Source organism: Mustela putorius, unplaced genomic scaffold (assembly GCF_011764305.1).
Source record: "Mustela putorius furo isolate JIRA1106 unplaced genomic scaffold, ASM1176430v1.1 tig00001584_pilon_pilon_pilon, whole genome shotgun sequence".
Lineage (NCBI taxonomy): Eukaryota > Metazoa > Chordata > Mammalia > Carnivora > Mustelidae > Mustela > Mustela putorius.
The window spans coordinates 327,094-392,008 of record NW_025421806.1 but is presented as its reverse complement, the minus strand read 5'-3'; the positions used below and the strand labels follow the sequence as shown (position 1 = coordinate 392,008).

Genomic DNA, 64,915 nt, shown 5'->3' with positions numbered 1-64,915 from the left:
CTCATACCTCAATGCCTCCCAGACTTCAGAGTCGCCACATTTTAATGTTCTCTATATTTCAGCACACCCCCTAGGTCTCAGAGACGCCCAAACCTCAGCCCCTCTCCCCTCACACCTTTCTTAATGGGGCTCGGGCTCAGCTGCGCGCAGGCGTGGGCCGGCAGGCCTGAGGCGGAGCCCTGGGCTGTACCGGGGCTGGGCGTAGGCGTCAGCGGGGCGGCGCCGGGACCCGAGAGGTGGCCCGGGGTTCCCCGAGGGGTAGACCCAGCTAAGCCGTAGAGCGGAGCGGCGGTATAAGCCTGACGACGGCCCTCGCGTCGGTTGCTGTCGATGGCTGCCTGGAGCTCCCCCGGGGAGCTAAGCGCCCGCGTCTCGCACTCGTAGGGGTACAGGTACTTCATGTACCTAGGGACGGACGAACAAGGCAGGGTGGGTGGGAGGCTAGACCCAACTGATCAAGCCCACCGCGAAAGTACCCCTGGGCCCTCCACGCCCTGTGGTCCCCTTCCCGCGCGCGCCTTCCAGCGCCTTCCCCGATACGCTCGCGCGCCTGGCCTCACTGGGTGCGTAGAGTGAAGGCTGCCGACGTGATGGTGGTGGGCAGGCTGAGGCCGCGCGTGACCTCCCGCCACACCTTGCGGTTGATGACTTCCACCAGGCCGCCTTTGGCTGTCACCAGACGGAAGAGCGCGTACAGGTCCAGCACCTGTTTTGCCATGATGGGCACACGGTTCACTGGCGTCCCTGGTGGGAGGTGGGCAGAGAGTCAGGACATTAAGACTGAGATCCTGTCTGCGGACATCCTCAAGGACTGAAGGAGTCAGTTACCTGGGCGAGGCCAGGGTACAGGGCAAGACCTCTGAGAAAAGGGAATAGGGAGGGACAGGGAGGTGGGATTCCAGGCAGAGTCCACAGAGCCCCCAAGTCCTGCATTGTAGCAGGAAGGACAGGAAGCTAGATCAGGGGTCGGCAAACTTCTGTAAAAGTCCAGACGGTAAATATTACAGGCTTTGAGGGTCAAACATCTTCTGTCCCAACGACTCCACTCTGCCATAGATTGAAAGCAGGTATAGATAATATATAGAGGAATGGGCCCGGCTGTGTTGCAATAAAAACTTTATTTACAGACCCTGAAATTCGAATTTCACATGTCCTTAAATGTCATTCGTCTTTTAAATTTTTCCCACTATTTAAAAATGTAAAAACCATTCTTATCCTGCTAGATTTGGCCAGTAGGCTTAAGTTTGCCGACCCCCGGGGTAGACCCCTAGAGTAGACTGTAGTAAGGACTTCCTGATAGTGCTGAAGAGCTGGACTCCCCTAAGCAGGGGCCCCAGGATGGCTGCCCGAGACCGGGGGATGGCTGATGGGAGAAGCAGCGGCCCCCCGGCTCGGCTCACCAACTCCGCAGCTCACGCCGCCCCCGCTGGCCAGTCCTGACAAAGGGGCCTGTCTGCGCTGAGCGATGGGCCCCAGTTAATTCCTTACCGATCCCGTCCCCTTCCGCCGCCGCCTTTGGACCCGAACAATTAGCTGCGGCCTGATTAATGGGGGGAAATTATCGGTCCCGCGGGACCTCCTCCCCCAGCAGAGGGAGCGGAGGGAGGCAGGGACCGGAGGGAGGCAGAGCTCCCGGCCAGAGGGTGATGGGAGGGAATGCTGGGACCTGCTCAGACCACCCTACCCCACTTCCCCAGTGGAGGCAGACCTCGAGGAAAGGAAGGGAGGGGACATTGGGACCAAAATGACTGGCCTTCCCTGGGAAGCAAAAAAGACCTGGGGTCCCACTGATGCTCCCTGGCTATAAAGGATCCCAAAAGGGGATGCTGGGCCTGCAGTGGGAGCCTGGGGGACTTTGACCAGCAGCTGCACTAAGGAAGGGAGGGGGGGTGCAGTGCAGCTAGTTAATTAGTGGCTTATCAGGCCAAGCTCGGAGTGAGTTAATTAGCTTTGTAGAGAGAGATAATGAGTCAGTCTTCGGACCCATGAATCTGGGGAGAAGCCTAAGTGATGGACTGCCGCCCACCCTGATCTCCTGGACCCTTGCATTTTCTTCTAGCTCTGAGAATCCTGGAAAGGAATTCCTCCTCCTCCACAATCTCAAATCACATGGTCCCCAGCCTACCCCTTGGGAAGTCCTTCCTTCAGTCTAAGCCCAGTCCTTCCTGCTGTGGAGCACATTGGGTGTCCCCTGCCTAAAGCAAGGGGAAACTGAGGAGAGACAAGGCTGGACAAAGGGCCACTGAAAGAGGAACAAGACATTCCCAGCCCCCCAATCCTGGGAACCACCCCCAAGCCAACCCCCTACCAGTTCCCCCTCCCACCCTCCCAATTGATCCCACACTCATTAACCTGCCAGTGGGCTGGCCACTAATTAATCCCTGGGTGGAGGAGGGGGGCAGGGTCAGAGGTTAAAGACGCTATTGAGGGCCCAAAGGATAGGTGTTGCCAAGCTCAGGCCTCTGCAGAGAGGACCCAACCTAGGGACTAAACCCTGGGGTCTCCCTTCCTCAGAACTGGTAGGTAGGGGTCCTTCCCTTACATCATCCCACTCACCCCTCTTCTGCATGAAGCTAAACAGGTCATCCAGAAATTCCTTCCTCTTGGGGTCTGCATCAAGCTCGTACAGCTGGGGAAGGACTGAGGTCATTTTTCAGCTCCACTGACTTCCCCCCTCCCCCTGGGACCCCAACTCAGGTTATACCCTGAATAAGGGTTCTTAGCTGAAAGGGTGAGTAGGGTCTGAAATATGGACTTCCTGGTATTAGACTCTCTCTCCCCATGAGGGTAGGTAGGGGCACTTTTTTCTAATATAGAAGACCCTCCATTGGCCAGGCAGGCCCTGGGAAACTCAAACAATCCCTCTGGGGAATAGGGGACTGAGAGGAAGTTTAGCTGCCCTCTAGGGCATGCACAGAGCCCTAGGGAGGAAGTCAGGCTAGGAGAGTGCATCACATTGAAGAAACTGACAGATGTCTCTGAGGCGCTCATTTACTCTTGCTCATTCCTGCAAAGGCTTCTTGCTTTTCACATCTCCATGCATCAAGGCTGGGGACGAAGGGCACAGATACCTCTAAACCATTCCTCAGGCAGAGTGGATGCTCAGAAGCTCCTGGATTGAAACGTGGGGCCCCTGAGCCCACCTTCTGGTCTCTTACCAGGGACAGTGACTCTCCACTATAGAGGCTGCCACAGAGGTAATGGCCCTGCACCACTCAGGACCTTTGGGGTCAGAACTTGGAAGGCCCAGAGGTCATTCCACACATTTCCAGTCACTTGGAGCCTCATCTCCAGTTTCACCTCCCAAATACCACCCAGGACAAACAATCCCAAGAGTAACAGTCATTTACCCAGAATAACAGTCCCTGAGTAACACCAATAGGTAACACTCCATTCCCCAAGAAGAACTCTCAGAACAACAACAAAAAACACCCATAAGTAACAAACCCTAGAGTTCCACTTTAGACCTACACTCCCATAAGAACCAAGCCCTAAGTATTAGATGGATACACACAAATAACACACATGCTCTCCAAGTAATAATTCCCAGAATTATAGCCAGAAGAGACAGTCACTAGAACCACAGAGCTCTGAATAACTCTTCCAGTTTGACGCTAATGCCACAGAGTACTAGGCACAGATGAATACTTCTGGAAAATACCCAAGACCAATATCCTACAAGTAACATTACCAGGACAACACAGCTAGAGTCAGAGTCCCTCATAATACCCTCATAGTGACAACCTGAAGCAGTGCCTTAGAATAACAACCAGATGCATTCCACAGAGAGGAAGAACCTCAAATTAAGGCTCTATGAGTAAGATCTTGTCATTCCCAACTGTGCAGGAGTCCTTGTCACTCTGCGGCTGTAGTGGCCATCACAGACTAGGAACTGTCACACACAGACTTCAGGCCATGGAGAGGTTTGGATGAGGGCAGTGCACCAGGGAAGAGATGAGGCGGCTATCAGCTTGCCAGAGAACTAGCAACCTCCAGCCTGCTTCGAAAGACAGAAATAGGCAGCCCAGGAAACCCCCACTGGTTGCTGGAATATGACCTTGTGACTTGATGTGGGAGAAGGTAGGGTATGATGGTTCTGGCACTGGAATCCTCATTCCTCAGATCCCACTCCCTCAAAAGAATTCTTGAAGCTCCTCACCCCTCCCACTTTTCCTTCCAGCCTCACCAAAAGCCTCTAGTCTGTCATGCCTCCATGTTTCTGGGCGTCTCCTGCACCTTTCAGTGTGTGCCTATGCACTTCTTTCCATGTCTCTGGGTGTCTGTTGCTCCCTTCCTGTCATTTTCTATCTTTCAGTCTTCCCCCTCTCTCCAAGTCTCTGTGTCTCTGTCTTTTCCATCCTGCAGAGGGCAGTGGGGGTGGGTGGGCTAAAAATCCCCTGGTTTTGCCTTTGCCCAGAGAAAGGGGAGAGGGCCTGACATCGACGGGGTCCTACCTGCTTGAACTGTTCCTCGTAGGTCCATTCATGGGGATGAGGTCCAGGGGGTTGGCTGGAAGGTGAGCTGGGGCCCCGTGTCCCTGGACGGCTCTCCTCGGCTGCCTCCTCCTCTGCCCCAGCTTCCTCCCCTTCCTCATCCTCTTCAGCATCCTCCTCTTCTTCAGTCCCAACCTCCCCCAAGGCCCCCTCAGGGGCCTGCAGGGTCCGGGGGCCAGGCAAAGGAGGTAGTGGTGGTGGCAGTGAGCGTGGGGGGGCCAATGGCCCCACCCCTTGGGCCAGGCGGGCTGCCTGCTGCCTCTGCAGGGCCTCCATTACAGCTTCCAGGCGCAGTCCCCCCGCTGGTGAGGGGGCTGGCACCAGGCGGGGCCCCGAGGAAAGGGCTGCCTGTGGGGGTGGGAATTATGAGTGTTGGGCCCTGCTGCCCCCACAACCCCCAGCACAAGAGGAGCTGGTCACTGATTCCGGGAAGTATAAAGGGGCCACAAGAAAAAAAGCAGAAAGATAGCTTTTCCAGAGATTGACAGACATGGGTAGAAAGAGCAGGAGAGACAAGAAACGAGACCCAAAGAGATGGAAAGGGACATTGACAGAGGACAGGTAGAGACAGCAGATCAGAGAGGGTGACAAGGACCAAGAAACAGAGAGGAGAGGGGAGGGGGGAGAGAAGGCGAGAGCAAAAGAGAGATCCAAGGGAGAGACAATGAAAGGAGAGGTACAGAAATAGAAATAGAGATGAGACTGAGAGACAATGAGAGATCGAGGTGGGAAGAGACAGAGATATCCAGCAAAGACAAGAACGGAGAGACAGAAGTGGGGAGAGATGAGATTGACAGAGATGCTGGGTAAAGAGGGAAGGTAAGAGACATAGAGAAGCAAGAGATAAATAACAAGACCTGAGTGGCAGGCAGTCCAGAGAGGGACAGGGACAGAGACAGAGCTGGAGAGACAAATAGTGAGATAGTGGTTGAGAGGGACCGGGGAATAGCGACGCAGCATGAAGGAGAAAGAGACTGAAGAGAGAGAAGAGATTAGAAGGAAACAGGGGGAGACAGTAAATAGGGGAAAACAGAGACAGAGGTAAGGAAACAGACGGAGAGACGGGGCAGAGACGCAGAGGACCAGCATTGAGGAGGCGCGGGAACAGAGGGCGGTGGGGACAGAGCCTGGGACCGGGCGGGCTAGGGACCACGACCGCGGGGTCTCGACGCCCGCTCTCTGGCTTCCCACGGCCCGCGGCGCACTCACCAGCCTGGAGCGGCCCGGTGCCCCCGGCGTCTCCACGGCGCTCCCTCTGCTCCGCCCGCCTCTCGGGCAGCCACTAGCTCCGCTCGCTTCCCTGCGCGGGGTCCCCCGCCGTGCGCTCCTGCCGCCGTGCGCTCTTCTGACCGCGGTGCGCTCACAAGCGGCTCTGCCGGCGCCGCCGCGGGGGCGGGACCCGACAGGGGCAGGGCGGGCGGGGGCGCCCGGGGAGAGGCCCGGGGGGCCTCTGCCGATCCCAGCCCCCCAACAGGTGTTTCCCCCTTCGTACTATCAGACGGGGGCGGAGAGGGCGCTGGAGAGCTGCCGGGGATCGTTCAAAGGAGAGTGAGGAGTCTAACACCACTGGACTCTGGACCAGGGCTCCGTCACACCAAGTCGTGCCCCCCAAATCCACACTCAGTGCCTGGCATTCACACACAGATAACCGTGTTCATACCCTGTCACAAGTTCAAGCACACAGCCGCCCTGTCTCACATATCTGGTTACACGGACATTACAGCACCAGTGGCCTGGGCATGTTGTGATCATGAGGGGACTCACTCGGCAAGATGCTAGGTGAATGTGGAGGGCCTGCACAGAGCAAAAGCTTTCCCGCTGCCCTGCCCAAGCGCTGTCCCCAAACGCATGCACGCTGCAGCTTGCGCAGTCCGTGCCCACGGTGGCGAAGGCACACATCTGCACTGACACGCAGAGGTCATTGAACTGCTTCGGCACCCACATCAGCAGGCTACACACGCCACGCGCAGATACATTCACACTTTGTTGTTGTTGTTTTGTTTTAAAGCTTTTGTAACCTTCTGTTATGGACATTTTCAAACATATACCCAAGGAGAATAATAGTATTATGAACCTCTGGTATCCATCCCACATTTCAACTGTCATTCTTACCATTTTGCCAATCTTCACATGCTTCCTCAACCATTTTGTGTGTGACTCCACAGTTTGTATTTCCAGACCCCTTCAGCCAACTGTTCCAGGCCCACTCTACCCCCAGTGATCCCCCAGAGGCTGAGATTCTTTATCTTATTTGGGGGCACTGAGTGGCAGGCCACGATTTGATTTTTCCTCTGAGAAGCTTGTATACCCCCTCCCTTTCCTAGGCACCCTCATAACTTCTCCAGTTTCTTCCTGTGCCCAATGGGATGGACCTACCAAAAGCATGACAGCCATCCAGAAATGATTCCAAGTATGTGAGTGAACAACCTGTATCTGTTGGTTTGACACCTGGCTTGAGTATGAAACTCAACTATGTCAGAGCCAGGGACCATCCTCTGACCTCACACCCAGTGAGGCACACTGTTCTCAGGGCCAAGATTCCTTGAGGAGGCAGAAATCCAGGTGTGACTTTGCCTCCCCTCCCCTCCCTCCTCTCAGACCCAGCTTGTCCTGGCCTGGATCACTACTAGCTCTTCCTACTTCTCCTCTTGTGCTTACTTCTCTTCTTGTGTAACACCTTGCAGGTCTTCTTCTTCTTCTTCTTCTTCTTTTTTGAAAGATTTTATTTATTTATTTGACACACAGAGAGAGATCAAAAGTAGGCAGAGAGGCAGGCAGAGAGAGAGGGGGAAGCAGGCTCCCCACTGAGCAGAAAGCCCCATGTGGGGCTCAATCCCAGCACCCTGAGATCATGACCTGAGCTGAAGGCAGAGGCTTAACCCACTGAGTCACCAAGGCGCCCCACCTTGCCACTCTTCTTGTCCTCTAACCTCCACCTTTGTCCCTCGCCCAGATTCCACTGCAACACTAAGTCCTTGTTTTCTTTGACCCATCCCTGATCATACTGAAACTCAGTACTGCTCATACCTTTGGCTCACTCCAGTGTTCTCCTGCTTACATTTCAGACCTGACAGCCAGACAACCCCAACCTCCCAAGAAGCAGCCTTGGTGATCCAACTGCCTTCAGTACTGATGCCTGCTCCCCCATAGCTTTGTGTGCTGTGAGTTCTCCTAAAGAGTCCTGCTCCCTCTTCGGGACCCAGAGGGGAGAATCTGAAGGTGCAGAGCTGGCAGACATGTCTTAGGGGCTTCTGGGGAATAAGGACAGAGGGTAGAGCTCTGAAGAACTCCTGTGCCCACCTTGCTCCCCTTAAACCCTACCCCATACCCAAACCCCTGCTTTGAAAAGAGGGGGTACCTGGAGAGAGAGATGGTTAAGATTTTTCTTGGAAAGACAGAAACTGGCCTAGGGAAATTCCAGTTCTGAGAGTTTGGAGACTGCTTTGCAGAGGGCAGAGTAGGACAGGGGCAAGGGATTGGGCAACTAATCCCAAAAGGAAGGAAATCAATCTTGAATCAAGCATAGTAAACCTGTCCTTGGGGTCTGGGCCAAGAGGGCTACAACTGAGAAGGGCTGAGAGGAAGCAATAAGCATCACTGGGACCTGGTTTACCTCTCTCTTCATCTGTAAAGAGGAGAGGCTGTCTCTTACACCCTCACTGAACTCCCATCTGATCCTAAACCACCTCACAGAGACAAAGACAGACAGAAAGACACAGACCTCCATATATCCAACACATATTTACTGAGCACCTTTGTGCTAGATGCTGTTGGACAGGGGAATAAATAAAACATATTATAATGGTATAATTCCAGTGGGGGAAATACACAGTATATCAGATGGCAATAATTAAAGTGGGGAAAAATAAATCTGGGTTGAGGGGAATAGAAAGGAAAGGATACATGCTACCCATTACATTGTAACAAACTACACTTAAACTTAGCAAGCTTAAAACATTTATTTTCTCACAATTCAGTGGATCAGGAATTTGAGAGTGGCGTAGCTGAGTGGTTCTGGCTCACTTCTCATGAGGTTGTAGTGCAAATACTGGCTGTACCTACAGCTCCATGAAGACTAGACTAGAATTGGAGGATCCACCTCCAGGATGGCTCACTCCCATGGCTGTTGGTGGGAAGCTGTTCTCCCTGATGGAACTCTCCAGAGGACAGGGCCTTGTGCCTCAGTGTCTTCCTAACATGGAGTTGGTTTCCCCCAGATTGACCCAAGAGAGACTAAAAGAGGCAGCAATGCTATTTTATGGCTAATCCTGGAAATCAGTCACTTCTGACATGTATTTGTTAAAATTACATAACCAAGTCCAGGCCATATTCAAGGGGAAGGGAATTAGTCTTCATCTCTTAAAGGGAGGAGTATCAAAAATTTTATGGAGGCATTTTAAAACCACCATAGAAGGGTGCCTGGGTGGCTCAAATGGTTCAGCATCTGCCCTGCATTGGGCTTGCAGCTCAGTGGGGAGTCTGTTTCTCCCTCTGCCCCTGCTTGTGCTCTCTCTCAAATGAATAAATAAAAAATCTTAAAAAAAAAAACAACTGGGGCACCTGGGTGGCTTAGTCGTTAACCGTCTGCCTTCAGCTCATGTCAAGATCCCAGAGATCAAGTCCTGCTTTGGGATCCCTGCTCAGTGAGCCTGCTTCTCCCTCTCCCTTTCCCTCTGCTGCTCCCCTGCTGTGCTCTATCAAACAAATAAATAAAATCTTTAAAACATAAAGAAAGAAATAAAAATAAAACCACCACAGAACAGGGAGAGGGACAGTGCCTGGCTGGCTCAGTTGGCAGAGCATATGACTCTTTTTTTTTTTTTAAAGATTTATTTTATTTATTCTAGAGAGAGAAGGAGTGTGTAGTGGGAGGGACAGAGGGAGTGGGAGAGAGAATCTCAAGCAGACTCCCCACTAAGCGTGGAGCCCAATACAGGGCTCAATCTCATGACCATGAGACCATGGCCTGAGCCCAAATAGAGTTGGATGCTTAACCAACTGAGCCACCTAGGCACCCTAGAGCATGCAACTCGTGATATCAGGATTGTGAGTTCGATTCCCATGTTGAGTGTGGGGTCTACTTAGACAAATGATAAATTAAAACAAACAAACACCCTTTTGTGTTTACAGAAATGTTAAGGGAAGAACCAAGTATTGAAGGAGTGGAAGAAAAGAGCCACAGGCATAGGGAAGAGCACAGCAGCCAGAACAGCAGGTGCAAATATCCTGTGGTGGAAGTTTGCTTGGTGTATTGGAGGAAAGCAAGGAAGACACTGTGCTAAAATAAGGTAGCAATGATTAGACGTTTGGTCACAGCTAACATGGGCCTTAGAGTTGGTAGGTACCTGGAGGCAGTGAAAGGACTAAATGAGATGGAAACCATTAGAAATGTCTGAGCATAAGGAAAGACAAAGAAATGTCTGAGCAGAGAGAAGACAGAAGTCCGACTCAGGCTACTGTGTGGAGAATCATCCACACAGGAAACAAACATGAGGATTAAGAAGCTGTTGCAGTAATCCAGGTCCAAGATGCCCTGGACCAAATGGTAACAGTGAAAGTGGCAAGACATGGGTAGATTCTGATATGTTTTATCTTTAAAACAGGATCTGGGTGGCGCCTGGGTGGCTCAGTGGGTTAAGCCGCTGCCTTCGGCTCAGGTCATGATCTCAGAGTCCCGGGATTGAGCCCCGCATCAGGCTCTCTGCTCAGCGGGGAGCCTGCTTCCTCCTCTCTCTCTGCTTGCCTCTCTCTCTGTCAAATAAATAAAATCTTTAAAAAAAACAAAAAACAAACAGGATCTGGGGGTGCCTGGGTAGCTCAGTGGGTTGGGCCTCTGCCTTCAGCTCAGGTCATGATCTCAGGGTCCTGGGATCAAGCCCCGCATCAGGCTCTCCGGAGCCTGCTTCCCCCTCTCTCTCTGCCTACTTGTGATCCCTATCAAATAAATAAACAAAATCTTTAAAACAAACAAACAAACAAACAAACAAACAAAAAACAGGATCTGTATAGGGTACCTGGGTGGCTCAGATGGTTAAGCGTCTGCCTTCGGCTGTTTGTGATCTGGGGGTCCTGGGATCCCTGCTCAGCAAGGAGCCTGCTTCCCCATCTCTCTGCCTGCCTCTGCCTATTTGTGATCTCTGTCAAATAAATTAATAAAATCTTAAAACAAAAACAAAAACAAAAACAGGATCTGTTGATGGATATCGGATGTGAGAATGAAAGGTATTCAAGATGGGACGCCTGGTTGGCTCAGTTAGTACAGTATGTGATTCGATCTTGGGGTTGTGAGTTCAAGCCCCATGTTGGGTGTAGAGATTACTTAAAATTATAATCTTTTAAAAAAATTTTATTCATTTATTCACTTGACAGAGAGAGAGAGAAAGAGAGAACAGATGGGGGATGGAGCAGAGGGAGAGGGACAAACAGACTCCGCACTGGGCAGAGCCTGATCCAATGACCCTGAGATCACAACCTAAGCCAAAATCAAGAGCTGCCCATTCAACCACTGAGCCATCCAGGTGCCCCTAAAAATAAAATCTTAAAAAAATAAATACATTTAAAAAACAATAAAATCTTTTTCCTTTAGATTTTATTTGTTTGTTGAAGAGAGTGAGCACACAAGAACAGGGGGAGAGGCAGGTGGAGGGAGAAACAGGCTCCTTGCCAAGCAAGAAGACCGATGTAGGAAATGATCCCAGGACTCTGGGATCATGACCTGAGCTGAAGGCAGATGCTTGACTGAGCCACCCAGGCACCCAAAAATAAAATCTTAAGGAAAAAAAAAGGTACCCAAGATGACTCCAAGATTCTTGGCAGCTGAGTACATGTAGGTACCCTGAACTCAGACAGTAAAGACTGTAAGAGGTGCTGGGCTAGGAGCGAAATCAGTTTGTGCTGCCATTTTATTTTATTTTTTAACTTTTTAAAAAGATTTTATTTATTTATTTGACAGATAGAGATCACAAGTAGGCAGAGAGGCAGGCAGAGAGAGAGAGAGAGAGGAGGAGCAGGCTCCCTGCTGAGCAGAGAGCCTGATGCAGGGCTCGATCCCAGGACCCTGGGATCATGACTCGAGCCAAAGGCAGAGGCTTTAACCCACTGAGCCACCCTGGCGCCCCTATTTTTTTTTTTTTTAAGTTTTATTTGTTTGGGAGAGAGAGCACAAACAGGCAGAGTGGCAGGCACAGGGAGTGGGAGAGGCAGATGCTTAGCCAACTGAACCACCGAGGAGCCCCTCGCTGCCATTTTAAGTTTGCGATGCCAATGAGACAGTCAAGTGGAGAAGACAGTCTGGTATCTGAACCCGGAGCTCAGAGGTCTAGGTTAAGACAAAACAAACCCCCCACCACCCCATACACACACACACACACACACACACACACACACACACACAACACACAGGAGTTAAGGCATATAGATGGTCCTCAAGACCCATCCATGTTGTTATAAATGGCAGGTTTTCCTTTTTTAATGGCTGAATAATATTCCGTGGTATGTTCATATGGACCTTCATACATACATACATTTTCTTTATACATTCATCTTTGCAGGCATTATGCTAAGTGAAGTTAAGTCAGATGAAGACAAGTACTCTATGTTCTCACTTATATGTGAACCCTACAAACTCACAGAAACAGAGAACAGACTGATAGTTGCCAGCGGTGGGGGTAGGTGGGCATGAGGGCAGGGTTGGGGGGTAGTGGAGAAATGAGGGAAGGTAGTTAAGAGGCACAAACTTCCAGCTGTAAAATAAATAAGTCCTGTGGATGTAATGTGAAGCTTAATGCTCTAATACTGTATTATTTAAGAGTATATGAAACACCATACAGAGAGGGACACCTGGGTGGCTCAGTCGGTTAAGTGTTTGCTCAGGTCATGATCCCAGGGTCCTGGGATCCAGCCCTCCATTGGCTTCCCTGCTCCTCTTCCTGTCACTCCCACTGCTTATACTATGACGAAGAAAGATATAAAATCTTGAAAAAAAACTACATATAGAATTGAAAAGTTGCTGGGAGTAGATATTGGAAGTTCTCACCTCAAGAAAAAAAAACTATGTGAGACGATGGATGCTAACTTACTGCGGTAATCATTCCACCATACATGTATCAAATCATTATACTGAACACCTTAAATGAACAGAATGTTGTATGTCAATTATAGTTCGATGAAACTGTTAAAAAAAAAAAAAGACAAAGATATTTGAAAACACCTGGGAGAGGTATAGAGAGAGAAGTTCGAGGATTAACTCTTGGGAAGTTAAAGGAGCCAATCTAGGATTTATGGAGGTAAGAGCAAAGTAAGGAGCCAATTTAGGGCAAGTGGAGTTCGGGAAACTTGAGTGTTTTATGAGGAATTAACTGCATCAAAAGAAAGTTAAGAAATACCCATTGGGTCTTGCAATTCAGGGAGGAGTCTGGGAGCCTAGCCCCATGTGGAAAAGGAAAGAGGACAAGCGGAGCTAGGGCATTCCTGATAGATGTGGTCTCTGAGCTGTGGCAGAGCTGGGTTACAGGGTGGGAGAAATCCTTAAAGGAATGGCTTTGCAACCCAGTGGAGAAGCCCCAGCCAAGACCTGTCACAGCCAACACAGTTGTGGTAGTGAGAATGGCCATCTTGCCTGGGCCTCACATTCACTGAGGTACAAACCGAAACTTGGTTTCCCAATGGTTTTATATGTAGTCTTTGGTGTTGTTGTTCATTAGGATGTTATTTGGGGATGCCTGAGTGGGTCAGTTGGGTGTCTGTCTTCAGCTCATAATCCCAGAGTCCTGGATCTAGTCCAGCACTGGGCTCTTTGCTCAGTGGGACTCTACTTCTCCCTTTGCTTGCTGCTCTCTCAAAAGATTGTATATACTATCGAGTTTGTATATAAAAACTGAGTATTTTGGGGGCACCTGGGTGGCTCAGTTGGTTAAGCGTCTACCTTGGGCTCAGGTCGTATCTCAGGGTCCTGGGATCAAGCCCCATTTCAGGCTCTGTGCTCAGTGGGGAGTCTGCTTTTCCCTCTCCCTGACCCTCCCCACCACTAGTGCTCTCTCTCCATCTCAAACAAAATCTTTTAAAAAATTGTGTATTTTTATAACCAGTTTCCTTCTGTTCTTAATATAGCAGGAGGCGTAAGAAGTGACAGTGGCCTGGCTCTTACTCAACCTCAGAACAAGGCCAGGAGGAAGGTGAGGCCAGCCAGATGCCAGGGTGCAAAATTTAAGAGGTCAAAGGTGGTGTCCCTGGGAGTGACAGCACCTTAGGCACCTCTTTTGCCCCACCCTAGCACCAGGACACCTCGGACACCACCAGGTAGCACTCTTGCTCTCCACCCCTGGGGGCTTCTATGAAGTCAGGTGTTCTAGAAAAGACAGATTGGAGAGGAAGAACTCCTACTCTGGGTGGGCATTATCATCCTAGAAAACAGACAAAAATGATTGTGCCTCCTTCAGCTCAAAAGTGGGTATACACTGCCACCCAGTGGCCATCCAGGGTTGAAGTACCAGGACTATTTCCAGAATGGCTCAGGCAGAGGTTAAGGCAAGAACAAGTCACACACTACCTCACCCAGACCTTAATTTCTTCACATTAGCAGGTTTTCCTGCTGCTGAGACACACGAAGAAGTGAAACTGTTCAACAGGTCTTTATTAACAGAGACAGATGGACAGACAGTGCACCAAAGGCAGTGTCTGAAAGCTGTGATGGGGGTATATGTGTGCAGACCTTCTCTAGGCAAGGGATGGCTCCCTGGACCTAGGCTAACCTCTCTAGGTCCCCTGCCCAGCAGTGGGTCCTGAGCTGCGGCCAGCCTCCCCATCATACTCCTGAGGGATGAATGGGATTGGGGGCAGGGTCTTTCAGGATAAGAGGACCCTGACCTCAGCATTCTCCATTCTTATGGTTCCCCAGTTGACTTGGTTGCTGGGAGGGTGGGGACAGGCCACGAGAGCACTTGCATAGCAGGGGAAGAGAATGGGGGTAAGGCATATGGTGAGGACAGGGAGATGATGGGGGCCACCACAGGTAACCCTTCATCTTCCTCCCCCCTCAACTGCTGTTGGATTGAGGGGTCAGGCCCAGACAAGAGTGTATACCCACACCCATCCCTAATTCCAGAGCCCTGACTGCTGGCAGGGAAGCTCTGAAAGGCCTGAGTTACTGAGTCAAGCCTATAGTATGTGTGTCTCAATATGACTGGCCCCCTGGGTATATGTGGGGCTCCCTCTCTGGGCAGGTGTGAATGCATGATGCTGCTGTACACATGGAACTGTATCTGCATGTATGTCCCGTATGTTCCCATGAGTCTATGTTTGTTTGTATAAGCATGTATGTCCTTGCTCGTACACCAGGAACTGGAATAGTTGCATGTTGTGAATATGTCCCTGTCTTTTCACGTGAGCTCCAGAAAGAGGATGCATGGGGGCCTGCCCGCTCCTTTCTATCCACAGGTCCTCCTTCACGCCTGGCTGGTCAGGGGTCCTGGCCGAAGAGGTAGGTGGTAAACTCAAGCCGGAGGCCCCGGGCATAGGCGCGAAGAGTATAGAAGAGTGTGAGGAAGTCCTGGGTGCTGAAGATCGTGTCAGCCAGCGCGAAGGCCAGGGTGGATGGGATGACACCCCGACCATACTCCACCATCCATGTGTTTGGCCCCCATTCCACAGCCGTTGCCTCACCAGGCCCATGCACCACGGTCTCTCCTGGGGAACAGGGAGCGTGCACATAAGAAGCCTAGCCCTGTCCTTCCATTGCTGCCACCTCCCTAGCCCACGGGCTATCTAGGGGCAGGGAACAGAGCAGGAGCTTCAGGGAAGGAAAAGGCCTTACCTCACTGGCCTTGCCGCCCATCTGGAAGAGTAAGAAGCCAAGATAGCCACTCCTAAGTTTTCCTCTGTACCATCACCTGGCTCACGTCCTCTTTGGGGGGAAGCCAGGGAGGGCCACCTCACCAGGCCATGGGCCACTGTATGGGAGTCCTGGAAGTCTGCATTCCCAAACCTCACTCATGTCAGGCAGAAATTTAGCTAAACTTGGGCTGGGCCTGTTAGATAGGGAGGGAGTGATAATAAGACTTGTGTGGCTTTCTGAGAAATGCCGCTGTCATATGTCATGCCTGTTAACACTCAACCTCAAACTTATATGGAAGTCCAAAGCTCTACTTTTTATGTAAAATGTTTTAACCACAGAAACAAAGAAGACGATAATCTGTCTTGTCTTTGGAGGTATGAGAAGATACCTGATTACCCAACTGTCTCCCCAACAACTGCTGGAATGTTGGATGAACAGAACAGTGTCATAACAGGAAGCTGTTTTGTTTTGTTTCCTTTTGACAGTGGGAAGCAAAAGGGGCGTTTGGACCTGCTTCAATCGAGGGCCTGTGGTGCACCGGCGGGGTGTATGGGAACCAGACAAGAGCCCCCAACCCACCCCCCTTCCATGATATGGCTCTACTCCAACTATGGGCACCCCAGAACGAACGGACCCACATGACAGAGCCCCCCTACCCACCTGGGTAGAAGACCTCACTTTTGGTAGTGCCCTCTCTCCACTGGTGGAAGGTGCCAGAGATGATGGTGTCCGAGATCTCAGCCCAATAGCGTCCTAAGGGACAATCAGATGGACACCGAAGATCAGGGTATCAGCGCCAATACATGGCTTGGCCAAACATCAGAAAGGAAGGCATGAGCCCCTGCACAGCCCCAGCCTCCCAGTTCTGCCCGCCGCCAGCACTGACCCGAGTGGCCGCGAGAGCCTAGGGCGGTGCCGAAGAGCAGCACGTACTCGGACAGTGAGGCGTGCAGAAGGCACATGGCGCCCATCCAGCCGCCCGCGTTTACGAACACCCACTGCAGCTCCTCGTCGGGCAACACGTGGCCTGGGTGCAGCCGCCGTAGTTCCACGATCAGCCGAGAGAAGGCCAGCTCGTGGTCCAGCCCTGGCGGGGTCAGAGGAACAACAGAGTCAGAGCCAAAACCACTCCGAACTGGAAAGGCGCTTCTGAAACTCCCAGCTCAGTTCGGGCCTCCCCAGGCCCCTGCCCTCCACCCGCTCACTCGCCCGGTCATCCGTCGGCTCACCCGCGTACTGCCTGGCCAGCTGCGCGATTTCTTCGTGCTGGAAGACGAAGCTTTGCGTGCCCAGCCAGAGCCAGACCACCTGGGTCAGCACAGCCGCGGCAGCCAGGAGCAGCGCGACCCACACCCACCGCCGGCCCAGTGCCCACTGCATCCCGGCGGGCGGCCTGGCACAGAGAAGCGAAGGACCGAACTAAGGCCTGGAGCTGTGACTCCCACTTCCTCCAAACCTGCGGAGCGCTGTCCACTATCGTTCCCCCGCCACCGCCGTGGTACGGCTTGCCTTGGCCAATCAGAACAGTCCGGGCACCCGGGCACCGCCCCTCGGGTTGAACCATTCCTTCTCGAGAAGCGGGGAGCGCGAAGGGGTGGGGCGGAGCCTCGCGCGTGATGCGAAGGGGCGGGGCTAAGCCATCCCGGCGGCCTCGTTTAGGGTCTACAGGCTGGGTAGCTTCCAGTGCCAAACCAGGTGTGGGTTGGGGGGTGAGTGTGGGTGGGGCTAGTAGGTTGCCGTGACACTCAGAATGGACTGGCCTGTTTGGGCTCCCAGGTGAATAAGGCGAGCCCGGAAGTAGAGCTTCCTGGGACTTGTGATTGTCCCCTTTGCTAGCACAGAAAGTAGAAGGCGCTTTTGCCTGGGAATGTTACGGAAGGCTTTCCGGAGGCGGTGACGCCTGAGCTATGTATCTAAGGGAAATGGGGAAGGCGGAATGAGGCCTATTCCAAGTAAAAGACGCCATGAAGAGTCAGCATGGGGGTTTTTTGGAGCCTACGATTCATTCTTTGTTTTGAAGCACAAAATGTGAGAAAAGGGCATTGTAAACCAACAAGGTTACAGGGAGGGAATGATAAAGGAAGAAGAGCAAGGGAGAAAAAAGGCAGCAAAGTGCAGTGATTAAGAAAGAAACTCTGGAGGGGTGCCTGGGTGGCTCGGTGTGTTAAGCCTCTGCCTTTGGCTCAGGTCATGATCTCAGGGTCCTGGGTCCTGCTTGGCAGGAAGCCTGCTTCGCCCACTCTCTGCCTGTCTCTGCCTACTTGTGATTTCTGTCAAATAAATAAGTAAATAAGTAAGTAAGTAAGTAAATAAGAAAGAAAGAAAGAAAAAAGAGACTGGACTGGAGCTGGACTGGGTTAATAAGCCTGGCTCTGGATACCTACTAGTTGTGTGATCTTGGGTAAGTTATTTAAACCCTGTGACTCAGTTTTCTCATCTGTGAAATGGGATGAATAAAAGTACCTACCTCATAGTACATACCTTCGTTGTGATAAGTTTAAATGAGTTAATATTTATAAAGCAATTAGTGCCTGGCAAGTGGTGACATACGTGTTTGTTTTATAAATAAAACACAAAGAAGAAGAGAACTGAAAGAGCATAGCATCATACATGATTGTGATGGAATGAAGGGTCAACACAGTCAAATGTAGTTGAGAGTTCCGATAAAATGATGGGAAATGGTCAGTAGGGACATGTAGCTCAGATGATAATATATACATTCACAAATCTATTTCCTTTTGCTCTTGGGCAGTCAGATTACATTCCACAGTATACTCTGTAGTTGATGAGGCCATATGATTGTGTTCTGGCCAATGAAGTATAGCCAGAAACCATGTATGTCACTTTCAGATCTAGCTCCTAAAACCTGTGAAATTCTTTACATTTTCACTCTTTTCTCACTTATTATCTTAATTACAGAGAATTAAGTAGTGGAGAATTCTGAATGCTGCTTTCCCTATCCCCCCACAATGGACTGTGTTGCTAAGCCACTGAGTTTGGGGGGGTGTCATTTGCTACAGCAGCTAATATTACTTAATCTAATACAGACCATTAGACATGTTACAGTGTATTGTACAGGTAAGAGTAAAGGCTGGGAAGATGGACTATTTTTTGAGAAACTTGGCCAAGAAGGTTAAGGTAAAGAAGGGATTATCTAGAGGAGACTGTGTGATGGTGGAAACATTTTTTTAAAAGATTATTTATTTATTTATTTATTTGACAGATAGAGATCACAAGTAGTCAGTGAGGCAGGCAGAGAGAGAGGAGGAAGCAGGCTCCCCACTGAGCAGAAAGCTGTAAGGGCCTATTTAGCCAGAGGGATGCCATCAGGTTAAAGAGTGATTTTGTTGTTTATGCAGTAAATCTTAAACTGTCCCTGCCCCTTCTCTCCCCAGGGGACCTACTTAAAAACAAGTCCCTGGAAACCAGTCCCAGGTAACAAAGTCCAAATACAAGGGTGGGTCAGGCCAGGTGGAGGTATTCAATCAGTGGGGGCACATACTGTCTCCCTAGCTATCAAGGAGTGTGGGCCCCACCTTTTTGGGTGCCTTTTGGGTGCCAATTCTGACCGAGGTGATAGGCTAGTTCAAATATCTACTATAGGGTAAATTGTAATTCAATTGGTCACTTATGTGTGACCTAGCAGGACTGTGCAGCTTTCTTGTGTTACAATCTCATTGGCCACCTGTGCATGGCCAGGCCCAACCACCTGGCCTTTGCCTTAAAAGCTAGTCTGTAAGGCAGAGAGAGGTTGCCTCTTTGCAAGAGATGGCCCTGGCTGGTCAGTTTGATTCTCGATGCTTGGCGTGAAATAAAGCTTTGCTTGACCTTCGCTTTGTATCAGTCTCGCTCCTTTGACCATGGACCCAACAGAGCCCGATGTGGGGCTCGATCCCAGGACCCCAGGATCATGACCCGAGATGAAGGCAGAGGCTTTAACCCACTGAGCTACCCAGGCGCCCCTATGGTGGAAACGTTTTTAGTATTGGCTCTGGCTTCTGTGACACTCCTGAGCTGACCATTCTCTTAAGAACCCTGAGGACCAGGGACTAACCCCAAAATCTGGCCTCTGTGCCCCTGTTTAGGCAGAACTCTCTGGGACTCTTTAGGTCTACAGTTTCCCTGGTCTTTCAGAAGGCTTCTCTAGCACAAACTGTTTTATAAAAAAATTAGTCACAGCCATATTTAGATATTACAAAACAAAATTCAACCAAGTAAATCTGAAGGCCTAATTGGCTTTATTAAACAATTCATGAATCAGGTGGCACCCCATCTAGCAAGTAGAAGGGAACTCTGAGGAGGAGGTATATAAAATGGAAGGTTTTTATTTTTATTTCTTAAATATTTATTTATTTTGAGGAGTGCCTGGGTAGCTCAGTTGTTGAGCATCTGCCCTCGGCTCAGGTCACGATCCCAGGGTCCTGGGATCAAGCCCTGCATCGGGCTCCCTGCTCGCCAGGAAGCCTGCTTCTCCCTCTCCCACTCCCCACTTGTGCCTCTTGCTGTCTCTGCCAAATAAATAAATAAATTTTTTAAAAAAGTTTAAAAATATTTATTTTGAGAGAGAGGGAGAGCATGCCCCTGTGCACGGAATGGAGAGTGGCAGAGGAAGAGGGAAAGAATCTCCAGCAGACTCCCGGCTGAGTGGGGTGCTGACTCAGGGCTCTATCTCAAGATAGACCTTGTGCCCTGAGCCAGAATCAAGAGTCCGATGCTTAAGGTGCCCTTGAAGTGGAAGTTTTTTTTTTTAAGGAAGAAGTCTGGGACAAGAAGATTAGAAAGATAAAATGATTGGTGCAGGCCTGTTCCTTTTGCCTTAAGGGGAAAAGCAGGGCCTCTTATTATGCAGGTTACCTTGTCTTCCTTTGGGGGAGAGGGCCCAGGTAGGGAATCCTTGGTGCTAATCGGAAAATTCTGATTGACCAGGGAAGACTGTATTTCTGGGGAAGTTGAAACCATAGTTAGATGAGGCATTAAGCCTCTGTTTGAAAACTTGTCACATGTGACGCCAGTTTGGGCCTATAGCTTTTTTTTTTTTTTTTTAAGATTTTATTTATTTACTTGACAGAGATCATAAGGAGGCAGAGAGGCGGGGGGGGGGTGGGGGTGGGGGGGAAAGCAGGCTCCCTGCTGAGCAGAGAGCCCGCTATTCAGGGCTCGATCCCAGGACCCTGGGATCATGACCTGAGCCGAAGGCAGAGGCTTTAACCCACTGAGCCACCCAGGTGCCCCTATAATGTTCTTTTTAACAACAGTGTAGAAGAGATCTTGGAGGAGAAGGGCTCGGTAGGCCCCATCTCAGCCATTTTACTCTTCCCCCAAAAAGTGATCGTGGGGAGACAGAAGAGAAGTTTGGAAAGTTTGGAAATGTTTCTGAAGGGGGTAAGGAGTTAGCTGGCATTGATGAGGGGGCAGAAGGCAAGCAAGGACAAAGCACAAGCTGACACCATGCAAGCCCCTTCCCCCCACACAGGGGGCAATGTCACACAGGTGGGACAGGTGTGACATTCCTCAGGCCCTGCTGGCTGCCCGACCGCTAAGGAAAAACAAATGCTTAACTTACAGAGATCACAGTCCAACTAGACATCCGCCTCCCTCAATTTACAAATGTTTTAGTGATATTTGCAAGAAAAAAAAATTCTTATCAATAACCCAACTTCCAAAAGGAAGTTCCCAACTGTCTTCAGGTTAATGCTTTACTAGAGGACAGGGCCTCCAATCTCTAGAAGGTCCTCTTTACCACAGGAAAGTTTCTTAAAAATCTCTCTTTTCCCCCCGCACCTGGGTGGCTCAATCATTAAGTGTCTGCCTTTGGCCCAGTTCATAATCCCAGGGTCCTGAGGTTGAGACCCAGGAAGCAGGAGCCCTGCTTCTCCCTCTGCCACTCCCCCTGCTTGTGTTCCCTCTCTCACTGTGTCTCTCTCTGTCAAATGAATAAATAAATAACATCTTGGAAAAAACAAAAACAAAAACAAAAAGAAAATCCCTTTTTCCTTACCCGAAACTCCCAAGTATATAATCAACCACTCCTCACAACTCTGGTGCAGCCCCTCTCTCTGTCCAAGGTCCTGTCCCTTTGCTTTAATAAAATCACTTTTTTGCACCAAAGACGTCTTAAAATTCCTTCTTGGCCATGGGCTCTGGACCTCACCTACATTCAAAACTACATCATCGCAATCCAAGAAGTGGCACCAAAGAACTGGTATTCTTGGGAAAATGGGGCTGCCTACAAAATCCAGTCACTCCCAACAACAAAGATGGCTGAGAGAGGAGGAAAACAAATCTTCTATCTCAGCTCCCCTCACCCCTACTCCAAAGAATGAAAAGCCAGTGGTATATGTAAAAGCCTCATTTCTCAGTTCCCTGCCCCCTACCTAATAGCCTCTTTAGATTCCAGTCTGAGGACCTAGGGCAGAGATTAGGTCAATGACCAAAGACCCAGTTTTTGCATCTGAGCTGCAAAACACCGGTTGGCCTGGCCTGGGTTGGGGGAAGGGGCCTCCCTGCTACTGTAGGGTTCCTAGCTCACTAGGTTTCTGTCTTGAGTCTCACTGAAATCTCAGAGGCATTTTAGAGCAGTGAGAAGAGCCTGGAAACCTGGTTCAAATCTTAGCTAGGCCACTAATCCTTTAGCTGACCTTAGGCTTCTGTCCTTCACTGTGGAATACGGAGGAGGTTGAAACAATATTTAGATGTCTTTTTGAAAGTGTCATGGGAGGAATTAATTTGGATTTTAACTTAGTGTAAAGGAAGCACCCCTGATCCCACCTAGGTGGTAGTTGGAGCTACTGGCCATGGGGTCCTCTTTACACTTTCATGATTTTTCTTTTCTTCTTCTTCTTCTTTTTTTTAAAAAATTTATTTTATATTTTTAAAGATTTTATTTATTTATTTATTTGTGAAAGAGAGAGAGAGAGTGCGAGCACACGCACAAGCTGGCAGAGTGCCAGGCAGAGAGAGAGAGAGAGAGAGAAGCAGGCTCCCTGCTAAGCAAGGAGCCTGATGTGGGACTCCATCCCAGGACTGTGGGATTATGACCTGAGCTGAAGACAGTGGCTTAACCAACTGAGCCACCCAGGCGTCCCTCTTTTGGTTTTTTTTAAATAAGAAGGTGTGCTTTCTTTTCTTTCTCTCTTTAAAAAAAAAGATTTTATTTACTATTTGACAGAGAGCACAAGCAAGGGGAGCGAGAAGGAGCAGGAAGCCCAATGCAGGGCTTGATCCCCAAACCCTGGGATCAGGACCTGAGCCAAAGGCAGAGCCTAGCGGACTAAGCCACTCTGGTGCCCCATTTACTTCCAGGTTTCTTTCTTTCTTTTTCTTTTCTTTCTTTCTTTTTTTTTTTTTTACATTTATTGACAGAAATCACAAGTAGGCAGAGAGGCAGGCAGAGAAAGAGGGGGAAGCAGGCTCCCCGCTGAGCAGAGTCCCATGGGCGGCTGTATCTCAGGACCCCAGGACCATGACCCGTGGGAAGTCCGAGGCTTTAAACCACTGGGCCACCCAGGCGCCCCACTTCCAGATTTCTTATAGCCCTCTTAGACTCCTTACCTCTTGTGCTTTCAGCAGGAGCGTGTGTGAGAGAGTATGGTTACTTAGCCTTTTTTTCCAAACCTGTTTCTCCTGCCTGGAGGGGGCGGGCTGTGATTTTGGAGAGCTATGGACTCCTCCAGGTACTAACTGGAGGCCAGGGTTCAGCTAAAGCAGATCACTCCCACCCTCAACCCCATACTATTTTGCTTCTCCTCCACTAAAGCTATTGAGCAAGTAAGTAAGGTAGCTATGGATCCAGGGTTATACCCCTACTTGGCCCTAGACTGTAAGCTGCGGGAGAGCAGAGACCATGCCTGACTGGTGCAGGGGCATCCCTTTGCCCCACATGGAGTCTAGGCTAGGGGCCTGACACACAAATATTCAGTAAATATTTGCTAAATGAATGACCGAATGCACCACCTCATGCAGCAAAGAAATCTTGTAAATGTCATGGAGCTGAGGGATCTGCAATACGTGGCTTTTACAGAGAGTCTTCTAAGGTAGTGACTTGGCGCAAGAGGTATTGGGATGACCGAAGCCGCCCCTCCAAAGTGCTAGGCTTTCCTGAATTCGGCTCGCGATTGGGCGGGTGCGCGGGCGGGCCCTTTGGCAGTCACGTGCTGGCTACTGGCCAGTCACCCGGGTGGGGCGGGGCAAACCCGGAGGTGAGTGAGAGTCGGCTCTGTACCGTTCCAGACGATCCCCACCCACACAAGTGGTCTAATGTCGCGCGGCGGATCAATTCCTGAGCAGCGCCAGCAGGCGTCAGAAGCAGACGCCGTCGCCACCACCTTCCGGGCTAGCGGTAACTGCAGGGCGTCTGGGACTCGCTGGAACGCGGAGCCGAGCCCTCCCTTTGCTTAGAAAGTTATCGTCCTTTCCCCCCCAGGTCGGCGCGCCCACCCCGCCAAGCTGGCGCGACTGACTTGTGGTCCCAGGCTAATGGAAGCTGGGAAAGCTCAAGCCCCGGCCATTGGCTCCTGAGCCGGACAGGGCTGAGAGGGTGCTTCTGAGGTTGGGCCTGCTGGTGGGTGAGACCCAGGGCAGAGAGGGTCAGAGAGTTTTGCCGACTGATCTTGTCTCTCTGTCCCCAGAACATCAGCATATCCGCTACAACCCGCTTCAAGATGAGTGGGTACTGGTGTCAGCTCACCGCATGAAGCGGCCCTGGCAGGGGCAAGTAGAGCCGCCTCTCCTGACGACAGTTCCCCGCCATGACCCCCACAACCCTCTGTGTCCCGGGGCCACACGGGCCAATGGAGAGGTAAGCCTTTAGAACCTCCTTCTGCAACCGGAACACGAGTAGTAGCTCCCTCTTAGAGCTGCCCCTCACCCACAAGGGAGTAGACGACCTTCTGTGTTAGGTCCCACCAAGTCTTTGACCCCACAGCCCATCTTCCACACCCCCTTGTAGTCTGTCCAGCCCTGAAGCCCACGTGACTGGTAGGTAGGGAGCAGCAAATGCTTCTATCAAAACCTTGTCAGTAGGTGAATCCCTACTATGACGGTACCTTTGTGTTTGACAACGACTTCCCAGCGCTGCAGCCTGATGCCCCCAATCCAGGTAATCTGGCTGTAGCTGCTGTTGGGGGGGGGGGCTGGACCTCTTGGGGAACTTCTGTTGTCAGACTACAACCTTTTACCTCAGGACCCAGTGATCATCCCCTTTTCCAAGCAGAGGCTGCTCGAGGAGTTTGGTAACTATGGATTTCCTCTCTTCAACCCAGGGCTTGGATTCTGCGCCTAGCAATAGCTAAGCCCTGTATCTCTCTCATTTCTTCTCCCACACTACCTAGTAAGGTCATGTGCTTCCACCCCTGGTCGGATGTAACACTACCACTCATGTCGGTGCCTGAGATCCGCACTGTCATTGATGCATGGGCCTCAGTGACAGAGGAGCTGGGAGCCCGGTATCCTTGGGTGCAGGTCTGTGAGGTTGCCTCCTCCCTTGGATGGATGGGCAGGGAGGGGGTGACACAGCTTTGGTGCTGGGAAGCGGTATTCCTGTTCTCAAAAGGTGTGGTCAGGAGAGGCTGATTCGGTGTCTCTCTGGCTACTAAAGCTCCCTACCTCTACCTGATAGATCTTTGAAAACAAAGGAGCTATGATGGGTTGTTCCAACCCCCATCCCCACTGCCAGGTAAGTGTGTCAGGGGCTCCAGTGGATTTCTGGGCTGAGTCCAAGGCAGTATTGTGGGGAAGGGAACTGGAGGGACAGACTAAGTAATGAGGAGGCTTGGGGGTGAAGGATCTGCCAGCTCTTCACTCCTCCTGCCCCTTGACAGGTGTGGGCCAGTAGTTTTCTGCCGGATATTGCCCAGCGTGAGGAGCGAACTCAGCGGGCCTATCAGAGTCAACGTGGAGAGCCCCTGCTAATGGAATATGGCCACCAGGAGCTGCTCAGAAAGGTGGGAAATACCCAGACCCTGTTTTCCCAAGGAACCCCTAATCTCACCATAGAAGAGAAAGGTCTGTGAAGGAGAAGGGTAGAAGGGAAATAGCAGGATACTTGATGGGAAGCTATAGCAGTAATCTAAAAGAAAGAGGATGGTGGCTTACATAGGATGGTAGTGGTGGAGGTGACGAGAAGCTATCAGATTCTGAGTACATTTTTTCTTCTCCTATTTGTTGACAACCCCTTCCCCGTCTCACCTCTCCCCCACTTTGATGACTTCATGTCCACTTGGTCTGCCCAGGAACGTTTGGTCTTAACCAGTGAGCACTGGTTGGTACTGGTCCCCTTTTGGGCAGTGTGGCCCTACCAGACACTGCTGCTGCCCCGTAGGCATGTGCGGCGCCTGCCTGAGCTGACCCCTGCTGAGCGTGATGGTGAGTCTCCCAACTGACCCAGGGGCCACGTACAGGATGGGGATGGCTCTGGTAGGGCCAACATCTTGGCCCCAGCTGAGAGTCAGGCTCTGATTCCAGATCTAGCCTCTATCATGAAGAAGCTCTTGACCAAGTATGACAACCTTTTTGAGACGTCCTTTCCCTACTCCATGGGCTGGCATGGTAAGACTTTGAGCATCCATACCTATCCCCAGTGTCATTTTTGAGGTCCTGAGGCCAAGATTAGTGGACTGTAGCTCCCAGCAGGCTTTGAAATACTTTTTGTGGGGTGTGTCCTGAGCAGGGATACTGGGACTGAAAGTGGAACAACAAACTTGGTGAAACTATGTTTCCCAGTCTTTTCCAATGCCTGGTCTACTTACTGGCAAGGAATGCTGGGAGATGTAGTTTTTAGGTATCCAACCTGGTTTGGGGGTAGAGGCTAGGTGGAAGAATTAAAAATGGGCTCTCCAGTTTTCTCTTCTTCCTGTTAGGGGCTCCCATGGGATCAGATGCTGGAGCCAACTGGGATCACTGGCAGCTGCATGCTCATTACTACCCTCCACTTCTGCGCTCTGCCACCATCCGGAAATTCATGGTTGGCTATGAAATGCTTGCCCAGGCCCAGAGGGACCTCACTCCCGAGCAGGTCAGGTTTCAGAGCACCCTGGATTCTTGGGATCCTTTTCTCTTCCATTTCTCCAAGGGAGTCTAAAAATCATGACCCTGAAAACCTCATAACCTAGGCATTCCTAAGGACTCAAGCTGCTCATCTCTACCTCTGGTTATTCTGGCAGTCCTTACCACCAGCCTCCTGGTCCTACAAGCCTTCCCCTCAGTGTCTCCTAGGCAGTCGTTACTACTGTTCCGCTCATATGACTCCATACCACCATTCTGGGCAGCCCGTATACTCCCTGATTGTCCCCTGTTCCCTTCCAGGCTGCGGAGAGACTAAGGACACTTCCTGAGGTTCATTACCGCCTGGGGCAGAAGGATAGGGAGACAGCAACCATCGCCTGACCACACTGACCACAGGGCCTTCTGCTTGAGGGAACCAGGGACTGGGGTTGGGAAGATGTGGGATCAATAAAAGTAAACTGTGTTTCTCAAACTTGAATCACATATTCTAATGACAGAAGAGTATGAACTATAATCCTCAGGGATCTGGGTTAAAGGCTGATGGCACAACACCAGCCACAACTTCTTTTGCCTGCTGATACTCAAAAACTTAGAGTACAAAATTTCCGCCCCAAATCTCAACCCAAATGAAGACTCAGTGTTATATCTGGCCTATAGATGATCGTATTTCTGGAGTAACAAAGGCATCATAGTTTCAAGAAATGTTTAAAATCCTGAGTTCTTGTCTGTGGCTAAGGCTTTGGGAAGCCCAGAGCCCTTCACCACCACCCCTAGGATGATATGTCAGCTCATTAGGCCTAGGCCTGAGGCTTTGGTGTGGAGCTGGTGAACAGGATCCTGGTCCCAGTGGTCAGTGGCCAGACACTGGGCTGCTGGCCAGAACCCTGGCTTTGTGAGTGGCTGCAGCTTGGCTCTGCTCCAGCCCACAGGGGCTAAAGGGGTGGGTAGGGAACGTGCACGTGGCTTTGTGTCCTTGACTTGTCTAGACTTTCACGTGCAGCATATATGGGCAGGCTTTGGCCACTTGTATTGCCCATGGGCCCCCATCATTGCAGGGAAGGAAAGCAAGAAAACAGTTTTGGCAGGAAAGGGCATGTGAGAGTTAGGAGCCCCAGCCTGGGAAGAAGGGACCCTTGAGTCTGCTCCCTCCTCTCTGCACCTGTTCCCTTGGTAAGATTATGAGAGTGTGTGGCAATAATAGGGCATGCGACCCAGGAGACTTGATGTCACCTAGTGCCCTCCAAACTTCAGGGGAGGATAGGGCCTGTGAGCAATGCAAGGATGGCCTGAGGCTTTTCATCTTAATTCTTTTCTCAAGGTAACAGTTCGGGAGGGGCTCTCATGCCAAGGCTAGGCAGTGATGACTTGGCCCAGGAGTACCTTGGCTGCCTGCCTTCTATTCCGGGGGTTTTTGTTTCTTTTTTTATCTTCAGACCCTGCAGGGGTAGGACCTGGGACTTAGAAGAGCGTCTGGAGGGAGCTCAGACAGACATGATACACATCTCCCTTGAGGCCGCAGTGAACTGGGGAGTAGATGTGAACCCTGAAGGGGGGTGGCTGGTTTCTTAAGTCCTACACCTACAAACACCTGATCCTACACCCTTGACTTGGCTGCATTTTGGAATCATTTGGGAGTTTTCAACACCGATGCCAAGGCCAGCTTCCAAAGATTCGGATTTAATTGGTTTGGAGTGTGGCTTGCCAGTTTTAAAACCAAAAGGTCCAGCAAAGTTTGAGAACCATTGCCCCACAAAAGTCCTTATCTGGAGTCTGGGGCACCTTCAGCTTCTCCAGTCACCTGCCCAATGGATCCCCAGCCACTGAACTTGTGGCTTTGTTTTTGGACTGCTGGAAGGAGGAGGGGCCTGAAAACTTCCAGTCCTGCTGTCCCAGCAGGGCAGTGCTGTAGACGAGGACCCAGGAATCCAGCTCCACACTCTGTCCCCCAGCAGTCTCCTCAGTCCCGGACGGGACAGGAAGTGTCCGGCAGAGGTGGGGTGGAGGTGATTGGCAGTTGGAGGCTCCAATGGGCCCAGACCCCCTCCCTTTTCACCCCTGTCCTTCCATTGGTGCCTGGGCGGAGCCGCCCCCTCTGCTGGGGCCCCAGGGCGGGAGGGAGCAGAGGCCGGGGCAGAGGGCGAGGGTGGAGGGCGCAGGCGGCGGAGGCCGCAGAAGGTGAGGCCTTGGGGGAGCGGGGGGAGTGGTGGCGGCGGCGGGAGTCCCCGGGGAAGGCCTGCCAGGAGAGGGCGGGGCAGGGTAGTGAACGATCTGAAGGGCCTGGACCGGCTGACGGACTGTCAGTGTGTGCGTGTGACTCTTAGGCTGTGTGTGACGATGTCAGCGTGTGGACCTGTACCGCTTGGTGCAGCTGTCAGTTACATGACTGCGTGTGTCAGTGCGCGTGTGGTCGAGTGTGCATGCGGCTGTGCGAGTGTGGGATTATGTGTTCTGTCCATGTGCAGTTTTTGGTGAGAGACTGGGTTGTGTGTTGGTGTGTGAGAGGGCCTGTCACAGCATAGGGAATGGGTTTGGGGAAGGTCTCTGTGGGGTTTAAGACTATGTGAGAGTGGGTGGCTGGGTTTATGTGTGCAGTATGTGACTTGAGCAGTAGCAGAGTGAGAGGGAGACTTGTAGTATGTGTGTGTCCTGTGTCAGACCGTGTATTATGTGTGTGTCCTGTGTGCTGTTTTAGACTGCGTGAGAGTGGAGCTGTGTTGTATCTTGGGGACCAACTTCATTAGTCAGTGGGACTGCCCTTTCTGCTTAACGCCCAGCAAAGACAGACCCACGCCAGCACACTTATCTTCCCTTCCTTTCTGTGCCCTGGAATCCCTCTCATTGGTCTACTGCTTATTTTCTGTTTCCCTGTCTCAGTTTCCTTTTATTTCTTTTTCTCTTCTTACTATTGTCTTTCTGGAGCTGTCAGTCATCTGTGTCTCCTCCTCACAGTTTTGTCTGCCCAGGTATCTCTTGTGTATCTGCCTCTCACATCCTCTGCATCTCTGTCTCTCTCTCTCTCTCTCTGTACCCCTGTGCCTAGCTCCCTTGCTCACCTTTGTCTCTTTGGGTACATGGGGGCCTGAGCGGTGATGAGATGTGGGATCTGCCATGCTAAGAGCTCCCTGAAAGAGGGGCTGAAACCATCATGAGGATTTGCTTTTAGGGAGTGCTGCATCCCTATCCCAGGGGCAGAGTGCTAAGTGTCTATGTGTCTGTGTGTGAGGGTATGGGTATGAGTCTGAGTGGAGGTGTCTGAGTGTGTTCATGTGACTGTGAGTGGCTATATCTGAGAGTGTGTGTCTGAGGGTAAGTGTGGGTCTTGTGTATCTGGCACCAAGGGACCAAAGGCATTTCCTGGTGCTGGGGCCCAAAGAGTGGAGGGGGAGGTGAGAAATGGCTGGAACGTCCAGGGGCAGAGGGACTGGACTCTGGGTTTTCTTTATACCTCCCAACCTGGGGCCTCCCTTCCCCTCAAAAAACAGCTAGCTATGCCCCAAGGAAATATTTGCTAGGGAGTGAAAAGAGTGGGGGCAGGAGTCTGTGTCTGATTTTTCATTTGGTTATGCCCCTGTGTGTTCAAGGGAGTGTCTTTTTGTGGACTGTGCTTAGTTGAGTCCATGCATGAATGTGGCTGGGTGAAAACCTAGGGAATCTCTCCCTGACAGGGACATAGCAGCCCTCCTTTTCCTCTTGCTGGCCCTGGCTGTGCCTGTGGCTTCCTTTCCAGACTGGGGGGGAGGCCTCTTCCCTTCCCAGGGCCTCGGGTGGGAGGGGGGGCAAAAGGGGAGGAGGGAGGAGGAATGAGGGAGGTGGGGGCCTCGCTCAGGGCGGCTGAGCTCTAGGGCCCAGAGGGGCGGAGGAGGGAAAGGGAAGGAGGGGATGATTCTGGGGTCCCAGAACTGAGTGGAGCTGAGCCGGGTGCTGTAGCTGGTGCGAGGAAGTCCTGGAGGCCATGGACAGTCAGCTACTGGGATCACCGAGGTAGGGCGGGGCTAATCAGGGTGAATGTGGCTGGGGGGGTGGGGTGGGGGAGTGTGAGCCACTAGACACATTCAGACCGATACACAGACATGTGGAGGCCCTTGTTCGCTCTGCTTGAGAGAGCTCAGTGCTCTTCCTCTTTTGGAGCCCTTGCTTGCTTGGGCCCTCTCCCTATGTGCTCCTCCTGTGCCCATGGCCACTTCCCCACTGCCTTTCTCATCCTGCTCCAAAATCCCTCTCTCCCAGCACTCCCACGGGCAGTGGTTATCATACACCTCCTTTGCTTTTCTAGTTCCCGCTGCCCTAGCCCAGCCCTTGCGTCCCTGAACCCCACCGCCTTCTGGTTTTGATGTCGGAGCATCTTTTGGTCCTGTAGCCTCCACCCCAGACCCCTTCCCTGCAGGCTTCTCACTCCTCTCAGCCTTCTCTCCGCTCCCCGACACCCTGTCTCCATCTCCTGGCTCCTTGCCCACCTCCAGCCTCTGGCAGCAGCCAAGGCATCTGGATCTGCTTAACTCTGCAGCCTCAGCCTGCACCCCAGCCCCATCCAGCCTCACAGGCTCGGGACCAACAAGATTCCAGAGTCAGGCCTAGATGAGTGGCCCAGGGAGCTGGGCTCAGGAGAGAAGAGGCCTGGCAGCCAGAGCAGGGCTAGGCCTCGTGGTAGGAAAACAGCGTGGGCTCAGACCCACCACGACAGCACCCCCACCCAAGTTTGATGAAGGCTGTCTTAGGTTAACCAGAGGCAGTGAGTCGCCCTGGGCCAGGTCAGGGTAGACACTGGAATTCCCAACAGCTGGGTTGGAGGAGTTAATGGGAGTGACTGAACTGGTGCCAGCACTTGGTGCCAGGGGTGGGCGCCAAGGGTGGTGTGTGGGGGGGGGTACTGCTGGCACAGTCTGTCGCCTCTGGCTTTTGTTCTGGGCCTTAGGCCCAGGACTGAGATGGAGGGTGTGTGTGTGTGTGTGTGTGTGTGTGTTGTTTGTTTGCATGTATGTATATGGGTGTATGGTGGAAAGGGGGACCTTAGATCAGATCAGATCTCTTGCTGTTTTCTGATACCCTGATCCCATTTGGGACCAGTTTTCTTCTAGAAGTTCCCAGTTTAGAAGAGGAGGAGGCAGGCTTTAGCCTCACATCTGGGCATGGGGGATTGCTGACCCTGCCTCTCTCTCCACAGATGAGCAGCAGCTGCTCAGGGTTGAGCAGGGTCCTGCTTGCCTTGGCTGTAGCCTTGGTGTCCACTGCCTCCCCCTGTCCCGAGGCCTGGGGCCCCACAGGTGAGAAGAATCCTGCTGTATGCCTCCAACTCTGACTTACGACTTGCCATCCTCCGTGTGAACCCTTTCCTTGCCTAGTCTGTGACCCCCAACCCCTGACATCCAACCAGGCAACATTCTTTCTCTGCCCTGTCTTCTGACCTCTGTCTCTAGATTATAACATGATGCTTTGAGCCCGTGACCCCACCCAGCCTTAAAAGTCTGCTGTTTACCCTGTCGTGCTCACTAAGAGGGGGCTGGGATGGGAGAGAGGGACAGAAAGAGCCTTTCCTCAGAAATGCCCTCCACAGGGGTCCAGTATGGGCAGGCTGGCAGGTCCATGACACTGTGTTGCCCTGGAGTGACTGCTGGGTAAGTCCCCCACCCCTGCCCACGGGCTGACAGTCATGACCCTTTCTTGACTCTCTCCAGTCCTCATGCCCCTCCCATCTTTGCTCTGTGTCTTTAATCCTCATCTCTTTAGCTATGCTAACACTCAGACCATCCTTATTTAATGGAAAATTTGAACCAACATGTATTGAGCACCTGCTCAGTCCCTGGTCTGTTCTAGGCTCTGGGATCTAGCAGCGCACATGCCTGGCAAGATGCCTGCCTGTGTAGAGGTTAGATTCTGGTAGGCCAGACAGATAATAAGCAAATATAAATCTTGCTAGGGAGTGGTACCTGCAGGGCAGAAAATCAGAAGAAAGTGACGTGGAAGAGGATAACCAATTGGTTACTTCTTCTTCTTCTTCTTCTGGAAGAGGATAACCGATTGGTTACTACTTCTTCTTTTTTTAAAGATTTTATTATTTATTTGACAGAGAGAGAGATCACAAGTAGGCAGAGAGGCAGGCAGAGAGAGAGGGGGAAGTAGGCTCCCTGCCGAGCAGAGAGCCCGATGCGGGGCTCGATCCCAGGACCCCAAGATCATGACTGGAGCTGAAGGCAGAGGCTTAACCCACTGAGCAACCCAGGGGACTCTGATTGATTACTTTTTATTGGTAATAAGGGAAGGCTTCTCTGAGGAGGTGACATTGAAGCTAATTTCTGAAGGTCAAGAAATAGGCAGCCATGCACGTGTTAGGCATTCCTGACTGAGGGAATAGCTAGTGCAAATGCCCTGAGGTGTGAATGAGTTCAATACTCTTGAACAGAAAGAAGACCTATGTGACTGAAGTGTAGTGGGTGAGGGGGCGAGAGGGAGGAGCTGAAGAAGGAAAGGAAGGCAAGGGCTAGATCACCAGGGGCTTTGTAAACGCCTGGATTTAAAGGACCTAAAAGGGTTTTATTGCAAGCGCAGTGAGAAGCCAATGGAGAGCTGTGGCTTGGGTTAACACTTTAAATCTTCCCTCTATCATCACCTCATCTCACCCCCAGGGCCCCGGTGTCCTGGTTTCGGGACGGGGAGACGAGACTGCTCCAGGGACCTGACTCTGGGCTAGGGCATGAACTGGTCTTGGCCCGGGCAGACAGCACCGACGAAGGCACCTACATCTGCCGGACCCTGGATGGTGCACTTGGGGGAATTGTGACCCTACAGCTGGGCTGTGAGTTGGGGAGGGAGTATTGGGTGGCCGCGATGAGGCAAGGGGCTGCTGAGGGCATCCAGGCCCTGAGTAGGCCCTCTCGGAGGGGAAGGACCTGGGGACTTCTCAGACTCCAGTTGCACCTTCTGCCTCTAGACCCCCCAGCCCGCCCTGTTGTCTCCTGCCAAGCAGCTGACTATGAGAACTTCTCTTGCACTTGGAGTCCCAGTCAGGTCAGCGGTTTACCCACCCGCTACCTCACCTCCTACAGGTGTGTGCATGATTGGGTGTGTAAGCCTATACATTTGGGTGTGTGTGGGAGGCAGAAGGCCTCAGAGGGAGGGAGGATCCTCTTTTCCTTCCTGACCTCAGATGGTCCCCTCCTGCCAGGAAGAAGACCGTACCAGGAGCTGATGGCATGAGGTAGGACATAAAGGAGAGGCTGGGGACTCCAGCTGGATCCCCTAATGAGCATTTCCAAATCCCACAACCACATTGTCCCTCCTAGGATGAATCCATCCACAGGGCCCTGGCCGTGCCCACAGGATCCTCCAGGGGCTGCCCGCTGTGTAGTCCATGGGGCAGAGTTCTGGAGCCAGTACCGAATAAATGTGACTGAGGTGAACCCACTGGGGGCCAGCACACGCCTGCTGGATGTGAGCTTGCAGAGCATCTGTGAGTACCCATTCCCGCTGCACCTCAGAGACCCCAGATGGACTTCAGGGCACAGAGACCCCAACACCAAACCTCCACCTACCAGAGCTCCCAAACAGTTCCCTCCTGATGGAGACCCCATTTTAGCACACAGGTAGCTACCGTGGAGACTAAGAAGCCGAAGAGATCAGCCCAGGAGGCAGGGTTACCTCAGCCTCTAGAGGTTGCTACCCCTAGCCCCTCCTGGCTTCTAGTGCACAAGTCCTTCCCGGGTGCCTAGCCCCAGACTGCCTCTGGTTCCAGGCCCTGTGCTAAAGGCAACCATGCCTTGTGTCCTCCCTGCCCAGTGTAAGCCCTTGCTGGCCTCTCTTTCTTTTGATCTGTATGTGGGAGAGGGAACTAAACCTCTAGTTAAGAGCTAGAGAGAGACAAGCAGACCCCACGCTGAGCATGGAGCCTGATGTGGGCCCAATCCCATAATCCTGAGATCCTGACCCGAGCCGAAACTAAGAGGAGGACGCCCAACTGGCTGAGCCACCCAGGCGCCCCAGCTCATTTTATAACAGGGATAACAGACAGGTCCTGAGCCCAGAGGATGATCAAGCTCAAGATTTCCCCAGACCCCTTGGAAATGCCTCCTTCAGGTACCTTTAGGCACATACCCACCTTCCCTTGGTGGGTATATGCCTTTGTCCCGTCCTGACTTTGTGTCTCCACTACCCTCAGTGCGCCCTGACCCACCCCAGGGGCTTCGGGTAGAGTCGGTTCCTGGCTATCCCCGCCGTCTGCATGCCAGCTGGACGTACCCTGACTCTTGGCCCCGCCAGCCCCACTTTCTGCTCAAGTTCCGACTGCAGTACCGTCCAGCGCAGCATCCAGCCTGGTCCACGGTGAGGCCTGGAATGTGCCCCAGACTTCATGTGCCTGGCTATTCTACATAGCGTACTGGCAGGTCACCAGAGCCCTGTCACCTCCCCCAGTAGAGTACTGTCTCTGGGTGATCCTTTGTGCCAGGTGCTGGGGTTGCTGCTGGGTGCGAAAGGCCCACTCTGCCTTGTTGGGGCTGTAACTCTGATGCCAGCCCATCTGTGGGAGGACAGGAGTGGCTTTTTGCAAATGACTTTTCTAGAAAAAGGAGTGCCTTTCACCCAGAGGCACATTCTCATACAAACATTCATATATCCAGATGAGGACAGTAGTGAATTTCCACCTCTGAAGATATTAAAGATTGGCTGGCAGCAAGTCTGGGGAGCAGCGGCTTCAGATAATGCCCAGTATTTATTGGGTGCTGCCTGCCCACCAGGGCATACTACACATTTAGTATGCATTGTCTTATTTGGGTATATTCTCCACTATTTTACAAATGAAGAAACCAAGGCACAGAGTGGCCCAAGGTCACTCAGTAAGTGCTACAGCAAGGATTTGAACCCAAGCAGGCTGCCTGTGTAACCACTATGCACTTTCATCTTCCACACACTTGGTGTACACCTGACGCCACCAGCCACCCCACATGAGGCCCAGACAGCTCCTGCAGTCTGACAGGGATGGAACTGGGAGGAAGGGGTGCTCTTTGCTAACTAAGGCTGGGGGGAGATAGGCTTGGCATTAACAACCTAGATAACTGGCCAAGGAGCCATCTTCATTCCCAGGTGGAACCAGCTGGATTGGAGGAAGTGATCACGGATGCCGTGGCTGGGCTGCCCCACGCTGTACGAGTCAGTGCCCGGGACTTTCTGGACGCTGGCACATGGAGTGCTTGGAGTCCTGAGGCCTGGGGAACTCCGAGCACCGGTGAGAGACAGCCCAGGGCACGGGCACCAAGCCCGTCCTGCAGCATCTGTCGGCTGGATTGGTGTGCAAGTGGGCTGCACGCACATGCCCTGCCAGTGGCAATTGAGGTCCCAGTCTTCAGCCTTGGCTCTCCTCAGCCCTGCCCCAGTTTAAGCCCTGCCCCTCAGCCTCCACCTCTGTTAGGTCCCCAGAAGCTGGCTCTACCCTTTCGGCTTCCACCTCCTGGGCTCCCCCCATGTCCAAGCCAGGCCCTGGCCTCCCCTCGCAGACCCTGTCTTCCACAGCCACCCCGTGTGGAGAGTTCTCTTCAAGTCTCGCCTCCCTTCAGGGCCTTTGCTGAAGGAGATGCCAGCTGAGGGACAGCTACAGAAGCCCCTGGAGAAAGAGCCTCAGGCAGACAGCCCCGCTCCCCCCAGGCCCTCCCTCCTGCCGGACCCACGGCCACTTGGTAAGCTTGGGCAGGTGAACAAAGGTTGTATAGTATGGGAAAGGGTTTGGTCAGGCAGCCTCGCTGTGACTGTGGCCTGTGACCCTCCCCCCTCAGACCACAGAGACCCCCTGGAGCAGGTAGCAGTGTTGGCATCTTTGGGAATCTTCTCTTTCCTGGGACTGGCAGCTGGGGCCCTGGCACTGGGGCTCTGGTAAGTAACTGCCAGTAGTCCCCTCAAATTTGGATCCCACACAGATGTTCTGTGATAACAGACCACACCTGTTCCCACCCTTCATGATTTCCCAGGGAAACTCTGATTCTGGAACAACTCCCTCCTTCTCCCTCCAACCCCCACTTCATTATTGGCACTGATTTCTCTCCTGACCCTGTATTTATACACTGTTTTGGAGGAGACAAAGATGCCCACTACCTTTTTGTGCTCCAGGCTGAGACTGAGACCAGATGGGAAGGATGGACCCCAAAAGCCTGGGTTCTTGGCTCCAGTGATTCCAGTAGACAAGATTCCAGGTGAGTAGGTCATCTAGGTTTGGACTCAGAGGTTTGTACCCTCATTTTGAGTGTCTGGATTAATAGCCGGATGCTCTTGTCAGAGTTGGGCCACCTCATTCATACAAAGTCTGAGCTCAGGGATAGACCTTTCATTCTTGAGTCCTTGGGCTCAGAGTTGGGTCTCTTCCTTCCCTCACATGGTATTTGGGTTCTTCAATTGGGCCCCCCCTCATTTTCAGGGTGTTAAGCTAAGAGCTGGATATCTATCTTGATTCTGGGGTGTCTTAGATCAGAGCGGGGTCCCCTCCCTTATTCTCAATGTATCTGGGTCCAGAACTAGGAACACTTCATCTTCAGGGTGTTGGGGTTCAGAGCTGGGTTCCCCTACTCATTCTTGGTGTTGGGCTCAGACCTTCTTCCCCTCCCTCATTTTCAGGGTGTCTGGGCCAAAATCTAGTCCTTTTATCTTCCTTGATTTGCCTCCTGCTTCTTCTAGGAGCCCCAAACCTGTAGATGACCCAGGAGGGCTTCAGCTGATTCCACCTATAACTCTGTCTTGCTCGTGTGGATGGATAGAATCCAGGCAGGATAGTAGATCCCCACGGAGGCAGGAGGGCGGGGAGTGGTCTCAGCTGGAGATTCTGTTTGGAACCCAGTTCTGTCAGACTTTGTTCCAGACTTGCCAGCTGAAAGGTGCCTGGACCTCTCATTTCATCTCAGAGCTGGAGGTCCACCTGAGGAATGTGTGTAGATGTGTGTTCGTGTCCATGTGTGCCCATGTGTATGTGAGGTAGGGAACATGTTTTCTCTCAATGTATGCATGTAGGTGCCTGGGGAATATCTGTGGCTCCTTGGCACTTGGCTTTGCCCCTGGAGGGGTTTGTGAAGATGTGAATAAAGAGAACGAGGAGGTTCTTGTTTATTAACACGTCTCCCAGATTCAGATTCGGGGCCCACAGGAGAATGCACAGAATTTGGAAACCACAGTCAGAGACTGTTATCCAGTGCTGCTTTATTGTTCCAGCTCCTGGGGCCCCTGGCCCATTTTCCCTATCAGCCCCAAATTCAGGTTAGGCAGAGTCCCCTGGAGCCTCCTCCCTTGGCGCTCGAACCACCGAGCCAGGCTGCGGTTCTGAGGGTGGATGCAGACACTGCGTCGAGACAGGTGAAGCCTAGGAAAGGAAAGGTGCAAAGCCATAGTCATAGCTTGGCGATGAGGTTAGAGTCCAGGGGTTAGGGCAAAGGCTAGATGAAAACCCAAGTCAGCATCAGAATTAGCAGTTGGGGTTGGGGTTGGCATCAGCATCAGGGGATGGGACTGAGGTCAGGGTTCTGTATAAGGGAGAGGGTCAGAGCTCACACAAAGGCCTGGAGGTGACAGTCCCCATCAGCTTCCTGCACTTCCACCCGGATGACCCTCCTCAGTAGCTTGTTCGAGAGTGGCTGGCGGTAGAGCTGAGTACAGCAGGTAATGCTGGTTGGCAGTGGCAGTGCTAGGGGACAATGGGGCCATATGTTCAGAGGGCTCCTGACCCAAAACCCTTCCATCAGACACCTGGAGGATGGACTTCCTTGGTCCCTTTCCCTCCATCCCGTTCCAGAGGCATTCTGAGGAAATGCCCTTCTAGACCCCCCAAGCGCTCACCTGCTCCAGGGTCTGGGCTCAGCAGCAGCAACAGCAGCAGCAGCAGCAGGACGCTGCTTGTGGATGAGGGCCCCTTCATGCTGCTCAGCCTGGGTACTTCTCTCTCTCCTCCTCCTTCTCCCCTACCTTTTATCTGGTGCCTTTTACCTGGGGCACCAGGTGAGTCAGAGGCAGATGAAGATGTATTGCTCATCCTGTGACATTCCTGGGCCCTAATTGCCACAGACCCCTTCCTCTTCCAGGGCTGCCATTTCGCTTGGCTTCTAAGCCCTGGACAGAGAAGCTGGAGAGAGGGGTAGTGGCTGATGTGAAGACTGATGGTACAGTGACTGAATAAGGGCACCTAAGTATCCACATGTTCAGGGATGGACATTCACACTCACAAACCCACAGTCATAGTCACACCTCAATCATTCAGTCAACCTTATGTCCAGAGACAGACTCACATAGCCCCAGTTGTACTCAAAGTCCCACTCCCACATAGTTGTGTCTTCACAATCATTCAATCACACACAAATTCTCATAGGGATTGTGGGTGGGGTGGGAGCAGATGGCAGGCCAGCACCAACTTGCCTTCATCTTCCCCTCTCTCCTTCCTGCCCTAGCCTGCCTGTCTTATCAGGAAAAATTGATGGGTATGGATCCTTAAAGCAAGCTCTGCTGGCTGAGGATGAGTCTTGGCTGGGACAGTCACATCCAGAGTGAGGAGCTGGGTGCTACTGGGGTACCTTTGGGATGCTAAGGTGAGGGCTGCTTTACCCAGGGAGATGAGACAGGGCAGATGGATGGGGTGGATAAGGCGGAAAGAGAAGAGAAGATAAAGTTCTTTGGTGCCAGATTGCTGCTGTCAAACAAGAAAAAGACCCAAGAAATCTTACCATCCTATTTTTGCCTGGTCTTGTCCCAGAAATAGCAGCCTCTTACCAGCAGGGTCCTGGGGGTTCCAGACTCAGTCCTGGCTTATTGAGACATCAGACTCAAGAGCTCAATTACTTCTCTTTTGTTCTATTCAAATTCCAGCCTCTCCCTGCTGCCCACCCAGATCCAGTAATTCACCCCCCCCAAACCTTATACATTTTGCATCCCTGCATCCCATCATCTTGCTAAAACCCTAACTTCTCCTCTCCTTCCTGTCTCTTGTCTCCTAATTGCATTTCCAGCCTCCACTCCCTTCTTCCCCTTACCCCCTAAAGCAAAAGTCCTCCTCCTCCTCTTGTCCTTTCCAGGAAGCCAGGGACTGCCTGTGGTGGGGACAAGCTGCTAAGTTTAATGCCTCTGGCACCTTGAATTTCCCACTCCTGGTCTGGGGATTTCAATCCTCAAGTCCTGCTTTCTTTTTGAAACATAAACTGAGTCATAACCTAGTAATCCAGACCTTATCTGGTTGTTGTAAGGGTGCCTTCTGCAGCCTTCTGCTCTGTGGCCAACTCTCCTCTAAGGGGCAGGCCTTCTCCCGGGATAGGGACGCAAACCTATCCTGGGCATCTTGCTGCTGCAGGGCTGCTGAAACAAGTGGGAGGAACCATCTGTTCCAAGAGTAAGAACTAGTCCCCGTGCCATGCTGACCAGCTCGAGCTTCTCCTCCTTCCTGTCCAGGGTAAGGCCTGAAGGCCCTTTCCTGGAGTTTGTCTTATGGATACTCAGGAATTCTGACAGTGTCCTGGTGAGGTGTTGGCCCAGGGCTGGACAGGGCACTCCACTTCTGACAGGGTTCCTGATGTAGAAGTTCTGAAGAAATGGCTCAGGAACCTGGGTCCATTCTTGAAGGTGGCCACAACCCAGAGGTCACTCATCTTGAACTGCTAGTACCTAGAGGCCTTGGAGTCTCTCCCACCCTCCAGTCTGGACTTGTGCCCCAGAGCTTGGGTGCAGCTCTTGGGAGGCCATTTACTTATCCCAGATCTCCATCAGCTGGTTGTCTGCCACATACTTTGTGGTCTTTCCTGGACCAATCGATCCAGATACCTGGGAAGACAAGAAATAAATTCTTCCAGGTATGCACCCATCTCTCCCCTTTGGCTCTTCCAAAGATAGGGCCAAGTCTTCTCCCTAGCCACAGTCTGCTGTGAGGGGGGGAGCCCCAGGCTGAAAGTTAGCTTTGCCCCATAAATTGGGCCGTCTCTTTTCTTAATCTTCCCTGTACCTTTTCTGGTGCTGGGTCTCCTCCCTAACTGAAAGCAGGCCCACTAGGAGTCCCTCACCCTCAGCACTTCAGGAGCTAGAGAGTCTCAGGTCAACTAGGTGACAAGACAGGGGTGGCAGGGAGCTGTGGCCTTTGGGTTCTCTTAGGGATAGAGCAAGAACTGCTAGGTAAGCTGATGCCAAGTATCTTTAACCTGGGAAACACTGGGGGAGCCAGAAGTTGCCGTATTAATTGTAGGAAAGATCTCCAACCATCCCAAGTCACTCCCCTGTGGCAGGCTGAGGGAGTCGGCGTCTAGGAATCTTCTCCTCTCACAGCCCACTTCCTACAACTCTGGGCTTACAGTAGTTTAGATTCACTCTCAGAAGAAGATTCTCCAGACACCTGGCCAAGTCCTGTCTAGAAGGAAGGTGGAACACATCAATGTGGGGATAGCCTGGGAGGAAGACAGGGACAGGGTTACTTAGTTCCCAGCATATAGGCTACTTAAGTGAAGTGTGTGTGTGTGTGGATGTGTGTGTGGGGGTTAGGTGGCGCAGGGCAGTGACCCTGAGAAGGGATCCTTAGTAGTAACCGGGGCCAAGATATGGAAGGGCACCCTATCAGGGAGGGAAGCCCTGTCAGTAACAAAAAGCAGGCGTGTAGAGGGGCTCCCAGCCCGAATGGCGGCAGCGGCGGCAGTCAGGAGGGCAGCACGGTGGCTTCGGTTTAAATCTTTAATGCACCGGCTGGCTGGGCAGTGGCGGTGGGGGTGCGGCGGGGGAGGCCGCGACCCGAGCGCTGGGGGGCAGGGCCCAGGCCGCTTGACAGACAGCTCATCAGGCCTCGCAGAGGCTCCAGCTTCTGCTCCCGGGGATGCGCCGAGCTGTGGGGCAACCCGACAGTGGCATGAGGCAGGGAGGGGACTCCCGGATTCCCCCCATCCGTCCTCCTGAGGCTGAGCCTCGTATGCCCCGGGCGGGTCCGCGGTGTCGCAGCCCCCTCACCTCCTGTCCCTCCGCCACATGCGCAGCCAGGGAAAAAAGTAGAAGCAACCCCAGTAGATCCTGCAGAGAGAAGGCCGGGCCGGGCGGGGCGGGGCGGGGCTGACCCCACGGACTCCGCCGTTCAGACGCCTCGCCCCTCCCTTGGAAGGCCCCGCCCTTTGGAGGCGGTCCGCTCCGCAGCCCACGCCCCCTGATGGGCCCCACGCCTCCCGCCCGCGGAGAACTCGCGCCCTCCCCCAACCCCGGAGCGGCTAGGTTCCTCCTCCGCAGAACCCGCCTCCACTCACTCCTCCTCCGCCTCCAGCGCCACCTCGTATCTCCTCAATCCCGACATGTCCTGGGCTCCGAACGTCTCCTGGGGAGCGGCATGATTGGATCAAGGATACTCCAACCCCAGGTCCCCTTCTGTCATTCTCGGGACCAGTCTGACCTGTTCTCAGATAATCTGAGGCAGGTGCCCCCGGGAAGCCTCAATTGCCACATTGGGACAGGGTGGGACTGAAGAATTGGGAGGCATCAGACGTTAAGGAATTAGGAGGTCGATCATCGCGGGGGCCTGGGGCATCCAGGGGGTCAGGACGAAAGATTTTTCGGTCATGGACCTAGGATATTTGGGGCCCTAGGTGAGGATTTCGGGGGCTGGCATCACCTGGAGGGGGGCTGAGGGGTCGGCGCAGCCTAAACTCCCGCCCTCCCTGGCTCCACCCCGGAAACAGACCGTTACCGTTACGTCATAGGGACTCCGTCGCGCTCCAGGGGTGGGGTTTGCCTATTACCCGGAAGGGGCGAAGTCTGAGGGTTTCTTCAGAGGAGGAGGAGTTAAAGTGTCACGCGGGAGGTGGAGCCAGGGTCCTTCTGTCACTAAAGGGACCGAGTCGGGCCCTATTACCTAGGTTGCAGAAGGAGTGTGGGATTGTCTTTTGTCAGGGATAGTGTCAGATTGCGGAACTCCCTCCCTGGAGACCTCAGCCCCAGGCAGCAAAATGAGAGCTTTGGGACTCTATCCAGTGCTGTTTTCCTAGTCTTCTCTCGTCTTGCTCTGCCCTCTGCCCTGCCACTTGTTTGGCTGTGGTCTGAGAAGGAATAGGTCTCCAGAGAGGTCTCAGCTTAGATGAAGCAGACTACAGAAGTACTTGATGTGTGAGTGGCTTTGTCCAAGTCACTTGATGGCCAGGAGGTCACAGCCCTTCCTCTCTGAGCTGAAATTTATCTTCCTCTGATTTTTTTGTTCCTACAGTCAGTCATTCGGTCTGCAAATATATCATGCTAGGAATGGGTATACAGCAGTAGAGCAGCCAGATTATTACAGGAAACATATAGCACAGTGGTTGGAGGCAATAGAGCGTGTTGCAGTAGAACCTAGAGAGCGCAATTAACCAAGCATGGGAGGTTGGGAATAGCTGTCTCTTTGAATTTCCCATGTAATAGGAATGTCTTTTTTTTTTTTTTTATGAGCCCCTTGGATAGTCACACCTGAGTTTATGCTAAGAGATGGGATGACTTAGGATCATCTGGGGAGGGAGGAAGAGACCCTTCTGGCTAGACTGTAGGGGAGTGACCAGAGTCATTCAGGCTTTAGTGTGGCAAATGGGTACACTACTCTTTTCCCCCATCCCACCTTTTTTCTCCCTCTCATACCTCTCTTCCCCTGCCTGGGCCACAAACAAGATTGTAGACAGGTCCGTGGGTACCGGTTGGGTTTTACTGGAAGCATTGCTGTCTTGAGTGTAGAGGAGAAGCTGCGCTCCTGCCACACTCACTCCTGCTCACACTCACACTCACACTCCCATTGACACTCCAGGCCCTGTCTCTGCTGGGTCAGGTCTGGTGTAGAGCTGCTGGAGGCCTGGTTCTGATCCTTGGTTCCCCAGGACTGCAGTGAGTCACATCCCTTCACTTGGACACAGGGCTCCCTCTGGGGCTGCCATGGGTTAACTACAGTGGTGCTCCTAGGGCAGGAAGGAGAGGGCAGGAAGGAAAGGGCAGGAAGGAGAGGCAGGGGCAGGGGTTGGGTCTTGAGCAGGGGCTGTGAGGGAGGAGGCAGGGCTGGGGAGGGTTGGGGTTGCCTTTGCAGAGTTCTTCTGCAGTCTCCGGATGATGCAGTCCACCCAGGACTGGTCTGGAGGGGCATAAAGGTGGTGATTTCTCAGTGCAGTGAACCTGGAATAAGAAGGAATGGAAAAGAGTCCTGGAACCCAGCTTCCTGGCAGGCCCTGGTGTGAGGGGCAGAAACTGAGGACCGCATCTGGGACCCTCCTGGTTCAGGGGCTTCCTTGTGGTGAGGAGCTTGCCAAGGAGAAGGGAAGTAAAATGATGAGTGGAGGCCCAGGTGACAGAGGAGGTGATTGGAAGAGGAAGAGACCAGTTCATTTTCACCGCCTCCCCCACAAAGACAGCAGTACCCTACAGCCATCATTGAGAAGGAGATAGGAACAAAAAGGCACCAGAAATGTTCCTGGAAATCGGGTATTGGTTCACCAAGAGACAGTGTCCTCGGAGTTGTTAGCATCACTCAGAGCTGGGGTGTGGGTGTAAGGGCTAGGGTTTGAGGGACTTTTACATGGAAAGACCACAGCACTGACTAGAATTCAGGATGCCTATCTGCTGCACCATAGCTTTAGTGTTCCTTTCTTTTCCGCCCACGTGCACTAGCCTCCTCTTCCTCTGGAAGCCCAGGCTAAAGGAGATAGACCCTCTACAGAGAAGGGCAGCCAGAGGCCCCAGGACCCATCCAACTGTTGACACATTAAGGAATAGCAGGGGCACAGGCACATCTGAATCACACAGGTGCACACCTGGGTCACAGGCACACCCACACCACACAAGTCTGTGTATACATGGCACATGAATGTGCACATGAATGTCGGGTACACCCGACAGTACACAAGAACGCAATCACAAGGGCACACCCATTTGGCACGTGTACACTCTCAGGTTCACAGACTCACTCGGACCTGAACTCACAGTGTCCTCCACAGACTCCCTGATCCCTCCTCTGCCCCTCATCTTACCATTTTACCCCTTCCCCTTCCCAGGGGAGACCAAGAAAGCAGTATGCTGAGAAGAGGAGTGGTGCTGTGCAGGTGGCCACAAAAGATGGAGGGAGATGGACAGATGGATAGACTCTTTGCAAGCAGCAAGTGTGTGGGTTGCAGGAGTCCTGCTTGTGTGCAGTGTTTGTGAGACTGTGAGGCTGGATGGCAGAGATTGAGTGGAAGAGTGACAGTAAGGGGGAGGGATCCATGATGGTTCTGTGATATGTATGTGAGGCTCTTGCTGTCTTGTTTATGGCCTCCTGAAGCCTTCATTTTTTTTTATATATATATCCAAAAATTTCTTCCTTTCTGTTGTATAATAAAGAATTTGACTGGTCTTTGTCTCTGATTTCTGAAAGGGAGATTTTAAATCTTTTAATTTCCCATGTAATAGGAATATTTTTGTTATTTATGAGCCCCTTGGATAGTCACACCTGAGTTTATGCTAAGAGATGGGATGACTTAGGATCATCTGGAGGATGGTCACAAGAAAAACCAACCATGTCACTGAAGAGTCGGGGCTTTGAGGGGCACTGGAGATTGAGTTCAGCCAATTCAGTCATGCCTACATAACGAAATTTCAATAAAAACCCTGGACACCAGAACTTGTAGAACTTCCTGGTTGGTGGACACATTGATATGCCAGGAGGGTGATGTGTCCATGAGGTTTAGAGCATGAAGCTCTGTATTTGAGACCTTTCCAGACTTTGCCCTGTGTGTATCTTCATTTGGCTCTTCCTGATTTATATTCTTTACAAAAAACTGTAAATATAGCCCTCCCGACTTTCACGAGTCATTCTAGTGAAATATTGAAGCTGAGGGATCATGGGATCTCCCTGGGCTTATAGCCAGTTGGTCAGAAATGCACGTCTTGTGGGGAACCCCACAAGTAGGGGCAGACGTGTTGGGGACTGGGCCCTTAGGCTTATGGAGTACGATGGGGAGTGGTTAGTGTGTGAACTGAATTGGAGTACGTGAGTTGGTAGAATACCTTTCCACTGAATATATTTTTTAAAGATTTTATTTATTTATTTGATAGAGATAGAGCCAGAGAGCACATGATGGTTTTGTGTGTGGCCGGGGGGAATGGGAGAGGGAGAAGCAGACTCCCCGCTGAGCAGGGAGCCTGAGCAGGACTGGATCCCAAGACCCTGGAATCATGACCTGAGCCAAAGGCTGTTGCCCAGCCAACTGAGCCACCCAGGCTCCACTGAATATTTTACCCACTGTCTATCTAGAAGAACCTTCTATTCCTTTCATAACTCCTCAGTAGCCTCCCCATATCCATTTCCCGTTCTTTATCTTTTACCTCTGAGAATCTTAGTAAATCAGCAGTTTGTACAAGACAAGGTATGTGCGTGGGAGCTGTTGGCACTGTCACCCTTAGGGGAATCTTTACAGTGTCCTCTCCTGGAGGAATTTGAACAATCAGTCTCAAGGCTTGGTTCCAGATTAGAGGTCGGAGTAAGAAGTACCTCTCTTTCTCAGGCTTCTCAACTTACCTCTTCTCTGTGTTTCTAAGACACTTGGGAATGGGGGGGGCACTTAGGTGGCTCAGTCAGTTAAGCATCTGTCTTCTGCTCAGGTCACAGTCCCAGAGTCCTGAGTCAGACTTCCTACTCAGGCTGGGAGACTCTACCTGTTGCTTCCCCTGCTTGTGAGTGCACTCTCTCTCTGTGTGTGTTTAAAATAAATAAAATCTTAAAAAAAAAAAAAAAAGAAAGAAAGAAAAAAAAGATAGTGGGGGATGGGAGGAGTGGGAAAATTGGGAGTCAGCTGGTTCCCCAGATTTCCTAGAACAATGACAAAGTAGCAAGATAAAACTAGAGAAGGTGGATCACCTGGGTGGCTCAGTTAAGTGTGTCCCTTCAGCTCAGATCATGATCCTGGGATCCTGGAATGGAGCTCTGGATGGGTGGGGCTCTGCTCAGTGGGCGGTCTGCCTCTGCTTCTATGCCAACCCCTGCCCCCCTGCCCACGTGCACGTGCATGCTCTCTCTCACTCACTCAAATAATATAAAGTCTTTAAAAAGCAAAAAAAAACGGATTGGGAGGGAGACAAACCATAAGTGACTCTTAATCTCACAAAACAAACTGAGGGTTGCTGGGGGGAGGGGGGTTGGGAGAAGGGGGTGGGATTATGGACATTGGGGAGGGTATGTGCTTTGGTGAGTGCTGTGAAGTGTGTAAACCTGGCAATTCACAGACCTGTACCCCTGAGGATAAAAATATATGTTTATAAAAAATAAAAAATAAATAAATAAATAAATTAATTAATTAAAAAAAAAAGGCAAAAAAACAGGGGCGCCTGGGTGGCTCAGTGGGTTAAGCCGCTGCCTTCGGCTCAGGTCATGCTCTCAGGGTCCTGGGATCGAGTCCCGCATCGGGCTCTCTGCTCAGCAGGGAGCCTGCTTCCCTCTCTCTCTCTCTGCCTGCCTCTCCGTCTACTTGTGATTTCTCTCTGTCAAATAAATAAATAAAATCTTAAAAAAAAAAAAAAGCCAAAAAATAAAAAACAAGAAAACCTGGAGAAGTTCCTTTCTCAGGTTCATAAGTCTCCCTAGGCCCATCACAGTGTCTATGCATCTGTCATTTGAGACCTGGTCTTCCTTCAGACAAGTTTTGCTAAAGGGAAAGTTTTCTGGAAGCAGATCCAATTCCTGTATCTCACATCTGAGGACTCTAGGCCTTCACCCTCCTGACCCAGCCAGCACTGACCCTTTGCCCTGTTGACCCATTTTCCTATGCCCCATGCTGAGTCAGAGGAATAGCTTGAGGGCAATCTGGCCTAGAATGCCCCTCCTACTGTGCTTTCCCTATCGTGGGAATGAAGAGAGAATTTCTGAGAGGCTGGTCAGCTTACAGAAACAAGGAAACTAGGTAGGAGGAAGAGGAGCAAGTGCTTTCCTTACCTGATAAGAGGATCAAGAGACAGACCGGAGGAGGAGACCTCTCCTAACAGACAAATTGTGGAGCACTCCTCTGTTTCCTTTTCCAGCCCTAGAGCATATGATGTGACAAACTTAACTGCAGACCCCAATTTTTCTACCTTCTCTATCACCCATCCTCAGGTCCATGTCCACCCTTCTTTGTCTATCTGTCTATTCTTCCTTCTTCCATCTTTCATACATCTTTTCATATCTTCATTTCCATTTGTACATGCATATGTTCAACCATTTTAATCCAGTCATCATCTATTAATATATTGTTTATCCATCTATTAGTTATGTTAATAATTCATATTTGTTGGTACTTGAGTGCCAGGTACCATGCTAAATTCTTTAAATTCATTGTCTCATGGCAAATCTATGAAGTAGAGTGCTGTGGGCTATGCTTTTGTTCATGCAGAAACTTTTTTTTTTTTTAGACTGTATTTATTTATTTGAGAGAGGGAGAGAATGAAAGAGCATGAGAGGGGAGAAGGTCAGAGGGAGAAGCAGACTCCCCACTGAGCAGGGAGCCCAATGCAGGACTCCATCCTGGGACTCTGGGATCATGACCTGAGCCAAAGGCAGATGAATGACTGAGACACCTAAGTGCCCCTATTTTTTAAGTATTTTATTCTTAAGTAATCTCTACACCCAACATGGGGCTTGAACTCACAACTCTGAGAACAAAAGTCATATGCTGTATCCACTGAACTAGCCAGGTATCCCAGACAACCTCTGTTTTAGATGGCTCACTATAAAATGTAGACTTGAGGGGATGCCTGGGTGGCTCAGTCGGTTAAGCAGCTGCCTTTGGCTCAAGTTATGATCTCAGGGTCCTGGGATCGAGTCCCACATTGGGCTCCTTGCTCCGCAGGGAGCCTGCTTCTCCCTCTGCCTCTACCTGCCACTCTGCCTGCCTGTACTCTCTTCATCTCTCTGACAAATAAATAAATAAAATCTTTAAAATGTAGACTTGAGGCTTCTAGGATCTATATTTCCTGCTGTTAGAACAGTACCTATCTACAAGAGGAATGAACCCCCCTAAAAAAATTAGAAGTTAAGAGGAGTTAACATCATTTGGACCCCTAGGGCAGAAGTAGACTAAAATGTATTAAAAAAAAAAGGTTTTTTTTTTTTTTAAGAGAGAGAGCGCGCAGGTGCATGAGTGAGCTTGAGTCGGGGGGATGGGCAGAGGGAGCAGGAAAGAGAATCCAAGCAGGCTCCACACCCAGCTGTAGAGTCCAAAGTGGGGCTCAATCTCATAACCCTGAGATCCTGAGCTGAACCAAAATCAATAGGCAGATGCTTCCCTAACTGAGCCACATAGGTGCCTCTAAAATCTATTTTTAATGCTCCTAGTTCTGTGATACAACAATTTTAACTTTTTGTTTAAGCATTTTAAGTTGGATTTTTGTCATTTGCCATGGGAGGGGCTCTGAATAATGATTACTATTATTCCCATTTTACAGATGAGGAACCTAAGACACAGAAATTTTTCCAAGGTTTTCTAGCATATAAATGACAGAACATTGGTATTTAGAATGCAAACTCTGGTATATTACCTATAGTATCCATCTACCTGTGCAATCATCCTTGCTCTATCCCTTTCATTTATTTACTTGACTAACCTTTTAGGACTAAGACTCTGAAGACAATAAGCCTTGTCTCACTTGCTAACTCCAGTTCTGAGGCGGAGTTTGGATCAGGGGCTGGCAAACTTTTTCTGTAAAGGGCCAGACAGTATATATTTAAGATTTTGCTGGCTAAACTGTCTCTGTAGTGACTACTCAGCTTTGCTGTTGTAGCCCCAAAGCAACCACAGACAATATATAAATGAACAGGTATGGCAGCATTTCCATAAAGCTTTGTTTACAAAACAGGTGGCAGGCTGGATCTCTCCCACGGGCCATAGTTTGCCAATCCTGTCTGGATCAATATTTTTGGGAACATGATTTGGGAGTGGGAGCATGTATGCCTTGCATTTGTCATTACCAATGAAGGAAAACAACAGAATTTTAATATTCAAACTCATGTTTGAATCTGGCTTTATGATCTTGAACAAATGAGGGAAGAGGTGACCATTTCCTTACCTGTAAAACAGAACTAATGTATATCCTATGAGGTAGTTCATGTGCCTGACTCACGGTGGGAAATCAGTGAAGGTCAGGTCCATCGCCGTTCTCATTTATCACCTACCACGTATTGCCAGTACCCTGAATACAGTGAGGACAGCTCAGCCCCGCTGGCTGAGTTCAGGAGTCCAGCTTCTAAGAATGAGATTTTGTACAAGTTATATAGATTAAGCTCTTGTAAACTTCAAATTTCTTTTTTTTTTTTCCAAATTTCTTTCTTTCTTTCTTTTTTTTTTTAAAGATTTTATTTATTTATTTGAGAGAGACACAGGGAGAGAGAGCATGAGTGAGGAGAAGGGCAGAGAGAGAAGCAGACTCCCCGTGGAGCTGGGAGCCTGATGCGGGACTCGATCTCCGGCCTCCGAGATCATGATCTAAGCTGAAGGCAGTTGTCCAACCAACTGAGCCACCCAGGCGACCCTCCAAATTTCTTTTTAATAGCTCTACCCCATCTCTTATCTGTGCTGTTCCAAATGGAAAACCCCTCTAGAACCCAACAAAACAGAAAATTGTCTCTCTAGTCATTAAGCCCTATTAGACCTAGAAGCGGCTCAGCCTCCTTTTATATCACTCAGAATACTACCCTGTTCCCCCGGTGGCTTTTCAACCCAATTCTTCCAAACAAATACTCCTCTTTAGGAGAAAAGATTACATCCATGTGTGTTTGTGTGTCTGTGTTTCTGTGACATGTGCATGAATCATGTGTATCTGATATGCCCTTGTGTCCGTCCATATTGTGATTTTGGCTAAGATCAAGTGAAGATTAAATGTTTATAGTGTGTCCTTTGGTGTATATGAGTGATGGACTGTGTATGCGTTCATGGGTAGGACATATGTGAGTGGGTGAGGGTGTCGGCGCTTGTTTGTGTGTGTGTGTGTGTGTGTGTGTGTGTATTCTGGTTGCTGTTCAGTCCATCCCTTTGTGATTCCCAACCTCACAGCGCCTGCAGGCCGCTCCTATTGCACAGGGAAAGGGGATAGGAGGCTTCCGGCTTGGGCTCTCAACCTCACGGGGCCTGTAGAGGGCGTCCAGGGTATGCAGAAAATGAGAATGTGTGGCTCCTCGCTTGTGGAGTGGGGGCTTTGGCCTGAGGAGGCTGGGCTGTCTTGTTCCAGAAGGGAGCTGGAAATGAACAAGAAACCAAATGACTCAGTCCCCGAAAGTCCCTGATCGTGGGAAGGGGTCTGCTTCACATCCCATCCTTTTCTAAACCTTCTTCCATATTCAGAGGCTCCTGGCCCAGCCAGAAGGGCAGAGCTTGGCCCTTTGGTCTCAGGGTGTGGGTAGAACATTGCACAGGACTTCCAGAGATGACAGGACATCAGGATGGGGAGAAGTCTTGAGCAATAGTATACCCCCCTTTCCTGCTTTCTGCACTCTGGAGCTTGAAATAACACCACTGCCAGGATTTTCTAATATCCCCTCTCCTTCGTTTCCTGCAATTCAGGCTACTCCAGGCCCCAAGGTTCTTTGCTGGGAGAAGTGCAAGAAACAAGGATCCCTGAACCCAAAATAGAAAGTGATACACGTAGCTGGAGATGAAGAATCTGTAAGGGCCTATTTAGCCAGAGCGATGCCATCTGGTTAAACAGTGATTTTGTTGTTAATGCAGTAAAACTTAATCTGACCCTGCCCCCAGTCAGGGACTTACTTAGAAGCAAGTCCCGGAATCCAGTCCCAGGTAACAAAGCCCAAATACAAGGGTGGGTCAGGCCAGGCGGAGGTATTCAGTCAGTGGGGGCGCATACTGTCTCCCTAGCTACCAAGGAGTATGGGCCCCGCCTTTTTGGGTGTCTTTTGGGCGCCAATTCTGACCAAGGTGATAGGCTAGTTCAAATATCTACTATAGGGTAAATTATAATTCAATTGGTCACTTATGTGTGACCTAGCATGACTGTGCAGCTTTCCCTCTCTGTTACAATCTCGTTGGCCACCTGTGCATGGCCAGGCCCAACCACATGGCCTTTGCCCTTAAAAGCTAGTCTATAAGGCAGGGAGAGGTCGCCTCTTTGTAAGAGACGGCCCTGACCAGTTGGTTTGATTCTTGATGCTTGGCACGAAATAAAGCTTTGCTTGACCTTCGCTTTGTATCAGTCTCGCTCCTTTAATCACGGACCCATTATTGGGGGACCTTTCAAACCCTTGAAGGTCAGAGAGGAGGCTACATGGAGGAAGGACCTCTGCAGAGCCTCGAGGGTGGGTGAGGCAGGAGGGAGGACATTCCAAGTAGAATGAACAGTAAGCACAGAGGCACAAAGGAGGGAGAGGGGTTTGGGATTAATCCCAGTGTGGGCAAGGAAGGGGAAGGACAAGTGGTGAGAGGCTCTATGTGTGCAGGTAATACCTGGGGTACTTGGGGCACTTCCTCTTGGTGATGCCATGCCTAGTGGTCAAAGTTAATGGATGACCCTTGTGACCTTGATCAGGCAGGACCACTAGGGACTAGTATCCCTTGGGTGTGAAGGTTTGAGTCTCTTTGCAGTCACAGAATGTCAGCTGATTGAAGCGCCAGTTGGAGGTAGAGGCAATGAGTCACAAGGGAAGTGTGGTGAACATAATTCTAAAATTCCTGCCCCCTGGTGTGTATGCCTGTATCTTCTTGATCTGGGATCACCTTGACCTCTTGACCTGTAAATATGACGGAATATCCTTCATGGGATTAGGTTATGAGAAATGACAAAATGGAGGGATTTTGCAGATGTGATTAAAGTCCCTGATCAGGGCGCCTGGGTGGCTCAGTAGGTTAAGCTGCTGCCTTCGGCTCAGGTCGTGATCTCAGGGTCCTGGGATTGAGTCCTGCATCAGGCTCTCTGCTCAGCAGGGAGCCTGCTTCCCTCTCTCTCTCTCTGCCTGCCTCTCTGTCTACTTGTGATCTCTCTCTGTCAAATAAATAAACAAAATTAAAAAAAATTAATAAAGTCCCTGATCAGTTGACTTTGAGTTAATCAAAAGAGAGGTTACCTTGGATGGGCCTGACCTAATCAGGTAGGTCCTTTAAAAAAGTGTCTAGAGATTAGAAATAAGAAGTAGCCTTAAATTTTTTTTAAGATTTTATTTATTTATTTTACAGAAATCACAAGCAGGCAGAGAGGCAGACAGAGGAGGTAGGGGAAGAAGGCTCTGTGCTGAGCAGAGAGCCCAATGTGGGGCTCAATCTCATGACCCTGAGATCATGTCCTGAGCTGAAGGCAGAGGCTTAACCCACTGAGCCACTCAGGCGCCCCTAAATTATTTTTTTAAAAGGGGGTTCCTTGGGGCACCAGAATGGCTAGTTGGTTAAGCACCTGACTCTTGATTTTGGCTCAGGTCATGATTTCAGTGTTGTGAGATTGAGCCCTGCAGCCAGGCTCCATGCTGGGTGTGAAGCCTTCTAGGATTCTCCCTCTGCACACACACCGCTGTCCCCCTCTCCCCGACTCATGTGTTCAATCTCTCTCTCTGTCTCTCTCTTAAAAAAAGGGGAATGTGTCTGGCTGACTCATTTGGTAGAGCATGTGACCCTTGATCATGAGTTCAAGCCCCATGTGTGGCATAGGGTTTACTTAGAAAAAAGAAAGAAAGGAAGAAAAAAAGAGAAATAAGCAGCAGCAGATGCTGTCATGTTGGTTGTGAAGAAGCAAACTGCCATGTTGTAGAAGGGGCCATGTGGTGGGCAGCTACAGGAACTCAGGACCTCAGTCCTACAAGCACAGCTACCAATACCCCATGAGTTTGAAAGACGAATCTGAATCTGAAATGCAACTGCAGCCCGGACTGAGTCTAAGTTCAGTCTGGTGAGACCCTGAGCAGAGAGGACCCAGTCAGCATGTCCCTGGACTCTTGACCCATAGAAACTGAAATAGTAAATCTGGATTTTTTGAAGCTGCTAAGTTTGTGGTGATTTGTTACATAGCAATAGAAAATGAGTATGAGAAGAAAGAAGACAATAAATGTTAGTTAAACCCCAGGGGTAGTTTCATAACAACAGACTATAGCTTTTTTTTTTTTTAAAATTATTTATTTATTTACTTGACAGACAGAGATCACAAGTAGGCAGAGAGAAAGGCAGAGAGAGAGAAGGAAGCAGGCTCCCTGCCGCGCAGAGGGCCCGATGCCAGGCTTGATCCCAGGACTCTGGGATCATGACCTGAGCCAAAGGCAGAGGTTCTAACCCACTGAGCCACCCAAGCGCCCCCAGACTATAGCTTTTAACCATGTTTTCCTCCTAGCTTTGAAATGCCCTTCTTTCTTTAACTGACTCCCCTTTTCTTTCATCCTCCTTTATTCCATTCTTTTTTTTTTAAAAAAGATTTTATCTATCTATCTATTTATTTATTTATTTTTATTTATTTGACAGGCAGAGATTACAAGTAGGCAGAGAGGCAGGCAGAGAGAGAAGGAGGAAGCAGGCTCCCTGCTGAGCAAAGAGCCTGATGCGGGGCTTGATCCCAGGACTCTGGGATCATGACCTGAGCTGAAGGCAGAGGCTTTAACCCACTGAGCCACCCAGGTGCCCCTCTTTTTTTTTTTTTTAAGATTTTATTTATTTATTTGAAAAAATAGAGAGCATGATGGTGAGACCAGAGGGAGAGGGAGAAACAGACTCCCTGCCGAGCAGGAGTTGAGGAGGGTGCTGGCGCTTGGTCCCAGGACCCCGGGATCATGACCTGAGCCAGAAGCAGATGCTTAACCAACTGAATCACCCAGGTGCCCCTATTCCATTCTTGAAGATAGATTTTTGTGCGGATATTATTACTACACACCAAGACATTGATCTACTTCTCCTCCCAGCCATTGTTTCCTTCAAGTTAAGTATGGCTGGGGGCACCTGGGTGGCTTAGTCAGTTAAGCGTCTGCCTTCAGTTGAGGTCATGATCCCAGGGTCCTGGGATCCAGCCCTACATCGGGCTCCCTGCTCAGCGGGGAGTCTGCTTGTCCATCTTTGTCTGCCCCTCCCCCTGCTCATGCTCTCTCACTCATGATCTCTCTCTCTCTCAAATAAATAAATAAAATCTTTTTAAAAAAATGTTAAGTGTGGTTGTATGACACACTTTGGCCAATAAAATGTGTATAGAAATGGCATGTATCATTTGTGGATAGACGTGTTTAAACAAAAGATGCCCATCTTTCCTGGCTGCAATGATGTTGGAAATATGTGTTGAGATGAAGGAGCATTCCAGAAGATCAAGGCAGCCTAGAATGTTGAGCCGCCACATGGAAAACAGCTGTGCTAAAGACCCGCCTAGACCCAAAGCGGGCTTGGAATGCATGGGGATAGAGTTTTGTTGTGTTAAGGCACTCAGATTTGGTGTCATCTGTTATTGCAACATAACCTAGCCTATCCTGACCAATCAGGTGTGTCGTTGGTCGTTACCAGGCATTGTGCAACAGAGATGGGATTATAACAAACTAGAAGAAGAATGGATGTCACCCTGAGATCTTGGATTTAGAATAGGATTTTGCTGTGGGCCGAATTGTTTCTGTGTGACTGTATCTGGAAATAAGATCTTTAGGAAGTAATTTAAAGTAAATGAGGTCATAAAGGTAGGGCCCGAATCTGCTAGGACTGTGGCCTTATAAGAAAAGAAAGAGAGGTGTGCCTGGGTGGTTCAGTGGGTTAAGGCCTCTGCCTTCGGCTCAGGTCATGATCCTGGGGTCCTGGGATCAAGCCCCACATCGAGCCTCACATTGGTCTCTCTGCTCAGCGGGGAGCCTGCTTCCTCCTCTCTCTCTGTCTGCCTGCCTCTCTGCCTACTTGTGATCTCTCTCTGTGAAATAAATAAATATAATGTTAAAAAAGAGAGAGAGAGAGATCTTTTTCTCTCTGTTGTGGGACAGAGTAAGGCGGCGGCCATCTGCAAGACAGGTAGGGAGCTCTCACCAGAAATTGACCATACTGGCACCTTGATCTTGAACTTGTAATCTGCAGAACTGTGAGAAAATAAATAAATGTCTGTTGTTTAAGCCACCCAGACTATGATATTTCATTTTGGCAGCCCAAGCTGACTAAGACAGATGTGGTAATTGCTAAAACTCTGAAGTCTCTCTTTGAGGAGGAGTGAAGTTTTTTGGTTGTATAAGCAAAAGTGATTACTATATTAGGTGATACCCTTAAATTTTTAAGAGGCCTAGGGTTTGAGACAAAGGGTGTATTTTGATGTTGGCTAGCCAGAGGGTAGGCTATAGAGGTATTTATTATTGTTTTCACTGCCCACATCCTTAACCCTTTTCGGTATTTGAGGAATTTCCTATTATATTAGTCTTAGTTCCCAATAGTTATCTTCCATCATAAAATGCCCCACAGTCACATACTAATTCCTGCCTCCCTTTGCTATTTGACCTTGGACGTATGACTTGGACTTAGCCCATCAGAAGCACCTTCCAAGGATTTTGAGTAGGAAGTTAGCAGTGATGCAAAGTAGCAGGATTAGTAGAGAGTCTATATTGATGGTGATAGGAGTGGTGGCAGAAGTGATGTGTGTTTTCCAGGAGCACGGGAGCTGTGATCCCAGAGGTAGAATCTGGCAAGCTGATCACCTAACATTTTCGGGGTTTGGAGCAATGGTACAAATGAAGGGCAGCATACCATGGATCTAAATATTTAAAAGTTACAGGGCGCCTGGGTGGCTCAGCCAGTTAGGCGGTTAAACATCTGCCTTTGGCTCAGCTCATGATCTCGGGGTTTTGGAATCGAGCCTAGGGTTGGGCTCCCTCCTTGGCAGGGATTCGCTTCTCTCTCTGTCTGTAACCCTTCTCCCAACTTGTGCTCTCTGTCTCTCTCTCAAATAAATAAATAAAATCTTACAGACTGAGCCACCCAGAAGTCCCGGAAAATAAAATCTTAAAAAAAATTATTTAGAAGCTATAAATCGAGCTAACACGTTGTCAGATAAAAAATGTTTCTCTCTTACTGCCTTGAAAAATATGCCTTTAGAGCAATTCAAAGGCGAGGTTCAAATTTAGAATTCTTGGACTTCTTGGAGTTCTATGATGGAATGAGGTGGTAAGAGGAGAGCCAAGCTCTCGTGCTCTACTTGTCCCCTTCTCATTCACCAGCTCCTCTTCTAGCCTCAGTTTCATCATGAACCATGAAAGGCCTCCTGTGCCTGGTGTAGACACTCTGGCCCCATACATACATTTCCCTGGAAATATCTACCTCTTGGCAACCCTCTGGTTGCTGGGAGTGACACAGTCCATTCTAGGAAGGATGACTCTCAGGAAGAAGCTTGCACGGACTCTGGAAGCTGCTTGGGGCTGCTTAGGCAGGGAGTTCTCTAGTTCCTGAAATGTGCTCTAGAAGGAGAAGACAAGCTCCAGGTGGATATGTCCCCTTAGCCCTGTGTACTCTTTGCTTTGTGCCCAGATATATGACTGGCGAAGAGCCGGAGCAGAGCCCTCTGAAACGTGAGACGCAGGGCAGGGGCTCCAGCTGTCTGGACATGAGGGTGGTGTTGGCATTTGGCATCCCTTCTAGGGATGCTGTCTGAAAGGCTGTCTGGCCTGGCCTGGCTCTATACAAGATTTGCAAGCTGTTCCAGCTGCTCGGGCTCTCTTGCTCTTCCATTCTCTCCAATTTCTCAGGGTCTTTTCTACAAATTACTTTTCTGCTTAAATCAGCTAACAAGGGGCGCTTGGGTGGCTCAGTCAGTTAAGAGTCTGCCTTTGGCTCAGGTCATGATCCCAGGGTCATGGGATCGAGTCCCACATTGGGCTCCCTGCTCCGTGGGGAGCCTGCTTCTCCCTCTTCCTCTGCCTACTGCTCTGCCTGCTTGTATTCTCTGTCAAATAAATAAATAAAATCTTAAAACAAATAAAAGAAAAAAATTAGCTAATGAGGTTTAGTAGCTTGCAACTAAGAATCCTTGTTAATACATTTGTCTATTCACTTTTTTGTGTGTGAGGGCAGGTAGTGTAACCTTCATTAGAGGCTTTCATTCAGCTTCGTGAAGCCCGAAACCATATCTGTCTTGTTCACGATGGTATCACGAGCTCTGAGAACAGTGCCTGGTAGGAATAAATGTTCTGGGTTCCAGTAATGTGGTATCCCTTTGGACACAAGGATTTGCCAGGGTTAGGACCCTAGATCATGGCAGCCCTGAGACTACTGGGGGCCCTACACTAACAGATACTCTGACACCTAGGGCTGCCGTGCTGAGGTGCCGAGGGGCGCCATTTACATGGACTACAGGGAATATGGTGTCCTCGGAGTTATACAATGTTGATGTCTTGCCTGGAAGGCATGGTGTTCCTGATTGTCTTTCTACGTGGCCCACTCTCAGGGGTCACTGAGGAAGTCCTCTGACCAGAGAAACGCCGGCTTGTTCTTACAGAGGGGTTCTTGAGGAAATTCCCCAGTTGGGAGTCCTGCTCCTTTGTGAGACTGTTATTTCCAAGATTTTTCTGGCTGTTTCTGAGTTTCCCGGAGGCCAGAAAAGGGGAGCCTGGGGGTGGGGGCTTACCGAGAAATCGAACATGAGCTGATGAAAACATGATCAAAACCGTATGGGGCTGGCTCTTACCAAACATTTACCCATGCAACAGAGAGCCCCAGCTCTTAAGAACTGGATGTGCTCCAGGTAGGAGTTGGGCGGGGCATCGTGGGAAAGGGCCATTTTCAGTTACATTTTTTGTTAATTAAATGAGTTCTGGGGCTTGTTCTGGGCCAGCCCCTGAACAGAGCAATGTTGGCAATGGAGACGAATAGGTTCAATCCAGTTCTCTGGGAAGCCTATCCAGAGACAGGGCAGGGAGCTTTTTGTCTATCATGTAGATGGGAGCTGGGAGTTCTCTGAGCAGGAATGTCAGGTCCCTTTATGGAGGTGTTGGCTGCTGGGGTCTTGGGCTTTCAGGGTAGGGAATTTTCCCTCTGCTGTTGGCCTTAAACTGGTAGTAGGAGCCATGAGCCCTAGACAGGAAGGTGTCTACTCAGAGGCAGGCAGCAACACCCCTATATTCTGGTTGGGGAGCTAGTCCACACTGTCCCTTGGAGACACAGATAGTATTGTCAGGCAGGCAGGAGGTTTCTGGCCTGCCAGAACTCAGGATAGTGACATAACACTTGTCATTAAATCATAGTAAAACAGGGAGCAGGTGTGATTAGATGAAATCACAGTGCTGAGAATGTTTGGGTGGTTGGACAAGTCACAGGTGGCTGGGCTAAGCCCTCATGTGTCTGGCAGGGAGATAAGAGGCTAGGACTCAGTGCCCAGGAGAGGTTAGTGGCTGGGGATGGGGAGGCATGGGCTGGGGAAGGGTTAGGGAGGGCTGCGTGCCTGCTCTCTGTGGTACTCTGGTGTCTACACCCTTAGACTTTCTTGAAATTCTTTATTCCTCAGTCCTCCAGGGTCTGGGTGTGGAGGAGACACTGTTCAATTCAAGCTCCTTCACTAGCTCCTGAATTCTTTTCTCTTTTGCTGAGTCTCAGCTCTTTCTTTGTTCCCAGAGGTTGCCCCTTGGGGCCCCAAGAAGTAGGGACATTTCTGAATGTGCATGACTTTGAGGGAGCCTGTGTGAATGCTAGGGGTTTAGCCTGAGACCCAAAGATTCATGAGTCAAACCTTTGGAGAAATTAAGCACCTCTCCCCATACACCTGACTGATGGGGAACTGAGGTTTTAGAGATGGGAGTTAAGGAAGAGACTTGACTGGAGTGGCACAAGGAAGCACTGAAGTAGAACGGTGGGCTGGGCACTGAGCTCAGTACTTGTTCGTGTCCCTCCCCTTAGTGGCAGTGGGAGGGAGGGAGTGTCCAGGACCTCGGTCATAGCAGCATCTTCCTCAGGTCTCCTGCCCTCACTTCCTCTACTCTATCTGGGATTTTCCCCCAAGAGTCCAAAGGGGAGGCTTTATGTCTTCCTCTGTGGCAGGCTGACTTCTGCTTGGCTTCCCTGGGAACTGAGAAGGATTTGAAGCAATGTGCTCCCCTCACACCTGTGTTTGTCCTTTGCTTGCTGGAGTACAGGGCACGGGGTCCAGAAGGTGTCTGTATGTAGCTGGGGCCCCTGGAGCTCCACGTTTGACTGCCTTCAGGGATGGATCAATGGATGAATGAGTACATGGGTAGAGGAGGGGAGGGATGGACAGCAGTCTAATGGGTACAGAGATGGCTCAATGGATGGACTCATGGGGGCATGAGTTGGACAGCTAATTTCCTCCAGGCAGCAAAACCACACTTCCCAGCTACAGCAGTTGTTCTTGCAAACTATCCTCATCCCACCTGTAAGGGCCTATTTGGCCAGAGGGATTCCATCTTGGGTTAAACAGTGATTTTGTTGTTTATGCAGTAAAACTTAAACTGACCCTGCCCCCCACTCCCCCCAACCACGGACTTACTTAAAAGCAAGCCCTGGAAACCAATCCCAGGTAACAAAGCCCAAATACAAGGGTGGGTCAGGCCAGGCGGAGGTATTCAGTCAGTGGGGGCGCATACGGTCTCCCTAGCTACCAAGGAGTGTGGGTCCCGCCTTTTGGGTGCCAATTTTTACCAAGGTGATAGGCTAGTTCAAATATTTACTATAGGGTAAATTGTAATTCAATTGGCCACACGTATGTGACCTAGCATGACTATGTAGCTTTCTCTGTGTGTTACAGTTTCATTGGCCACCTGTGCATGGCCAGGCCCAACCACATGGCCTTTGCCCTTAGAAGATAGTCTGTAAAGCAGAGAGGAGTTGCCCTCTCTGTAAGAGGCGCAGCCCCGGCCGGTTGGTTTGATTCTTGATGCTTCGTGTGGAATAAAGCTTTGCTTGGCCTTCGCTTTATATCAGTCTCTCTCCTTTAATCATGGACCCATTAGTGGGGGACCTTTCACCACCCACTCCTGTGACTCTAAGAGATGGGATATCTGAGATCTTGAATACCTTCCTTCTGGGAGTGGGGGGGGGGAAGCTGCTGTGTACTCAGCTCAGTGAGGAGGGGCTGGCACAAACCCCTCACCACTGTTCCCCTTCCTAGGGTGCTCAGGCCTGATTTTGTTACCAGATGAGGTATGTCTACTTTAAGGATGACCCCCTTCCCAGGAAACGATGCCCAGTCTTCTGTCATGGCTGTCATCCAACCCCAGTGCCACAGCCTGACTGCCCTCAGTGGGACAGGCCCTTAGAGACCCAAGTTGGAGAGCAGCAGCTTCCCCAGAGACTTCCTGGGCATGAGGAGGTCACTCCTTCCAGAGAAGCCCTTCAGTATGCTCCAAGAATCACAGTGCTTTCATGTCCCCAAGAGGAGACTCCTGCTCTGTAACTCCCTGGTCTTGGTGTTGCCTCCGTCCTGGAGGTTGCAGGGCTGGTGGGGAAGTTCCTCCTTGCTCAGTCTCCCTGGCTTCCTGGTTGCTCCTTCCACCCTCTAAGCCCTCTTCCACTCTGACTTCTGGCTCCCAGGTTTCTCTGTCATTATCCCTCAGAAATGTGACGCCAGGATTGCTCAGACGGGGCTAGACCTGGCCCAGCCTGAGGAGAGAGGAAGGCTATCCTGAAGGTCAGATTCTGTGTGGACAGATGGGCCCACAAAGCTGGCTGTTGAGCTTTTCCTCACATATGTATTCATTTTCTAGATAAATATTTATTGAGTGACTACCTTTTGCCAGGCAGTGACACCACCACCAGGGAGACAGTGGAAACCAAAAGAGACATGAGATCTCTTGAGGAAGGCTGACAAACTATCAGTTAGAAAGAACTCAATGTGATGGTGCTGCAAGGGGAGGGGGTGAGGGCCCTGGGAGCTTGGGAGGAACGGGGGCTACTTAATCTAGCCTGGAGTCAGGGGAAGCTTCCTGGGTTAAGAGTCATTAAGCCCCAGAAGGAAAGGCAGGTGAGCTGCTGAGAGAGAAGTGTTCCAGACAGGGAAAGGCGGGGGTGTGGGGGAATATGGATGGGGACTCTCCTTGCCCTTGGCCAGGAAAGCTGGTTCCTGACATCTCCCTTCCCGCCTGTGACACCTGATCCCTGAGACACCTGGATACTTTGTTTTGGAGAAGAAACACTGGGAGGCATAAAAGAGTTGGCTCAATCAGAGAAAAGACACAGGTTTGGTGTTGCTGAACCGTGGAGAGTTAGAGGGCTGTGAGTAGACCAGGTGGGGCTCTGATCGTGGGAACTCATCCCCAGAACGCTGGGTGTGAAGTAGGGGTCCATGAGGAGGTTGCTCAGGTTGCAGAGGGAACGTGAGATTCTGCTGTTGCATCTCCCCCTTTCCCATTCTGGTCCTCTCAGACAGACAACAAACAGCAGACAGGTCCGTGGGTACTAGCTGGGCTTTATTGGAAGCATTGCGGTCTGGGTGTGGAGGAGAAGCTGCGCTCCTGCCACACTCACCCCTGCTCACACTCACACTCCCATTGACACTCCAGGTCCTGAGCCTGCTGGGTCAGGTCTGGTGCAGAGCTGCTGGAAGCCTTGTCCTCCCTTCTGATCCTTGGTTCCTCAAGACTGCAGTGAATCACATTCCTTCACTCAGACACAGGGTTCTCTCTGGGGCTGTCAGGGGCTAACTGCCGTGGCGCTTCTTCTAGGGCAGGAAGGAAAGGCAGGGTCATGAGCTGGGGTTTTGAGCAGGGGCTCTGAGGGAAGAGGCAGGGCTGGGGAGGGCTGGGCTTGCCTTTGCAGAGTTCTTCTGCAGTCTCCGGATGATGCGGTCCACCCAGGGCTGGTCTGGGGGAGCACAGAGCTGGTGACCCCTCAGTGTGGTGAACCTGGAGTCATAGGTCAGAGGTCAGAGAGGCTGGAGCCCAGGAACCCAGCTTCCTGGCAGGCCCTGGCAGAGGCTGGGGACCACATATGGGAACCTGTTTCAGGGGCTTCCTTGAAGAGATTGGGTTTGGCAAGGAGAAGACAGATAAGAAGGTGGGGGCATAACCAGTGGCTGATGAGGGGGATGAGGCTAGACGAGCTCCTCCCCACAACTCACACAACAGCAGGCACTCTGCAGCCATCCTTGATGAGGAGGTAGCGAAAGGCTCTGATGATATTCCCTGGGATGGGGCGCTGAGTTACAGACAGGCAGCAGTCTTCCGCATCGTTGGCACCACCCAGAGCTGGGGTGGGAAGAGGGGAGTGTCAGGACACAGGGACCCTGAGGAGGGGAGGCCAGAGCCCTACAGGGATGAAGGACACACACATGCATGTGCCTGTGCATGTGTGTGTGTGTGTGTGTGGGGGTGGGTGTCGTGGAGGGGGGCAGTTAAATCTGTTATTTAGCTGATATATACCCATATGGCCCTAATTGTTGCTAAAAATACTGGAGTACTTCTGAGCTATTTGGTAAACCACCACTGCCCTGAGCCCCACAAATGCTTTCCCGCTGCCCCGATCACCCCAAGCTCTCTCCCAGGATCTCTCAACTGCCACATAAATGCAGAGTTGATGCTGCTCACAGCATGGGGCTGGGGTGTGAGGGGTAGGGGTAGTAGGAGACCGAGATTAGAGGACTTATGAATTATAAAATATTTGGACTATTAGCCCTGTCTCAGCATCTCCCATCCTCCCCACCGTAAACAAATGCGTACTGTTCTTCCCAGTCTGGGAAACAGAGGCAGCAGGAAACAGGCTCCTGAGGGAGGGGTAGCCACAGATCCCTGGGATACAGACACCAAGAGACAGACATTGGCATTCAGGGTCCCAGGTATACCCGCACTCACAGGTACACACACAGGGCTCAGGGCACCCCCAGGTTGACCCAAATGGGCAGACCTAACTCAGTGTCCCTCATGGCCAGCACCCTGAGATTTAGACGCCCCCTCCCCTACGCCCACCACAAGCCTTCCCTCAGCCTTACCAGGGGAGGTGCAGAGAGCCAGCAGGCTGAGGGTCAGAAGTGTTCCAGCTCGGAATGCCATGGAGGGCGGACAGAGGCAGAGCGACAGTGAGCTGAGCGCGGGTGAATCCCTGGGGGTGTGCTGGAGTCTTGAGAGGCTGACACTTGGCTGGCAGTGGGAGGGAGCAGTGGGAAGCGCCCAGGCGTCCTTGTGGGGTGTGAGGGGCTCTGGGAATGTGTGTGAACGCCTGTGTGAGGCTGCAACTGCCTCTTATTTATGGCTCAAAGCTTTCACTTTCCCCGCTCAGAAATTCCCCTCCACGTCCTTTCCATGGATTCCCCTCCCCCCATTTTCTGAGGGAAACTGCCCCTGCCCTCCCTTCCTCCCTCAATAGTTTACTGCTTTTCTGCTTTTTTTGGCTTCATCTCTGAGAATCTAAGCAGTTGGCAATCTAGCCAAGAGAAGGGACCTTGTCCCCTCAGCCAAAGATAGGGTGTCTGCACTATCACCTTCTAGGTGGTATTTGCGTCATTAACCGTAAAGCTGGCTTTCAGAGGTGATGTTCGGGACTGGGGGGTCAGAGTGAGGACTTGCATCTGCTTCCCTAAGTTTATGCCTCATTCTCAGTCTTGTTTATGTGGTTCTTCTCTTCTCTGTGGTGTAGGTGGTGGGGAGGACGGGTCTCTGGTCCTCTCAGAACAATCGTGAAGCCTGAGGTACCCTCTCAGCGCTGCCCATCTGTTATCTGGGAACCAGTCCCTTACTTGGGATAAGCAGAGTTGAAAGGGAATGTCCCTTGGGAAGAGGCCCGGCACCCATCCCACATCTCAGGCCTCTGGGATTCAGTCTCTTGGCTCAGCCAGCACTGCCCTGTTCTCTGTTTGCCATGTTCATATGTCTAACACCTGGGTCAGAAGAACAGCTGGAGGGAGGCTGGCCTAGAATAGCTCCCTTCATGTTTCCCCTGCTCTCAATCCTGGGAACCAAGAGGGGATTTTTAAGGAGAGGGGCTGGTCAGCTTATACTCAGACAATCCCCAAATTTCAAGGAATCGACAGATGGAGGAGGGGACAACTGATTTCCCATCCTTATGAGAAAGACCAGGACTCAAAAGGGAAATTAATATGTGGAACACCCGTTCAACAAACCCGCCCAAGCTCTGGATCCTCTTTTGGATGGGGTGGTGTTTCTCACATCTTTTACCTTTCTTTATCTTTATCTATTTCATCTCTTATCTCTCTTTCCATCCATTAATAATAATAATAATAATAATAGTAATATTATTGTTATTTCATATTGTTTACTCTGTACTAGGCTCTGTATCAAGAATGCCACTTTACTAATTTTCCCAACAAAACTATGAAGTCATTTATTTTTATTTATTTATTTGTGAGAAAGAGCGAGTGTTCAAGTGCATGCTTGCGCAAGAGTGGGGGAGAGGCACAGGGGGAAGCAGACTCCCTGCTGAGGAGGGAGCCCAGTGTGAGACTCAATCCCAGGACCCTGGGACCTGACCTGAACCGAAGGCAGACTCTTTTTTTTTTTAATTTATTTACTTGACAGAGATCATAAGTAGGCAAAGAGGCAGGCAGAGAGAGAGGAAGAGGCAGGCTCTCTGGTAGGATGTGGGGCTCCATCCCAGGACCCTGAAATCATGACCTGAGCCAAAGGCAGAGGCTTTAACCCACTGAGCCACCCAGGCGTCCCCGAAGGCAGACTCTTAACTGATTGACCCACCCAGGCGCCTGTAATTTTTATCATTAACATATTATTGTTTCTATTTTATGCATAAAGAGCATGAGGTTCAGAGCACAAGACCATACGCTGAGTGAGCGTCTT

General features: G+C 50.9%; 7 protein-coding genes across 16 annotated transcripts in view; 2 read left to right on the top strand and 5 right to left on the bottom strand.

The window, feature by feature from the left end:
• The window catches only part of ARID3C (AT-rich interaction domain 3C), a 6,703-nt gene extending 1,933 nt beyond the window's left edge, over positions 1-4,770 (bottom strand). For both annotated transcript variants that reach the window (XM_004747444.3, XM_004747445.3), the window contains exons 1-4: positions 4,455-4,770; positions 2,557-2,629; positions 561-744; positions 116-405 (exon numbers count right to left, since the gene is read on the bottom strand). In XM_004747444.3, the coding sequence (XP_004747501.1) occupies positions 116-405; positions 561-744; positions 2,557-2,629; positions 4,455-4,769 (862 nt within the window). In that variant the 5' untranslated portion in view covers position 4,770. The remainder of the gene's footprint in view (positions 1-115; positions 406-560; positions 745-2,556; positions 2,630-4,454) is intronic.
• A 9,336-nt stretch (positions 4,771-14,106) lies between these two features.
• Positions 14,107-16,829, bottom strand: SIGMAR1 (sigma non-opioid intracellular receptor 1). Of its 2 annotated transcripts, XR_001178640.2 has the most exons (5): positions 16,554-16,829; positions 16,211-16,411; positions 15,985-16,077; positions 15,304-15,517; positions 15,039-15,176 (listed from the first exon to the last, which is right to left on the bottom strand). XR_001178640.2 is itself a non-coding variant. In XM_004747446.3 (4 exons), exons 1-4 carry the CDS (start codon positions 16,702-16,704, stop codon positions 14,950-14,952), a joined length of 672 nt encoding a protein of 223 aa, XP_004747503.1. In that variant the 5' UTR covers positions 16,705-16,828; the 3' UTR covers positions 14,107-14,949. The 2 variants fall into 2 exon arrangements, 1 of the variants encoding a protein (XP_004747503.1); XM_004747446.3 differs by lacking the exon at positions 15,304-15,517 and having other exon boundaries at positions 14,107-15,176; positions 16,554-16,828.
• Positions 16,830-23,505: 6,676 nt separating this feature from the next.
• On the top strand, positions 23,506-26,797 carry GALT (galactose-1-phosphate uridylyltransferase). 2 transcript variants are annotated; one of them, XM_004747448.3, is made up of 11 exons: positions 23,506-23,662; positions 23,952-24,121; positions 24,346-24,421; positions 24,506-24,554; positions 24,654-24,783; positions 24,941-24,997; positions 25,143-25,265; positions 25,554-25,686; positions 25,786-25,869; positions 26,181-26,335; positions 26,626-26,797. In XM_004747448.3, exons 1-11 carry the CDS (start codon positions 23,581-23,583, stop codon positions 26,704-26,706), a joined length of 1,140 nt encoding a protein of 379 aa, XP_004747505.1. In that variant the 5' UTR covers positions 23,506-23,580; the 3' UTR covers positions 26,707-26,797. The 2 variants fall into 2 exon arrangements, with proteins under 2 accessions (XP_004747505.1, XP_004747506.1); XM_004747449.2 differs by having other exon boundaries at positions 23,577-23,746.
• A 1,606-nt stretch (positions 26,798-28,403) lies between these two features.
• On the top strand, positions 28,404-44,625 carry IL11RA (interleukin 11 receptor subunit alpha). 3 transcript variants are annotated; one of them, XM_004747456.3, is made up of 13 exons: positions 28,404-28,500; positions 31,487-31,586; positions 31,877-31,937; positions 32,946-33,115; positions 33,251-33,365; positions 33,485-33,517; positions 33,603-33,769; positions 34,475-34,638; positions 35,398-35,539; positions 35,868-35,987; positions 36,084-36,180; positions 36,415-36,497; positions 44,289-44,625. In XM_004747456.3, the coding sequence occupies exons 2-13, from the start codon at positions 31,487-31,489 to the stop codon at positions 44,312-44,314; spliced, it is 1,278 nt and encodes a 425-aa protein (XP_004747513.1). In that variant the 5' UTR covers positions 28,404-28,500; the 3' UTR covers positions 44,315-44,625. The 3 variants fall into 3 exon arrangements, with proteins under 3 accessions (XP_004747513.1, XP_004747512.1, XP_044943818.1); XM_004747455.3 differs by lacking the exon at positions 28,404-28,500 and adding an exon at positions 30,217-30,306; XM_045087883.1 differs by lacking the exons at positions 28,404-28,500; positions 36,415-36,497; positions 44,289-44,625 and adding an exon at positions 30,217-30,306 and having other exon boundaries at positions 36,084-36,184.
• Positions 37,475-41,584, bottom strand: CCL27 (C-C motif chemokine ligand 27). Of its 2 annotated transcripts, XM_013053710.2 has the most exons (5): positions 41,541-41,584; positions 41,254-41,313; positions 38,125-40,666; positions 37,840-37,972; positions 37,475-37,651 (listed from the first exon to the last, which is right to left on the bottom strand). In XM_013053710.2, the coding sequence occupies exons 3-5, from the start codon at positions 38,315-38,317 to the stop codon at positions 37,492-37,494; spliced, it is 486 nt and encodes a 161-aa protein (XP_012909164.1). In that variant the 5' UTR covers positions 38,318-40,666; positions 41,254-41,313; positions 41,541-41,584; the 3' UTR covers positions 37,475-37,491. The 2 variants fall into 2 exon arrangements, with proteins under 2 accessions (XP_012909164.1, XP_012909163.1); XM_013053709.2 differs by lacking the exons at positions 41,254-41,313; positions 41,541-41,584 and having other exon boundaries at positions 38,125-40,089; positions 40,461-40,927.
• Positions 40,970-42,107, bottom strand: LOC123394158. Of its 3 annotated transcripts, none has more exons than XM_045087886.1 (4): positions 41,978-42,107; positions 41,541-41,608; positions 41,254-41,313; positions 40,970-41,132 (listed from the first exon to the last, which is right to left on the bottom strand). In XM_045087886.1, the coding sequence occupies exons 2-4, from the start codon at positions 41,585-41,587 to the stop codon at positions 40,976-40,978; spliced, it is 264 nt and encodes an 87-aa protein (XP_044943821.1). In that variant the 5' UTR covers positions 41,588-41,608; positions 41,978-42,107; the 3' UTR covers positions 40,970-40,975. The 3 variants fall into 3 exon arrangements, with proteins under 3 accessions (XP_044943821.1, XP_044943820.1, XP_044943822.1); XM_045087885.1 differs by lacking the exon at positions 41,978-42,107 and adding an exon at positions 41,903-41,965; XM_045087887.1 differs by lacking the exon at positions 41,978-42,107 and adding an exon at positions 41,684-41,896.
• Positions 44,626-61,558: 16,933 nt separating the features above from the next.
• On the bottom strand, positions 61,559-63,362 carry CCL19 (C-C motif chemokine ligand 19). 2 transcript variants are annotated; one of them, XM_045087882.1, is made up of 4 exons: positions 63,097-63,362; positions 62,230-62,356; positions 61,921-62,014; positions 61,559-61,827 (listed from the first exon to the last, which is right to left on the bottom strand). In XM_045087882.1, exons 1-4 carry the CDS (start codon positions 63,155-63,157, stop codon positions 61,810-61,812), a joined length of 300 nt encoding a protein of 99 aa, XP_044943817.1. In that variant the 5' UTR covers positions 63,158-63,362; the 3' UTR covers positions 61,559-61,809. The 2 variants fall into 2 exon arrangements, with proteins under 2 accessions (XP_044943817.1, XP_004747517.1); XM_004747460.3 differs by having other exon boundaries at positions 61,559-61,830; positions 63,097-63,360.
• Between the last annotated feature and the right edge of the window lie 1,553 nt (positions 63,363-64,915).

What these genes read in the sequence shown, in the direction of transcription:
- SIGMAR1 (XM_004747446.3), bottom strand. Translation starts at nt 16,704, where the DNA reads ATGCAGTGGGCACTGGGCCGGCGGTGGGTGTGGGTCGCGCTGCTCCTG. An exon ending in GCTGGCCAGGCAGTACGCGG is followed by an intron (nt 16,412 to 16,553) that starts GTGAGCCGACGG and finishes TGACCCCGCCAG; the next exon opens with GGCTGGACCACGAGCTGGCC. An exon ending in AAGTGAGGTCTTCTACCCAG is followed by an intron (nt 15,177 to 15,984) that starts GTGGGTAGGGGG and finishes CCTGTTCCCCAG; the next exon opens with GAGAGACCGTGGTGCATGGG.
- GALT (XM_004747448.3), top strand. Translation starts at nt 23,581, where the DNA reads ATGTCGCGCGGCGGATCAATTCCTGAGCAGCGCCAGCAGGCGTCAGAA. An exon ending in GCCTGATGCCCCCAATCCAG is followed by an intron (nt 24,422 to 24,505) that starts GTAATCTGGCTG and finishes CTTTTACCTCAG; the next exon opens with GACCCAGTGATCATCCCCTT. An exon ending in CTACTCCATGGGCTGGCATG is followed by an intron (nt 25,870 to 26,180) that starts GTAAGACTTTGA and finishes TCTTCCTGTTAG; the next exon opens with GGGCTCCCATGGGATCAGAT.
- IL11RA (XM_004747456.3), top strand. Translation starts at nt 31,487, where the DNA reads ATGAGCAGCAGCTGCTCAGGGTTGAGCAGGGTCCTGCTTGCCTTGGCT. An exon ending in TGTGAGCTTGCAGAGCATCT is followed by an intron (nt 33,770 to 34,474) that starts GTGAGTACCCAT and finishes CACTACCCTCAG; the next exon opens with TGCGCCCTGACCCACCCCAG. An exon ending in GCCGGACCCACGGCCACTTG is followed by an intron (nt 35,988 to 36,083) that starts GTAAGCTTGGGC and finishes CTCCCCCCTCAG; the next exon opens with ACCACAGAGACCCCCTGGAG.
- CCL27 (XM_013053710.2), bottom strand. Translation starts at nt 38,317, where the DNA reads ATGAGCAATACATCTTCATCTGCCTCTGACTCACCTGGTGCCCCAGGT. An exon ending in GAGCCCAGACCCTGGAGCAG is followed by an intron (nt 37,973 to 38,124) that starts GTGAGCGCTTGG and finishes ATTGTCCCCTAG; the next exon opens with CACTGCCACTGCCAACCAGC. An exon ending in TGTCACCTCCAGGCCTTTGT is followed by an intron (nt 37,652 to 37,839) that starts GTGAGCTCTGAC and finishes TTCCTTTCCTAG; the next exon opens with GCTTCACCTGTCTCGACGCA.
- LOC123394158 (XM_045087886.1), bottom strand. Translation starts at nt 41,587, where the DNA reads ATGTCGGGATTGAGGAGATACGAGGTGGCGCTGGAGGCGGAGGAGGA. An exon ending in GCGCTGGAGGCGGAGGAGGA is followed by an intron (nt 41,314 to 41,540) that starts GTGAGTGGAGGC and finishes TTCTCTCTGCAG; the next exon opens with GATCTACTGGGGTTGCTTCT. An exon ending in ATGTGGCGGAGGGACAGGAG is followed by an intron (nt 41,133 to 41,253) that starts GTGAGGGGGCTG and finishes GTTGCCCCACAG; the next exon opens with CTCGGCGCATCCCCGGGAGC.
- CCL19 (XM_004747460.3), bottom strand. Translation starts at nt 63,157, where the DNA reads ATGGCATTCCGAGCTGGAACACTTCTGACCCTCAGCCTGCTGGCTCTC. An exon ending in TGCAGAGTGCCTGCTGTTGT is followed by an intron (nt 62,015 to 62,229) that starts GTGAGTTGTGGG and finishes CTATGACTCCAG; the next exon opens with GTTCACCACACTGAGGGGTC. An exon ending in TGCAGAAGAACTCTGCAAAG is followed by an intron (nt 61,831 to 61,920) that starts GCAAGCCCAGCC and finishes TTCCTGCCCTAG; the next exon opens with AAGAAGCGCCACGGCAGTTA.